The sequence below is a fragment of the Anomaloglossus baeobatrachus genome, chromosome 1, assembly GCF_048569485.1.
Source record: "Anomaloglossus baeobatrachus isolate aAnoBae1 chromosome 1, aAnoBae1.hap1, whole genome shotgun sequence".
NCBI lineage: Eukaryota > Metazoa > Chordata > Amphibia > Anura > Aromobatidae > Anomaloglossus > Anomaloglossus baeobatrachus.
Window position 1 is genome coordinate 496,667,821 of NC_134353.1, and position 72,089 is coordinate 496,739,909.

Below are 72,089 nucleotides of genomic sequence, written 5' to 3' on the forward strand. Positions count from 1 at the left end.
GCTGATACTCCTGCATACGTGCGTCCCTTTCTATGGGTGGAATTATGTCACAAAATTTGGACTTGTCCCGGGGATCTAATAGTGTGGCAAGCCAGTAGTCATCATCACTTCTAATTTTGACAATACGAGGGTCATGTTGGAGGTAGTGCAACAAGAAGGCACTCATGTGTCTTGCGCAGCCATGCGCACCAAGTCCACGCTGTGTTTGTGGCATAGAGGTGCTAACCGTTCTTTCTTCCTCTGTCATCTCCCCCCAACCTCTTTCAACTGAAATTTGACCAAGGTCCCCCTCATCTGCTGAGTCTTCCATGTCCATGGACAGTTCGTCCTCCATATCTTCATGTCCTCCTGCACCTTCCTCAACATCTCACCTGCTACCATGCGCCCTTGTTGATCCCTGTCCCCCATGGTCCCATGCCTGCCGCGTTGGTGATGATGAACGTCTGGACCTTGGTGATGTTGTTGTGTCTTGCGCATATGAATCCTCCTGTAGTTCCTCCCCTTCCTGTTGTCCCACCCCCTGACTACGAATAGTGTTTAGCGTGTGCTCCAGCATGTAAATGACTGTAATCGTCATGCTGATAATGGCATTGTCAGCGCTAAACATATTCGTCGCCATGTCGAAACTGTGCAGAAGGGTGCATAGGTCCTTGATCTGAGATCACTCCATCAGGGTGATCTGCCCCACTTCTGCATCTCGTTGGCCCAGGCTATACATCATGACGTATTGCACCAGGGCTCGCCGGTGCTGCCACAGTCGCTGTAACATGTGGAGAGTTGAATTCCAGCGTGTCGCCACATCGCATTTCAGGCGATGAACCGGCAGGCCGAAAGACTTCTGGAGCGATGCAAGTCGCTCAGGTGCGGCGGTTGAACGGCGGAAGTGAGCACTGCAGACAGTTTCCGTGCCCTGGTCAGAAGGCCATCTAGGCCGGGATAGTGTGTTAAAAATTGCTGGACAACAAGGTTAAACACGTGAGCCATACAAGGCACGTGTGTCACCTTGCCCAGGCGAAGGGCCGCACCCAGGTTTGCAGCATTGTCGCACACGGCCTTACCAGGCTGCAGGTTGAGTGGAGACAACCATTTATCAAAATCAGTCTCCAGAGCTGCCCACAACTCAGTCGCTGTGTGACTCCTATTTCAAAGACATGTCAAGCTAAAGACCGCCTGATGCCGTTGCGCTCTGCTACCAGCATAGTAATGAGGGGTGCGTGATTCCTTCTGCGCAGTGAGAACGCTGGTGGCCTGACCAGGCAGGCTTGGGGCGGAGGTGGAGGACCCAGATGAGGTGGAGGATGCAGAAGCAGTGGCGGAACTTGGACAGACAGAGGATTGACACACAAGTCGTGGGGACGGCAAGACTTGTGCAGCAGACCCTTCACCATCTATCACCATAGTTACCCAGTGGCCAGTCAGCGACATGTAACGTCCCTGTCCATGCTTACTGGTCCAAGTATCGGTGGTGAAATGCACCCGTTCACACACAGAGTTTCTCAAGGAAGCGGTGATGTTGTGTGCGACATGCTGGTGTAGCGCGGGCACACCTTTCTTAGAGAAGTAGTGGCGACTAGGCATCTGGTACTGGGGCACAGCGACAGACATAAGGTCTCTAAAATCCTGTGTGTCCACTAGGCGGAAAGGCAGCATTTCTGTAGTCAACAGCTTACAGAGGGATAGAGTCAACCTCTTCGCTTTGTCATGGGTCGCAGGAAGTGGCCTTTTATTTGACCACATCTGAGGGACAGAGATCTGGCTGCTGTGTGTAGACGGTGTTGAGTCGGGTGTCCCTGGAAAAATGCAGCTTTGTGAGGAAAGTGCAGGCGGAGACATGATGTTGCCTTCATCCAAAGTTGGTGCTATCGATGTCTGAGAGAGCTGTACACACTCACTTGTTTCCCCTTCCAAACCAACTGACGACCTACCAAGCAAACTGCCTGTTGCGGTTACAGTGGTGGAAGTTGTGGGTGGAAAAACAGGTGTGACAGCTGTCCCCACAGTCCTAGAAGATGACGAGCGCGCGGATGCACTGGAAGGGGCAGGCGGTGGATGGTTCGCTCCGCTAGGCCGCATTGCAGCACGGTGAGCTTCCCATCGGGCCATATGATATTTATTCATGTGACGATTCATGGAAGAAGTTGTCAAACTGCTGAGGTTTTGACCTCTACTAAGAGAACCATGACAAATTTTACAGATCACATAATTTGGGCGATCTTTTTCTATGTCAAAAAAGGACCTGGCTAGGCAAGGCTTAGAGGCCATGCGACCTGTTGATCCACCCCGAATAATGCTCAGAGGCAGAGTGGTGGCTGAGGATGCAGTTGTAGACGTGCTACCAGTGCTCCGACTGTGTCCAGGAAGGCGCCAGGTTACTTCGACGTCGGTTGCATCCTCCTCCACCGCCTCTGTTGACCTCCTCGAGTGTCTGACTGTGGGTTGACAGTAGGTGTGATCTAGAACTTAATCATCAATTGTTGTGTTTGCACTCCCCTACCCCTCAGACCGAGTTTCTTCTTGCCCTGACCGAATATTTAAGTTGTCATCCCAATCGGGTATCTGCGTCTCATCTTCATCAGTATGTTCCTCATTGCCTATAACCACAGTTGTTGGAAAGGCAGCATTTTGGTAGCCAACAGTTTGCATATGATGAAAGTCAACCTCCAAGCCATTTCATGCCCTTCTAAAAGCATGTAAAACACAGCGAGGGGACTCCAACCACAGTCTCCCTCGTTGCCACTAACTGGGCCACACACACCCCACTTGACTGGCATCGGTTGAGCCCCCTTTTGAAAAAGAAAAAGATGCTTTGCATGAAGCACTCTCAAAAATACGCGTGCCTTTCCCGTCCCCTGGCTGACCCAGGGGAAGAAAAGTCCTCTGAGAGCCATGACTTGTTCATCTTGGTTCTTTTAGAGACACAGCGAGGGGACTCCAACCACAGTCTCCCTCGTTGCCACTAACTGGGCCACACACACCCCACTTGACTGGCATCGGTTGAGCCCCCTTTTGAAAAAGAAAAAGATGCTTTGCATGAAGCACTCTCAAAAATACGCGTGCCTTTCCCGTCCCCTGGCTGACCCAGGGGAAGAAAAGTCCTCTGAGAGCCATGACTTGTTCATCTTGGTTCTTTTAGAGACACAGCGAGGGGACTCCAACCACAGTCTCCCTCGTTGCCACTAACTGGGCCACACACACCCCACTTGACTGGCATCGGTTGAGCCCCCTTTTGAAAAAGAAAAAGATGCTTTGCATGAAGCACTCTCAAAAATACGCGTGCCTTTCCCGTCCCCTGGCTGACCCAGGGGAAGAAAAGTCCTCTGAGAGCCATGACTTGTTCATCTTGGTTCTTTTAGAGACACAGCGAGGGGACTCCAACCACAGTCTCCCTCGTTGCCACTAACTGGGCCACACACACCCCACTTGACTGGCATCGGTTGAGCCCCCTTTTGAAAAAGAAAAAGATGCTTTGCATGAAGCACTCTCAAAAATACGCGTGCCTTTCCCGTCCCCTGGCTGACCCAGGGGAAGAAAAGTCCTCTGAGAGCCATGACTTGTTCATCTTGGTTCTTTTAGAGACACAGCGAGGGGACTCCAACCACAGTCTCCCTCGTTGCCACTAACTGGGCCACACACACCCCACTTGACTGGCATCGGTTGAGCCCCCTTTTGAAAAAGAAAAAGATGCTTTGCATGAAGCACTCTCAAAAATACGCGTGCCTTTCCCGTCCCCTGGCTGACCCAGGGGAAGAAAAGTCCTCTGAGAGCCATGACTTGTTCATCTTGGTTCTTTTAGAGACACAGCGAGGGGACTCCAACCACAGTCTCCCTCGTTGCCACTAACTGGGCCACACACACCCCACTTGACTGGCATCGGTTGAGCACCCTTTTGAAAAAGAAAAAGATGCTTTGCATGAAGCACTCTCAAAAATACGCGTGCCTTTCCCGTCCCCTGGCTGACCCAGGGGAAGAAAAGTCCTCTGAGAGCCATGACTTGTTCATCTTGGTTCTTTTAGAGACACAGCGAGGGGACTCCAACCACAGTCTCCCTCGTTGCCACTAACTGGGCCACACACACCCCACTTGACTGGCATCGGTTGACCCCCCCTTTTGACAAAGAAAAAGATGCTTTGCATGAAGCACTCTCAAAAATACGCGTGCCTTTCCCGTCCCCTGGCTGACCCAGGGGAAGAAAAGTCCTCTGAGAGCCATGACTTGTTCATCTTGGTTCTTTTAGAGACACAGCGAGGGGACTCCAACCACAGTCTCCCTCGTTGCCACTAACTGGGCCACACACACCCCACTTGACTGGCATCGGTTGACCCCCCCTTTTGACAAAGAAAAAGATGCTTTGCATGAAGCACTCTCAAAAATACGCGTGCCTTTCCCGTCCCCTGGCTGACCCAGGGGAAGAAAAGTCCTCTGAGAGCCATGACTTGTTCATCTTGGTTCTTTTAGAGACACAGCGAGGGGACTCCAACCACAGTCTCCCTCGTTGCCACTAACTGGGCCACACACACCCCACTTGACTGGCATCGGTTGAGCCCCCTTTTGAAAAAGAAAAAGATGCTTTGCATGAAGCACTCTCAAAAATACGCGTGCCTTTCCCGTCCCCTGGCTGACCCAGGGGAAGAAAAGTCCTCTGAGAGCCATGACTTGTTCATCTTGGTTCTTTTAGAGACACAGCGAGGGGACTCCAACCACAGTCTCCCTCGTTGCCACTAACTGGGCCACACACACCCCACTTGACTGGCATCGGTTGAGCCCCCTTTTGAAAAAGAAAAAGATGCTTTGCATGAAGCACTCTCAAAAATACGCGTGCCTTTCCCGTCCCCTGGCTGACCCAGGGGAAGAAAAGTCCTCTGAGAGCCATGACTTGTTCATCTTGGTTCTTTTAGAGACACAGCGAGGGGACTCCAACCACAGTCTCCCTCGTTGCCACTAACTGGGCCACACACACCCCACTTGACTGGCATCGGTTGAGCCCCCTTTTGAAAAAGAAAAAGATGCTTTGCATGAAGCACTCTCAAAAATACGCGTGCCTTTCCCGTCCCCTGGCTGACCCAGGGGAAGAAAAGTCCTCTGAGAGCCATGACTTGTTCATCTTGGTTCTTTTAGAGACACAGCGAGGGGACTCCAACCACAGTCTCCCTCGTTGCCACTAACTGGGCCACACACACCCCACTTGACTGGCATCGGTTGAGCCCCCTTTTGAAAAAGAAAAAGATGCTTTGCATGAAGCACTCTCAAAAATACGCGTGCCTTTCCCGTCCCCTGGCTGACCCAGGGGAAGAAAAGTCCTCTGAGAGCCATGACTTGTTCATCTTGGTTCTTTTAGAGACACAGCGAGGGGACTCCAACCACAGTCTCCCTCGTTGCCACTAACTGGGCCACACACACCCCACTTGACTGGCATCGGTTGAGCCCCCCTTTTGACAAAGAAAAAGATGCTTTGCATGAAGCACTCTCAAAAATACACGTGCCTTTCGCCTCCCCTGGCTGACCCAGGGGAAGAAAAGTCCTCTGAGAGCCAGGTCCACATTGTCAGTGGACAGACACGTGTGCTTATCTGCCAGCAGACCCCCAGCAGCACTGAAAACAGGTTCCGAGAGAACGCTGGCTGCAGGACACGACAAGATCCTCAAGGCGTACGTGGCGAGCTCAGGCAATTTATCCAGATTGGAAGCCTAAAATGAGCAGGGCTCAAGTTGCACAATAATGGAATCGATGTTTCTTTGCATATACTCATATATCTGTGTGTCTCCCTCTTTTTCCTTGTCCAGCTGTTTTGTTTTCACATGAGTATATGTCCTTGTCACTTTCCCATGTGTTTGTGTTATGTTGTGAGTTGTTTGTCACCTTTTGGACACCTTTCAGGGTGTTTTCTAGGTGTTTTACTGTGTTTGTGATTGCCTGCCATTGTTTCCTATGGGCTCGAGTTCGGTTCGTCGAACGTTCGACGAGCCGAACTCGAGCCAGACCCCCCGTTCGGCGAACCGCCTCGAGCCGAACCGGGACCGGTTCGCTCATCTCTAGTGATGACGCGAGCGAGGGGAACACGTCTCCTAGCAACCCCCAGGATGCAGACAGATGGCGCGCAGTACAGGGTAAATCACATGATCAAATGGGTGCTGAACATAGGGAGAGGAATATAAGGAACCGACATTGATTTACTTTAAAGCAATCATTCACACAGCATATACCTATTTACATACTACAATTGCCATATATTTCAGATACACCCACATCACAAAAGTTGCATGCATACAACATTACAACCCATATCTATAGAATAAACAATCAACCACACTACACATACCATCATATACCTATGTGATGCCAACAGTGTGTAAAAAATACAAATTATTATATACCAAAATTAATCGGATATTCTCATAACACTTTATAAAAACAAATACTGACACACATCTGTGCAAAACCCAAAATAGTGTATTATTATATAATAAAATACCAGGACAACAATACACACTAAGGGGTACTTTGCACGCTGCGACATCGCTAGCCGATGATAGCGATGCCGAGCGCGATAGTACTTGCCCCCCATCGCACATGCGATATCTTGTGATAGCTGCCGTAGCGAACATTATCGCTACGTCAGCTTCACACGCATTTACCTGCCCTGCGACGTCGCACTGGCCGGCGACCTGCCTCCTTCTTAAGGGGGCAGGTCGTGCAGCGTCACAGCGATGTCACACGGCAGGCGGCCAATAGAAGCGGAGGGACGGAGATGAACGGGATGTAAACATCCCGCCCACCTTCTCCCTTCTGAATTGCCGGTGGACGGCGGGCGCAGGTAAGGAGATGTTTGTCGTTCCTGCAGCTTCACACACAGCGATGTGTGGAGCTGCAGGAACGACAAACAACATCGTACCTGCAGACGCACCGACACTATGAAAATGAACGACGTGACACAGATCAGTGATTTTTGACTGTTTCACACGGTTTCATCTTCTCTCCTAGGCTTTACATGTTGAGACGTCGTTACCGGCGCCGGATGTGCGTCACTTTCGATTTGACCCCGACGATACTGCAGTAGCGATGTCGCAATGTGCACAGTACCCCTTATTCATCTAGTGGAAATAAAATGTGTATATGCACATATGTGCCAATCATGAGTGCAAAATTGATTATATGTAAGAATTGGAAATCCAATCAAGTGAATAGTACAAAATCGTGAAAAACCATTATTACTATAGTTGTTCTTATATAGTAGTGAAAGTGGAAAACGTGCAATAATATGAATATATCCAAGACAAAATATGTGAAAGAATATATGTGAAATATATATATGTATTGTCAGGGCCAGGAGGACTAGTAGGCCCAGGAGGTGGATCCACTGGACTATGCACCCCACCGGAGGGCAGGGTACACGGTAGCTGGAGCACAGGTGTGGCCGGAACGGGTATTACCAGGTCACCAGGGTCACGGAGTTCTTTAGGACAGTACAGCAAACAGGCACAGGTACCAGGTAGCAAAGACAAGCAGTCTACAGGACACGGCACCAGGGGGCCTGAGCACCTAGCTCATAAGACTATGCTACAAGACACATTGATCAGGTCCTGCCCATATGGAAAGGCCAGTCTTATATACCCAGCACAGCCTCATGTCATTTCCTGCTGCAGGTGTACTGGGCCTATAAGACCAGGAGAGTGGGCGCGGCCCGGTCCTATACAGAAACATGTGGCTAAGACTCATAGTCAGACTCATAAGATCATGAGCAGGACATAGGAGAGCACGAGCGGGAGTGGCAGCCATGACCGGTGGACACGGGGACTGGATCAGTGGTTAAGGAGTGGTGCCGGGATGGTGCGACCGGATCAGTGGGTAAGGAGTGGTGCTGGGACACCGGGAGCGTGACAGTACCCCCCGCCTCCGTGCAAAGTACCCCCGGGGCACCCCGGGCCGAGTCTCTGGACCATAACCCAGCGCAAAGGAACGGAAGGACTACTGACCCCGTGCCACCTTCTTGACCGCACCACGCTTAGCCGAAGAACCCTTGGCAGTGGCAACAGAAAGAGGAGGCAGACGGGCAGAAGCAGGACGGGAATCGTCGACGACCGGATCGGGCATCTTGGACCGGGTATCAGACATTGTCTCATCATCAGAAGTCGGTGGTATCAAAGTCTCAATTGCCAGGGATGGTGGAACGACGCTGGACTGCATCGTCTCTTCTTCTAGTTCCGGTGGCAGCACAGGCACAAGTGACAGGAGTTGTGGTACGGTGCTGGACTGCATCGTCGCCTCTTCTTCTTCCTGCAGCATAACAGGTTCAGGTGACAAGGGCCGAGGAACGAGCTGTAGGCAGTGGTCATGACACAAGGGACCCCAGCGAGTAATAGCGCCAGAGCGCCAACTAATGGCAGGGGCATGGAGTTGAAGCCAGGGCAGACCCAGCAGGAGCTCAGGAGCAATGCTTGGGATGACATAGAAGGCAATGGTCTCAGTATGCAAAGTGCCAACCTGGAGTCTCACGGGTTTAGTGGTATACCGGACAGGTTCGTATAGCAGTTTACCGTCCACGGAGGCGAACCAGAGGGGCTTGGCAAGCGGGATCACAGGTACCTGGTATCGGTTCACTGCAGACTGGTGTATGAAATTACCCGCAGTCCCAGAATCGATGTGGGCCTCTGCTGTGAACCTGGTCTTCTCCGTTGTCACCTGGACAGTCTGTGTAACTGGAACGGAGGGGATTCCGGTGCCAAGGGAGGCGGTTCCCACCATCCCTTGGACCTGGGGTCTACCTGGTTTCTCCGGGCAAGAACAGAGCATATGTGAACCGTCTCCGCAATAGAAACACAGGCCCCGGGTGAGCCGTTCTGCACGGCGTTGCTTGGCTTGGGTCAGACGGTCCACTTGCATGGGTTCTAGTGACGATTCGCGGAAAGGCAGGGATGAGGGTGCGGTAGGTTTCTGTGGGGGCAAGACGTGGCAGGTGGTCGGTTCTCCCGGAACACCTCTTTGGTTCGCTCCTGGAAACGGAGGTCAATCCGGGTGGCTAAGGATATCAAAGCATCCAAAGTTCGTGGAACATCACGGCCGGCTAGTTCGTCTTTGTAGCGGACAGAGAGACCTTCCCAAAAGGCCGCCGTCAAGGCCTCATTGTTCCAGCCCAGCTCAGAGGCGAGCGTGCGGAACTGGATGGCGTATTGGCCGACTGTTTGGTTCCCTTGGCGTAGCCGGAGGAGCGTAGAGGTCACTGCGGTAGTACGTCCGGGTTCATCGAAGGTACTTCGGAAAGCTTGCAGGAATTCCCGGATGTCGGTGGTCATCGGATCCTCCTTCTCCCACAGGGGGTTAATCCAGGCTAGAGCTTCGCCTTCCAAGTGTGATATCAGGAACGCCACTTTAGCCTGGTCTGAGACGAACAAATGCGGGAGTAACCGGAAGTGCAGGGAGCACTGGTTCAGGAAGCCTTGGCAGGTCTTGGGGTCCCCCACATAGCGAGGCGGAGCAGCGAGGCGAAGTTGCGAGGCCGTGGAGGAAACTGGTTCAGACTTTGAGACTGGTTGCTGCGTGGACTGAGACGAGGCGGTGGTCTGCAACAGGTACAACCGGTGGTCCACGGACGTCAGGAGCTTCAGCATCCGGTTCAGGGTTTCGCGCTGTTGCGCCAGCTCCTGGCGCAGCTCAGCCAGCTCTGATGTTTGCGCTCCAGCGGGATCCATGGCCTGATCAAACTGTCAGGGCCAGGAGGACTAGTAGGCCCAGGAGGTGGATCCACTGGACCATGCACCCCACCGGAGGGCAGGGTACACGGTAGCCGGAGCACAGGCGTGGCAGGAACGGGTATAACCAGGTCACCAGGGTCACGGAGTTCTTTAGGACAGTACAGCAAACAGGCACAGGTACCAGGTAGCAAAGACAAGCAGTCTACAGGACACGGCACCAGGGGGCCTGAGCACCTAGCTCATAAGACTATACTACAGGACACGTTAATCAGGCCCCGCCCATATGGAAAGGCCAGTCTTATATACCCAGCACAGCCTCATGTCATTTCCTGCTGCAGGTGTGCTGGGCCTATAAGACCAGGAGAGTGGGTGCTGCCTGGTCCTATACAGAAACATGTGGCTAAGACTCAGAGTCAGGCTCATAAGACCAGGAGCAGGACACAGGAGAGCACGAGCGGGAGCAGCAGCCATGACCGGTGGACACGTGGACTGGATCAGTGGTTATGGAGCGGCGCCAGGATGGTGCGACCGGATCAGTGGGTAAGGAGTAGTGCTGGGACACCGGGAGCGTGACATGTATATGTGAAAAATTATGTATAAAATATATATATATATATATATATATATGAGATAAATGCATACATAATTTTCTGCAAATTTAAACATATATAAACTATCACTCACCTACATACACACACACCACATATTAACATGGATCAAGTACTGTATATTGTGTGAATAATTTCTGACTAATACCCAAGTATACATCATCAAGTAAAAACATTCATAAAACAGCACATACAATCATTAAACATCATAATTTATACATAAAATTGACCCAATTAACCATGTTCTCCTAAAACTCTCCTATCAATATTTCAAATGCCCACTGCCATACAATACAATTAAAATATACTTTATTAATATGATAGATAAAATATTTCATACAATAATAATACATCAAATTATATCATTACCACTATATAACCAGTTCCCATACATAGTCAAACTAGCTACCATTACAAAGCAAAGAGGCATTCAAATATTAGATCATAAAAAACTACCAAAACCCCACTGTTCATTGAGTCCAAAAGGTGAAATTGTTCTTAGGACCGTAATCCAACGACATTCTTTTTGTAATAAACGTGTCTTGATGTTCCCTCCTCTTGAACCCATATGTATACGATCGATTCCTTGAACCTTTAAACCCTTCCATGTATCAGGATGTTTGTTTCGAAAGTATCTTGCCAACGGTTTTAGCTTTTTTATTGCCTCAAAATCATTAGGTTTAATCTCATATGCAGACTTAATATCTGTATATGATCTTGAATCCGAACTCTCAATTCTCTTGAGGTCATCCCTACATAGGACAGTCCACAAGTGCACGTCGCAAGGTATATTACTGCCTCCGTCCTACAATTTATGTGATGGACAATCTCATACTCCCGTGTTCTTGCAGAATTCCAAAAGGTCTTTGTCTTCAAAACCACGGGGTATGCAGAACAGCTGCCACATATCCATGATCCCCATCTTGGACCTGAAGACTGAAAAAGAAAACTGGACTTAGATGGAACAAAATGACTTTGTACAATGGAATCTCCAATGGTTCTATTTCTTCTAGCCATGACAGTAGGAATATCTGATATGAATCTCTTAATATCTTGAATTTGCTCTAATATTGGCCAGTATTTTTTTCTTAGTTGTTTTCAGATGAAAGTAAATTTTGCATTTCATTTGGAAATCAAGGTCCCAGAATTTGGTAAAAGAGTGGAGAGGCACACAATCCAAACTTCTTGATGTCTATGATGTCTAGTGGGACGTTTCCACAATCAGGGATGGTTTGGGGAGCCATGTCATTTGCTGGTGTAGGTCCACTTTTTTTTATCAAGAACAAAGTCAGCTCAACTGTCTACAAGGAAGTAGAGCACTTCATGCTTCTCTCTGACGACAAGCTTTTTGGAGATGGATATTTCATCTTTCAGTAGGACGTGCCATCTGTCCACATGGCCAAAAGTACCAATACCTGATTTAATAACCACAGTATCACTGTGCTTGATTGGCCAGCAAATTTGCATAACCTAAACCAAATAGAAAATCTATGGGGTATTGTCAAGAGGAAGATGAGAGACATCAGACTCAACAATGCAGACGAGCTGAAGACTGCTTTCAAAGCAACCTGGGCTTCCATAACACCTCAGCAGTGTCACAGGCTGATCACCTCCATGCCACGCGCATTGATTAAGTAATTCATGCAAAAGGAGCCCCGTCCAAGTATTGAGTGCATTTACTGCACATACTTTTCAGTAGCCCAACATTTCTGAGTTTAAAATAATTTTCTCATTTAGTCTTATATAATATTCTAATTTTCTGAGATAATGACTTTTTGGGTTTTCATTGGATGTAAGCCATAATCACCTACATTAACAGAAATAAACACTTGAAATAGATTCCTATGTTTGCATTGACTCTATATAATATATGCATTTCACTTTTTGTATTGAATTACTGAAATACCGTATTTTTCGTTTTATAAGACGCACCGGATTAAGACGCACCCCAAATTTAGAGATAAAAAATATAAAAAAATGGGGTCCGTCTTATACTCCGATGTTGTCTTACCAAAGGGGGGCGGCAGTGGTGGTGGAACGGGTTAGTGGATCAGTGGTAGCAGCGGTGGCGGGTCAGTGGTGGCAGCGGTGGCGGGTCAGTGGTGGCAGCGGTGGGTCAGTGGTGGTAGCGGCAGTGATGGGTCAGTGGTGGCACTGGAAGCTGCAGTGGTTGTGTGGTGGAGCAGGCCAGTGCGGCGAGTGTCCCAGTCTGTCCGTGGTCTGTGCTTCAAAGAAATGGTGCCCGCAGCGGCGCATGCAGAGATGTAGCTCTCATTCAATAGCTCCATCTGCGCACGTGCTGACTCCCTGCGCCATCATTTGAAGCCGGGACCACGCACAGACTAGGAAATCCACGACACAGCCACCACAGTCCGCACAGCCACCCAACCGCACAGAGTGGCAGCCAGCAGGTCGCCCGCCCACATGCACAGAGAGGCAGCCAGCCGCCGGGACAGAGAGGCAGCCGGCCGCTGGCACCAATAGACACCTCAACGCCCGCACGCACCGACAGGCACCCTGCTGGCCTCACACAGAGCCGCACAGACAGCCCACGCTAATTCACCTCCAAGTAAGCTACGGTATATTTGGTTTTTAAGATGCACCTATCATTTTCCTCCCAAATTTTTGGGAGGAAAAGTGCATTTTATAATCTGAAAAATACAGTATATGATACACTGCCAATTTTGCAAATTTTCCAACCTAGAAAGAATAGAGAGGTCTGTAATTTTTATTGTAGGTACACTTCAACCGTGACAGACAAAATAAAAACACATTGCATGATTTTTAAATCATTGATTTGCATTTTACTGCAGGAAATAAGTATTTGATACAATGGAAAAACAGAATAAAATTTTTGGAAGGGAAAGCTTTGATTGACCAAATTTCCACACAATGCAGTAGAGATTTGGACCACTCCTCCATACAGATCTTGTCCAAGTCTTTTTTCTATTGGTTTCAGGTCTTGAGACTGGTTAGGTCACCCCAGGACCGTGCAATGCTTATTATGGCGCCAATGCGCTGCCCTAGCTTTGTGTTTAAGGTCATTGTCATACTAGAAGACCCAGCCAAGACCCATCTTCAATGCTTTTACTGAGGGAAGGAGGTTACAGGCCAAAATATTGAGATACATGACCCCATCCATCCTCTCTTTAATGCGGTGCACTCGTCCTGTACCCTTTGCAGAAAAACACCTACAAAGTATGATGTTTCCATCCCTATGCTTCCTTTTTCTTCCTCCAAACACGATGAGTGGAGTTGATAACAAGTTCTATTTTGGTAACATCTGACCACATAACTTTCTCTCATGTCTCCTCTGGATCATCCAGATGGTTATTGTTGAATTTCAAAAAGGCCTGGACATGGCAAGCATGAGCAGGGGGCCTTGGGTGCCCTGCAGGATTTTAATCTATGATGGCCTTGTGGGGTACTAGTGGTAATCTTTGAGACTGTGGTTCCAGCTCTTTTCAGGAAATTGACTAGGTAATCCTGTGTAGTTCGAGGCTGTTTTCTGACCTTTCTCAGAATTACCCTTACCCCACGAGGTGAAATCTTGCATGGAGCCCCAGACTGAGTAAGATTAACAGTTATTTTGTGTTTCTTCCATTTTCTTATAATTACTCCGACAGTTGCTGCCTTCTCACCAAGCTTCTTGCCTATTGTCCTGTACCCCATCCCAGCCTTGTGCATGTCTAAAATTTTGTCATTAGTGTTCTTAGACAGCTCTTTGGTCTTGGCCATGATAGAGCGGTTCAAGTGTAATTGATTGAGTGTGTGGACCGGTGTTTTTACATAGGTAATCAAAAAGGTTAAACAGTCAGCAGGGTGGAATAGCAGGTGGAGCTACTAAATTAATATTTCTTATCTGTCTATTGCCAAAAAAATAATGGAAGCATCAAAGATAATCATGATAGAAATGACAGTCAGGAGGAGTTCAAGTTGACAATAAACAAAGAATTGTTATTAGAACACTTAGCCAAGTTGAAGGAAATTCCCAAGGACCAGATGATTTACACCCGAGAGTCTTGAAAGAGATAGTTGAGGAAATAATAGTCCCCCTTGCCCTAATCTTTAATAAGTCATGGGAAACAGGAGTGGTCCCTCTAGATTGGAAAAGGTCAAATGTGGTCCCTATCTACAAAAAAGGGAAAAGGAGAATACAAAAAATTGCAGGCCAGTAAGCCAGACCTCTATAGCAGGAAAAATCTTAGATAAAATTGTGAAGGAACATTAATTTAGGTACCTGAATGGGAAGACATTAATTAACCAGAGCCAGAATGGCTTTGTGACCAATAAAACATGTCTAACCAACCTGAATTCCTTCTACAACAAAGACACTGAATGGTTGGACCAGGGGAATAACACGGATATATTATACCTTGACTTCAGTAAGGCATTCGATAAAGTATCACAGAACATTTTCATTGAAAAAATGATCAAGTACAGAATCGACAGAAAAACAGTTAGATGGATTCAATACTGTCTTAATGATCGAGAACAACGAGTAAAACTAGATGGCTACTCGTCGAACTGGAGGAAAGGTAAAAGCGGGCTGCTGCAAGGCTCTGTCCTGAGTCAAGTACTGATTAATATCTTTATAAATGATCTGGACAATGGAATTATTGGGGAACTCATAAAATTTGCAGATGATATTAAGATAGGAGGAGAAAAGAGAGCGTATTCAAAAGGATATAGATATAGACACACTGGAACAAGGAGCCGAGGCAAACAGAAAGGCGTTTAACAGTGACAAATTCAAAGTCCTATATCTGGGTAATAGAAATATACAAAGCATACATAGAATGGGAGGAATAGAACTTTGTAATAACACAGGGGAAAAGGACTTGGGCATAATAGTAGATCCCAGATTCAACATGAGCCCAAAGTGTTGTGCTGCAGCTTAAAAGGCCAGGAGAATTCTGGAATGTATCAAGACAAGCATTGAATCTAGATCAAGCAAGGTCATTATTGCTCTATATTATGTCCTGGTCAGACCCCATTTGGAGTACTCTGTACAGTTCTTTGCCTCCCAATTTAAGAAAGGCATCAATATATTGAAACAAGTCCAGAAAAGACCAACCAAGTTGATAGAAGGTCTGCAAACCATGTCCTTTAATTTACTTAGGACAAGGCTGAGAGGAGACTTAATAGCGGTCTACAAATATCTGAAAGGTAGTCACAGTGCAGAGGGAACTACCATATTGACATTTACACAAGGAAGTACAGGAAGCAATGGGATGAAACTAAAAGGAAGGAGATACAGATTAGACATTAGGAAAAACTGTCTGTCAATCAGGGAAGTCAGAGACTGGAACAGGCTACCACGGAAGGTAGTGAGCTTTCCATCAATGGAAATCTTCAACTAAAAGCTAGATAAACATATAGCTGGGATGTTTTAAAAAAAACTTGCATTCACAAGCTTTTGAGGTGCCTTCCAATTCTACCATTCAATGATTCTAATGAGTGCAAAGTAGGAGGGATTATTTAAGAAAAAATAACCGGTCTGTGGTAGTGGGAAATCTTGCTAGTTGGTAGATGATCAAATACTTATTTAATGGAATAAAATGCACATTAATTATATAAAAATCATACAGTGGGTTTTTCTAAAAAAAAAACAAAAAAACAACAAATTATTCAGTCTGTCACAATTGAACTGTATTACGATAAAAATTACAGTCCTCTGCATTATTTGTGTAATCGGCAGTGAATACTTTTTCCCACACTATAGAAAGATATATATATATATATATATATATATATATATATAAAAGGTGGCCCGATTCAAACGCATTGGGTATTCTAGAGTTTATTGTGTAGTTAATGTATGAGTTTTGTTATATATAGAGATGTTGTTGTGTGTAGTTGCCAAGTTATTGTTTAGGTCGCTGTAAATGTTCTGGGTGTTGTCTGGGTGTGGGGGTGTGTGAGAGTGGTGTTGTTTGTGTGTTGCGTTGTGTGTGTGTTGCATTGTTTGTGGAGCGCTTTGTTTCTGCAGCGTTATGTGTGTGGTGCTGTGTGTGTTGCGCGGTTTATGTGGGTGTGTGTGTGTGGGGGGGGGTGTTTTGGGGGGTATGTTTTGTGCAGTGTATGTGTGTGTGTTGTGCGGTGTGTGCGTATATTTGTGTGTGCCACAGTGTTTCTGTGTTGGGTGTTGTGTGTGTGCGGCGTTGTCTGTGTGTGTGGGTGTCTGTGTAGGGCGGTGTTTGTGGTTCCCAGTGTATGTGTGGTGTGTTGTGCGTTGCTTGTGTGGCGGTGTGTGTGTTTTGGGGGGAGGTGTGCACCCCCATCGTGCTCCATCCCCCATGCTGCGCACCCCCCATCGTGCTCCATCCCTCATGCTGCGCACCCTCCAATGTGCTCCATCCCCCATGCTGCGCACCCCCGTCATCCTCCATCCTCCATGCTGCACACCCCCATCATGCTCCATCCCCCATTCTGCACACCCCTATCGTGCTTCATCCCCCCATGCTGCGCACCCCCCATCGTGCTTCATCCCCCCATGCTGCGTGCGTATCCCCCATCGAGCTTCATCCCCCCATGCTGTGCACCCCCCATCGTGCTTCATATCCCCATGCTGCGCACCCTCCATCGTGCTCCATCCACCATGCTGCACACCCCTCAGAGAGGAGTGCAATAGGATGACTATAATAGGAGGAGTAGTCCTGAGGGGAGAAGAGTATAATAGGAGAAGTATTCCTAAGGGGAGAGGAGTATAATAGGAGGAGTAGTCCTGGAGGTGAGGAGTATAATAGCAGGAGTAGTCCTGGGGAAAGAGGAGTATAATAGGAGGAGTAGTCCTGGGGGGGACAGGAATAAAATAGGAGGAGTAGTCCTGGGGAGAGAGGAGTCTAATAGGAGGAGTAGTCATGGGGGAGTGGAGTCTAATAGGAGTAGTAGTCCTGGGGGGAGTGGAGTCTAATAGGAGGAGTAGTCCTGGGGGGAGAGGAGGATAATAGGAGGAGTAGTCTTGGGGAGAGAGGAGTATTATAGGAGGAGTAGTCCTGGGGGTGAGGAATATAATAGCAGGAGTAGTCCTGGGAAAAGGGGAGTATAATAGGAGGAGTAGTCCTGGCGGGAGAGGAGTAAAATAGGAGGAGTAGTCCTGGGGAGACAGGAGTATAATAGGTGGAGTAGTCCTGGGGAAGTGGAGTCTAATAGGAGGAGTAGTCCTGGGGGGAGTGGTGTCTAATAGGAGGAGTAGTCATGGAGAAAGAGGAGGATAATAGGAGGAGTAGTCCTGTGGGGAGAGGAGGATAATAGGAGGAGTAGTCGTGGGGGGAGAGGAGTCTAATTGGAGAAGTAGTCCTGGGGGGAGAGGAGTCTAAGAGGAAGAATAGTCCTAGGGGAGAGGAGTCTAATAGGAGGAGTAGTCCTTGGGGGAGAGGAGTCTAATAGGAGGAGTAGTCCTGGGGGAGAGGAGCCTAATAGGAGGAGTAGTCCTGGGGCAGAGAAGTCTAATAGGAGGAGCAGTCCTGGGGGGAGAGGAGTCTAATAGGAGGAGAAGTCCTGGAGGGAGAGAAGTCTATTAGGAGGAGTAGTCCTGGGGGAGAGGAGTCTAATAGGAGGAGTAGTCCTGGGGGGAGGTGTTTAATAGGTTGAGTAGTCCTGGAGGGAGGTGTCTAATAGGTGGAGTAGTCCTGGGGGGAGAGGAGGATAATAGGAGGAGTAGTCTTGGGGAGAGAGGAGTATTATAGGAGGAGTAGTCCTGGAGGTGAGGAGTATAATAGGAGGAGTAGTCCTGGAGGTGAGGATTATAATAGCAGGAGTAGTCCTGGGAAAAGGGGAGTATAATAGGAGGAGTAGTCCTGGGGAAAGAGGAGTAAAATAGGAGGAGTAGTCCTGGGGAGACAGGAGTATAATAGGTGGAGTAGTCCTGGGGGGAGTGGAGTCTAATAGGAGGAATAGTCCTGAGGGGAGTGGAATCTAATAGGTGGAGTAGTCCTGGGGGAGTGGAGTCTAATAGGAGGAGTAGTCCTGAGGGGAGTGGCGTCTAATAGGAGGAGTAGTCATGGAGAAAGAGGAGGATAATAGGAGGAGTAGTCCTGTGGGGAGAGGAGGATAATAGGAGGAGTAGTCGTGGGGGGAGAGGAGTCTAATTGGAGAAGTAGTCCTGGGGGGAGAAGAGTCTAAGAGGAAGAATAGTCCTGAAGGAGAGGAGTCTAATAGGAGCAGTAGTCCTTGGGGGAGAGGAGTCTAATAGGAGGAGTAGTCCTGGGGGAGAGGAGCCTGATAGGAGGAGGAGTCCTGGGGCAGAGAAGTCTAATAGGAGGAGTAGTCCTGGGGGGAGAGGAGTGTAATAGGAGGAGAAGTCCTGGAGGGAGAGAAGTCTATTAGGAGGAGTAGTCCTGGGGGAGAGGAGTCTAATAGGAGGAGGAGTCCTGGGGGGAGGTGTTTAATAGGTTGAGTAGTCCTGGAGGGAGGTGTCTAATAGGTGGAGTAGTCTTTGGTGGGGGAAGTGTCTAATAGGTGGAGTAGTCCTGGGGGAGTGGAGTCTAATAGGAGGAGTAGTCCTGGGGGAGAGGAGTCTAATAGAAGAAGTAGTCCTGGGGGAGGTGTTTAATAGGTTGAGTAGTCCTGGAGGGGGGTGTCTAATAGGTAGAGTAGTCCTGGGGAAGCAGAGTGTAATATGTGGAGTAATCCTGGGGGGAAAGGAGTCTAATAGGTGGAGTAGTCCTGGGGGGATAGAAGTCTAATAGGTGGAGTAGTCCTGGGGGGAGAGGAGTCTAATAGGTGGAGTAGTCCTGGGGGGAGAGGAGTTTAATAGGTGGAGTAGTCCTGGGGGGAGAGGAGTCTAATAGGTGGAGTAGTCCTGGGGTAGAGGAGTTTAATAGGAGGAGTAGTCCTGGGGGGAGGTGTCTAATAGATGGAGTAGTCCTGGAGGGAGGTGTCTAATAGGTGGAGTAGTCCTGGGGGGAGGTGTCTAATAGGTGGAGTAGTCCTGAGGGTAGGTGTCTAATAGGTGGAGTAGTCCTGGGGGTAGGTGTCTAATAAGTGGAGTAGTCCTGGCGGGAGGTGTCTAATGGGTGGAGTAGTCCTGGGGGGAGGTGTCTAATAGGTGGAATAGTTCTGGGGGGAGTGGAGTCTAATAGGAGGAATAGTCCTGAGGGGAGTGGAATCTAATAGGTGGAGTAGTCCTGGGGGAGTGGAGTCTAATAGGAGGAGTAGTCCTGAGGGGAGTGGCGTCTAATAGTAGGAGTAGTCATGGAGAAAGAGGAGGATAATAGGAGGAGTAGTCCTGTGGGGAGAGGAGGATAATAGGAGGAGTAGTCGTGGGGGGAGAGGAGTCTAATTGGAGAAGTAGTCCTGGGGGGAGAAGAGTCTAAGAGGAAGAATAGTCCTGGGGGAGAGGAGTCTAATAGGAGGAGTAGTCCTTGGGGGAGAGGAGTCTAATAGGAGGAGTAGTCCTGGGGGAGAGGAGCCTAATAGGAGGAGTAGTCCTGGGGCAGAGAAGTCTATTAGGAGGAGTAGTCCTGGGGGAGAGGAGTCTAATAGGAGGAGGAGTCCTGGGGGGAGGTGTTTAATAGGTTGAGTAGTCCTGGAGGGAGGTGTCTAATAGGTGGAGTAGTCCTTGGTGGGGGAAGTGTCTAATAGGTGGAGTAGTCCTGGGGGAGTGGAGTCTAATAGGAGGAGTAGTCCTGGGGGAGAGGAGTCTAATAGAAGGAGTAGTCCTGGGGGAGGTGTTTATTAGGTTGAGTAGTCCTGGAGGGGGGTGTCTAATAGGTGGAGTAGTCCTGGGGAATCAGAGTGTAATAGGTGGAGTAATCCTGGGGGGAAAGGAGTCTAATAGGAGGAGTAGTCCTGGGGGGATAGAAGTCTAATAGGTGGAGTAGTCCTGGGGGGAGAGGAGTCTAATAGGTGGAGTAGTCCTGGGGGGAGAGGAGTTTAATAGGTGGAGTAGTCCTGGGGGGAGAGGAGTCTAATAGGTGGAGTAGTCCTGGGGTAGAGGAGTTTAATAGGAGGAGTAGTCCTGGGGGGAGGTGTCTAATAGATGGAGTAGTCCTGGAGGGAGGTGTCTAATAGGTGGAGTAGTCCTGGGGGGAGGTGTCTAATAGGTGGAGTAGTCTTGGGGGTAGGTGTCCAATAGGTGGAGTAGTCCTGGGGGTAGGTGTCTAATAGGTGGAGTAGTCCTGGCGGGAGGTGTCTAATGGGTGGAGTAGTCCTGGGGGGAGGTGTCTAATAGGTGGAATAGTTCTGGGGGGAGGTGTCTAATAGGTGGAGTAGTCCTGGGGGGAGGTGTCTAATAGGTGGAATAGTGCTGGGGAAGGTGTCTAATAGGTGGAGTAGTCCTGGGGGGAGGTGTCTAATAGATGGAGTAGTCCTGGAGGGAGGTGTCTAATAGGTGGAGTAGTCCTGGGGGGAGGTGTCTAATAGGTGGAGTAGTCTTGGGGGTAGGTGTCCAATAGGTGGAGTAGTCCTGGGGGTAGGTGTCTAATAGGTGGAGTAGTCATGGAGAAAGAGGAGGATAATAGGAGGAGTAGTCCTGTGGGGAGAGGAGGATAATAGGAGGAGTAGTCATGGGGGGAGAGGAGTCTAATTGGAGAAGTAGTCCTGGGGGGAGAAGAGTCTAAGAGGAAGAATAGTCCTGGGGGAGAGGAGTCTAATAGGAGGAGTAGTCCTTGGGGGAGAGGAGTCTAATAGGAGGAGTAGTCCTGGGGGAGAGGAGCCTAATAGGAGGAGTAGTCCTGGGGCAGAGAAGTCTATTAGGAGGAGTAGTCCTGGGGGAGAGGAGTCTAATAGGAGGAGGAGTCCTGGGGGGAGGTGTTTAATAGGTTGAGTAGTCCTGGAGGGAGGTGTCTAATAGGTGGAGTAGTCCTTGGTGGGGGAAGTGTCTAATAGGTGGAGTAGTCCTGGGGGAGTGGAGTCTAATAGGAGGAGTAGTCCTGAGGGAGAGGAGTCTAATAGAAGGAGTAGTCCTGGGGGAGGTGTTTATTAGGTTGAGTAGTCCTGGAGGGGGGTGTCTAATAGGTGGAGTAGTCCTGGGGAAGCAGAGTGTAATAGGTGGAGTAATCCTGGGGGGAAAGGATTCTAATAGGAGGAGTAGTCCTGGGGGGATAGAAGTCTAATAGGTGGAGTAGTCCTGGGGGGAGAGGAGTCTAATAGGTGGAGTAGTCCTGGGGGAGAGGAGTTTAATAGGTGGAGTAGTCCTGGGGGGAGAGGAGTCTAATAGGTGGAGTAGTCCTGGGGTAGAGGAGTTTAATAGGAGGAGTAGTCCTGGGGGGAGGTGTCTAATAGATGGAGTAGTCCTGGAGGGAGGTGTCTAATAGGTGGAGTAGTCCTGGGGGGAGGTGTCTAATAGGTGGAGTAGTCTTGGGGGTAGGTGTCCAATAGGTGGAGTAGTCCTGGGGGTAGGTGTCTAATAGGTGGAGTAGTCCTGGCGGGAGGTATCTAATGGGTGGAGTAGTCCTGGGGGGAGGTGTCTAATAGGTGGAATAGTTCTGGGGGGAGGTGTCTAATAGGTGGAGTAGTCCTGGGGGGAGGTGTCTAATAGGTGGAATAGTGCTGGGGAAGGTGTCTAATAGGTGGAGTAGTCCTGGGGGGAGGTGTCTAATAAGTGGAGTAGTCCTGGGGGGAGGTGTCTAATAGGTGGAGTAGTCCTGGGGGGAGGTGTCTAAAAGGTGGAGTATTCCTGGGGGGAGGTGTCTAATACGTGCAGCAGTCCTGCTGGGGAGGTGTATAGGTGCCCAATATGTGCGGGCGGAGGTTTATACGTGCCCAATGTGTGCGGTGGGCGGGGCCGAGCGGCCAACGTGTGTGGGAGGCAGGGTCGAGCGGACAACGTGTGCGGGGGGCTAGTCCAGGCTGAGCCGAGCGGCCAATGCGTGTGGGGGTTGGGGCAACAGTCTACTTCATGTCATATGCTGATATTGGTAATTGTACTGTGTAGTTATTATGAAGAGTTTCTAATTAGTGAGAGTTGCCTTGGATGTAGAGTACATTAGTGAGATCGTTCTAATCTCTAATGTACAGTACATGTGCTGTATATACACCCACCCACACACACACGCACACACACACACACGCACACACACACACACACATTATAGATTAGGTTATCACTTTCAATCAATGTGCAATGTTACTTTAACTTCCTTTGAATCATTGATTGAGGTGTCATAATTTCCACTATGTTTAATTTATTATTTAATGAGGCATTTAATAAAAATAAAAATATAAGGCCCCGTCTCATTTTCAGAGAAAATTTACAGTATATTATTTTTTTTCTCCAAAAGATGCGTTGGGGCTTATTTCATTTTTTCCATGAATAACAATTTACATTTATTCTTGAACAAAGAAAAAATTCAACATTTGTTCAAATATAGCCATGACCAAAGCATTTGCTCTCCTGTCAGCAACCCATTTACAGATCATATCTTCCAGCTCAGGTAGAAAATGTTGCTGACCTGATCCACTCTTGCACATTTTAGCATTTTCCTTGTAACCTGTTCACTGAGGTAATCACACTCTGTCCACCATATTTGGACCATTCGGATATATAACATCTTGTCCTTACAGAAAGCAGTACAATTTTTGCCCAAAGAGTCCTCCACAATTCCTTCCTTGTACTTGACCGGGTAACTCTGTCTTTTTGCCCTCATGTTGTCTGGGAGTCAATATACTAGTACTGTATATTTCTTGCTCATATGTTTACTTATGGTACTGCAGTATATGGTGGACAGACCCTTCAAAAAGAAAAGCAAACACAAAATATTAAAGGTTGTGTGAGAGCCTGGCATTTGTCTATCCTTATTGCTTTAAGTCTCTTGGGGTCTTTTGAGTGCTATTCTTTTAGGGGTGTCTGCTTTCCTTCATTGATGGGTCTATCTGACCTGCTGTATTTTATTGCCCATTGATTTTACTTTTTGACATGTGTAGCTGCCAGGACACTACTTAGATTAATTTTTTCTATGAACTATAACTAGGGCTTATTTTTAGAGTAGGGCTTATATTTAGAGAATCTGAAAAAGTCCTAAAAATAATCACACTAGGGCTTATTTTCAGGGAAGGTCTTATTTTCTGAGAAACAGGGTATTGTTAGGTCAAGGACATTTTTGTCTGAAACACATAGCAAAGCCTTCAAAACAGGAGAACAAGACATAATAGTACCAAGGAAATAAATTAAAAAAAAGAAAAGTATGAACATTTTTTTATTGATATAAAAAAAATCACAGATAATACATAGAATGAGAATTAAATCAAACATCAGAAAAAAAAGTTAAAAGAGAGGATGGGTACAACAGTGTAGGGGTACACGATGACTACTGAGTAAAGATTATGTAATACTTATCATTGGAACAAATAATATTGTGGTGACAACCTCAGACTTTCTGTCAGTGTCCTCTTCTTTTTAATCAATTCTTTTAACAAATACTAAAATAAAGATTTTTACTTTTATTGCATGAATTATTTGGCTATCTATACTCATTCTGCATTTATAGGTTTCTACTAGTATTTTGAGAAGAGTCTCATTTGTATGTTCTGGGTCTCATATAGGTTTTTCATGAGTTTTTTCTGTGTTTACAGTTGGCCCAACCATTGATATTAAATCCTGTGATAAGACTTGGCTTTCAAACATTGTTTAATGTAGAGGTCACTGTCAGTGACAACATAGGACTTGGGCATTCTGCTGAGATAAAAACTACACTCAAATATCTTCTCAAGAAGCGGCTTAGAATATGGTGGGGTAAGGCAACCCTGGAGAAATACCTAAGCAAAAATCTGATACTCAGAGGCCTTAGGGTGAGGATTTTACCTTCTTTCCCTGTTGAAGATTTGGAATTTAAAGCTAAATGGGAACAGGTCTGTGATACATGTTCCAAAGATCTCATTTGACTTTTGATTGAGATCAATCAGAAAAGTATACTTTCTGTGGAAAATGAAATTGAAGCTAATCAAACTAAATTGAATGAAGGCTTTTCCACATTGAGTATGGAATAATTCAAGATGGAGATTGAGAAGCAATTTCTAACATAGGAATAAGAAGTACAGGAGCAAAAGGTCAAAAAATTTCAAAGGGACTTACAAGACTATCAATTAAAGAGAGTGTATAGATGGCAGTAGTCGGGGAATAAGAAAAATTTATCCAGGCGATCTATTGCTTCTAATTCTATCTCCTCCATGGAAGAAGACTCTGAACCTTATAACTTAAGGAGCAATATCTCCGACAGAATTGGATAACATAAATATATGCCTAAAAACATGGGATATAACAAAATAACTCAGAGTCTCCCTGATACGCCTAGACTCAAGGTAATTAACCTCTCAAACATTCCTCTTAATACTAATCAGATTGAAGTTTTGAGCCTAGGTTTGAGTTTTTCCCCTTCTTCATCTTTTGACCTTTTTTCAACCATAAAAGATTTGCACCTTTTCACCCGCAAGCTCGTGTTGAAGAAAATCCATGATAAGTCTGATTTACCGAATTGGTCTAGTGAGGAATTACAAGATATAGAAATCCTAAAAGAACTGAGCGAGGAACAAGACCCTGCCCCTGAATTGGGTAAGTTTGTTGTCTCAAAACCAAAAACGTTTCCCCCTCTTACCATGTATCCTGCTATTGATGATTTTGTCCGTCTGGTCAAAGATGAGTTCAGTAAAATCTCCACAAGGATACAGAGAGATAATCTTTTTGCAACACATTGGAAGGCTTTACAGGATCTTAAAAAACTTAAAGATGTGGTAATAAAGCCTGCAGATAAAGGGGGCAACATTTTGGTATGGCCCTCTGCTATGTATAAGAGAGAAGCCTTTAGACAGTTAAATGACAATACCTTTTATCAAAGACTTACATTTAACCCTACTTCTTCTTACCATGCGCAGCTTGCTCAACTCTTGGAGGATGCCTTTCTAGGGGACACCATTGATAAAGATACAAGAGATGGTCTTTTACCAAACTGTCCTTGAACAGTTATGTATTCTATTCTACTCTTGTCGCACTCACTTGCAGAGTTACCTGTGTTTGAATGCTCTTTACCTCTGTTTTGACCCTTTAGTATCCCCCCTAAAGAATCTAATAATTAATTTGGGACTTTTTTAGTACCAATATTTATTGCACATTTATTACTATATATCCCTTGTTAACTCTTAGTGGGTGTAAGTATAATTGTACGGGGTCACCATCTTACATTTTTTCTGAAGGCAGGGGGGGGGCATACTTTTTCTGCTTAATCCTTGCTCAGCAGCCATCATGTACCCCTACACTGTTGCACCCATCCTCTCTTATAACCTTTTTTCTGATGTTTGATTTAATTCTCATTCTATGTATTATCTGTGATTTTTTTTTGTATCAATACAATTTTTTCATACTTTTCTAAATCTTTCTTCTTTTATTTATTTCCTTGGTACAATTACTTCTTATTCTGTTCTCTGTTTTGAATATTCATTTTGAAGTTTGTACCTGACCTGGGGAACATAATTCTATGTATCCCCAGGTCATTATACTATGTTATGGCCGTGTCTCCTTTGTTTATAACATAGGAAAGCCTTTAAAACTGTGGTTCTTGTTTGTCAGATATATTTTTTTAATTAAACTAAAGGACTGCATTTGTATTTTTTTTTATTTCAGAGCTGATGGAAAAGAAAAACCTCCTGTAAAATGAAAAGTATAGAGGAGTTAGACACTGTTGGAGACAGTATAAACAATGTCATTCAATGAGTTATTGATGACGTCATCTCTAATTGGAGTAGTTGTCCTTATTGAAATTTAACACCCCAGCCATGGTGTAACTTATGCAAGCAGAGTGTTATATCCCTACCTAAATCAATCAATAGATTTAACTAAGAGTAAAACATGCATAAACTCACTTACTATTGTTTAATAACCCCCTAAAACGTATGCACTTAATGATGCCTAGTGTTGGTCCTTTGACAAAAATTGCAACTAATTTTGAATACATACCACTACTACTACTACTACTACTACTAAAACTACGAATAGAAATTATTCTGGCCCCCTATTTGAAGAAGTGTGTTACATTACATAGACCCTAGAACTGTCCTTCAAAAAAAATGCTTGAGTTCCCTATTGGCTTCCATTATACTCCGGTACTCGAGTCGCGCCCATCCGAGCGTCCTAATGGTAATTGCAAGTATTGAGCACCCAAGCATGGTAGCTCTCATTCATCACTAGTCAGCACTAAGAAGGAGTTTGCTAAACTTGTGAAAAGGGATTAAGGGTCTGCTGCCAAAATTGGCAGCAGACGTTGCAACAGAGACTGCTGATAAGAGAAGTGGCAGCAAACTGTCACAACTGTAAACCAATTGTTGTAATTTCTTTCTAGCTACCTTTATTAAATCTAAACTCTTGCCTTTTGGAGATGGTGAAAACTTTTATATTAGTTTCTTGTCTCAATGCAAGACTAGGCTCTTTGTGAGTAAAACTCATGTATATCTGAATTCTTCTTCCATCCCAGGGGACCACTCTACCACCAAGGGCCTAAATCCTTTTTTTATTTAAGGGAGTCATCCACCATCTCTTGTTATAAAGACAGACCACCCCCACATATTGCACCAAACCAATCAACCACCCAATGTACATATCACTACTTAACTAGAGATGAATGAATTTGTGAAAATTAGGTTTTAGTGCTCTTTCAAACCACCATATAACATAAATGAGTGCTATCCGATGTTTTATCCAATCGATCCAATGTTATACTATGGAGCAGTTTCAATCAGCGTTTTTTTTCTCATGTTAATTTGGCATGAGAAAAAAATGCTGTATGATGCAATTGGCGGTGTATCTCAAACCACGCGCATCTATAAAGCAGGTTCCGGGAATGCAACAACGCAATAAAGGCAACAACGGGTATTTATTTTTTTACAGAGACAAAAAGTTAACATTGATGAAAGATAAGGTGGAAACATTATATTTGACATCTAAGAGGCAGATAAATACACAGTCAGTGATATACAAACTGTAAATGCAATATTTTACATATTGCTATTAAAGCCTTTAAATAACAGGTATTATCAATCATTAACTTAATCCCAGTCTATCAGGGAAATGCCAGTGTCACCTAAACTGACCGTCATTTCCCTGTAACTGAATGAGTCAATATACAGTGAGTCGGTAGAGAAAAATGAAAAGAAAGACCAGCTCACCTGATCACTGAGTGCTGCAGATACAGGTTCCGATAAAATAGAAAAAAATGCAGAAGAAAGGCTTACCACTCCTAAAAGAGTTTTTAAATAGTAATCCATATAATTTATTCTTTACACATCGTTTTAATCATAAGGCTGTGTGTTTTTTGGATTTAACTATTTCTGCGTATTATGAGAATCTTAAAAAAAAACTTGTACTGATTGTAAACCTGCAGCGGGTAATACAATTTTGAGAGTAGATTCAAGCCACCCTAGACATGTAAAAATAAATATCCCAGTGGACGTAATCATGACAGCAAAACGCAACTTTACAGATCAAAAGCAGTTTCCGAAAGAAAAATCTGAAATGTGTGACAGATTGACTAAGCATTGGTATAGAAGTTTGACCTTTGATAGAGCGGACAAGGTTGTGTATGGAAAAATCCATCATGATTTGATATACTGTATAAAGCTTGTGTAATGAGAAATAAAAAAAATACTCTTGTTGCTACCTTTAGTGGAGAATTCTCACAGATACAGAGTATTGGTAATAAGTATATAGCCATGTTTCGTAATGATCCATGTGTTAATAAAATCATTGAGAGACTTGATACACACGGCACTTCTGGGGTGGTGCTCAAGTAGGGTCCAAAACTGTCTAAATTAGATATAAAAACTTGGCCCTCAAGATCAATGTAAATAGTGGTCTTTTATTGGACCAGCACATGCACAGACGTTTCAGTCAAAAACCTTCATCAGTGTGCATGCAGAGGGTCCTCAGAAAGTATAGCAACTTGCAACTGGCGTAGTCAGGTATGACATGGTGTCCACTGCTGTCTACGTGGCAATGCGGTGGACACCGCATCATACCAGACTACGCCAGTACAGTACACTATTCACATTTATCTTGAGTGCCGCGTTTTTACATCTTCTTCTTAATAAAATCTTTAACAATGGATGTTTATTTTCAACAAGAAAATCTCCTACCTTTTCTGACTTTTTGTCTCCAAGTGTAATCCATTCAGCTAACGATTCACCTAGACATACATGGATGATTCCAACAGGTTTTCATAAATATGGCATTGATAAATGTGCTTCCTGCAGGTATGCTCACACATCTGACTTTTCTCAAGTCTTGGCACCAACTACTCCCCTTCTTATACGTCCTGGGCTTTTATATTAGACAACTGCGCCACCTGACGCGCTGTCTCTTGTAAATTCTTCCATTGAGGGACACAAACTCTGTTATTCTGTTCCTGCTTGCAGGGTGCAACCAGCAGATGGTGACATTCGCTCACAGAAACTGTAGGGTGTTAAGTGCATGTATCATATGTCTGCCATCTCCTTACATTACTCCTTCTTTTTTCTTGCCAATCTTCAGGCAAGAAGCATCTTCAGGCATTTTGGCATTCTTTAGAGCTGGCCCTAATGTTGCAATAAGCTGAACACACTCTTTTGTATACTGATTTGCCATACAAACTCATCTTGTGCATACCTGGTAGGTGGAATACCAGCATTGGCATGCTCAGTTCTACCAAGTTATTACTGAGGCGGCAGAACCGGAATGCACAAGACTGCAAGTGCTTCATATAAAGATAAGGCTTTGGGCCCATTATACAACAGCTGGAGACGAGGGATGCATTTCTCTGGTTCTTTGGGCACAAACCATCCATCTTCATCATCAACAGCCCCTCTGGATGCAGCATTATGCTATTCCTTCTTGGGCGCAATCTTTTGTTTTTCTTCTTTAGACATGCAGGGGCGGAGCATGTTTCTTGTAATAGTTGGCCAGGTGTTTCTTCTCCTTCAGGTTGGACTTTATAAACCAGGTTGTCGGAATGGACTATACGCATTATTCTACAGGGAGTTGCCTCTGATCAATAGTCCAACCTGTTGTTAAAACACTTAGACCAGACAATCACCCCATCTCCTGGTTGAGGGGGCACTTCCTGCACTATAGTTGCATCCTGATAAAACAGCTCTCTAAATTTTTGTTCCACCAGTCGACTGAGTGTCTGCAGCTGTCAAAGCTCTCTCACCCAGGTGTTTGTACTGATCCTAGTTCAATTCTCTTCAGGGTCGATTTCCAGCTCAGCGAGTTTATAGCAAATCGAACCAAACAACATCAAGTAGGGTATGTAACTGGTGGTGTCATGGACTCCATTGTTGTACACCCATACCAATCTGGAGATAAATTCGGGCCACCTCCTCTTCTGGTCCTTCTCCAGTGCCCAGAAATATCTGCAGCAATGTCCTATTAAGGCATTCACAGGCTCCATTCTTTTGAGTTGATGCAATTCCTGCATAACTTTCCCTTGGAAGTAAGCCCCTTGGTCAGAGGGGATCCTCTTTGGAAACTCGTAGACATGGAGAAGTCTTGACACATCACCCTTGCTGCAGACTCAGCTGTCTCCCACTGGCCTATTATTTGTAGAGCACTACTCATTAAGGCTCTCCTCTCTTCCCTGATGGGCTTCTGGCCAAGATTGGGATCAGACTTTATAGTTCTACATATTCATCACTGGAGCGCCTTAGTACCCAGGTCACTTGGAGATTTTCCTCTGAATCTTGAGTGGCATTCAGGGTAGTGGTGAAGTTCCTGAAGTATGGAGTCTCATCTCATTGATCTCTAGGATATTTTCGTATCGACACTTGGACTTTCTTGCAACCCATCATTGTTTAAGGATGAAAAATTAAGTCAGCTCACCTGCATTTTAACTTTTCCCTCAGTGGAGCACAAAAAACACCCGGTCCGGTTTGAGCACTCTAGCAAAGAAGAAAAAAATCCAGCTTCCAAGGTTTGGATAACATTTCAGGCTTTATTGCAAACTTACTAATTAAAATCTAAATAGCAAAAGGTATCTAGGAAGGTTGTGCAGAGCCCCAATGGAGGAATAAAGGAAAAACTAAATAAATAAAATTTAATTCAATACCTCACAAAAGGTTCAAATTCCTTGACCTCAATGCACATGGTGGGAAACACGAGACTGAGAGAGCGCAATATCAGGAGGCTAAATCAACAAACTATTTGGTGGTGCTCAAATGAGGTAGTTGTGTGAGGCACAACCACATAAGCAACATGGAAGCTGCAAACCCTTGGAAATTAATTACATATAAGTGTGGAAAGGGTTTAATCTGTGCTGCCCGAGGAAGAGACGAAGATATAAAATTCTTTAATGCGATTTATTAGATGCTATGCGTTTCAGAGTTATCCAATTCCTTCCCCAGGGATAAATCACATGGTTGATGCACACTGGCATAAGACATATAAGTAGAGCCCTTTAAAAAAAAAAAAAACAAAAAAAAAACCAAACAAACATAGATTAATGAGTCAGAGACACGTCACACCTAAAACTTTAAATTAAAGTGAAAATTAAAAAAAATGATGGTACCATGAAAAATGTGTTAATATACTTAAAATAAATAAAATATAATAGCATATTACTTAATTTTTATTTAATGATTTTGATTTAATATTTTTTACTTTTTGTTTTCACTTCCCACATGTTATTATACTCACTAATTATATCATAAAGCACATACTTTCTCTTTATTTTACTCCCAGCCTAAGTAAATATATTCTTCCTGGTTTTTTTCAATTCTCACTTCATCATATATCTCCAAGGCAATTGAACAGGTATCGCGATACTGACCTTAGAACTCATTTATAGTTTTGATTCCTCAACCACCTATTAGTGATGAGCGAGTACTAAAAAGCTCGGGTGCTCGAAGCTCGGGCCGAGCATCCCAAGATACTCGTGTACTCGGGCCGAGCAACGAGCCCAATGTTATCCTATGGGAGACCCGAGTATTTTTGTGAAATGACCCCCCGGCAGCATGGAGAAACCCTAAAAATGTCACAAAAGTCTCAGAAGAGTGCTCAAATGACATGGCAACAGCATGGGGAAGACCCCTTGAAGCATTTATCACTGAAAAGTCACAGCTGTGAACAATTTTGTCCGCGTTTTACGCCATTTTTACGGACTCACCAGAAAACCTTCCAAAATGACCCCAAAATGATTTTTCATGGCGGAAATGTTAAGGGCACATACCCAATAGTGAGATAGAGCTGGTGTATGTTACTTTTTGAGATTAATACATGAAAGATTTTACGTGAAAACATTGTGTGGCACTCCGATGTCCCTGAGAAGAGACGTACATGAAGGCCTCTTGAGTCTAATGTGCCCATTTTGAGGAAGTGAGTCTTTGTAGTATTTTCCTTTGCCAGGGCAGTCCAAAATTGTGAGGTTCACCAATGCCCCTGCATACAGACGTGCATGAGGGCCTGTAAACCTGAAGTGCCCATTGGAAGGAAGTGGGTCTATTGTAGTATAGCCCTTAGGCAGGGCAGCCAAAAATTGGGAGGCTCCACGTTGTCCCTGGGTAGAGACGTGCATGAGGGCCTTTAAACCTGAAGTGCCCATTGTAAGGAAGTGGGTCTATTTCAGTATAGCCCTTTGCCAGGGCAGCCAAAAATTGGGAGGCTCCACATTGTCCCTGGGTAGAGACGTGCATGAGGGCCTCAAAACATTAAGTGTCCATTTTAAGGAAGTGGGTGTATTATAGTATAGCCCTTAGGCAGGGCAGCCAAAAATTGGGAGGCTCCACGTTGTCCCTGGGTAGAGACGTGCACGAGGGCCTCAAAACATTAAGTGTCCATTTTAAGGAAGTGGGTGTATTATAGTATAGCCCTTAGGCAGGGCAGCCAAAAATTGGGAGGCTCCACGTTGTCCCTGGGTAGAGACGTGCATGAGGGCCTCAAAACATTAAGTGTCCATTTTAAGGAAGTGGGTGTATTATAGTATAGCCCTTAGGCAGGGCAGCCAAAAATTGGGAGGCTCCACGTTGTCCCTGGGTAGAGACGTGCATGAGGGCCTCAAAACATTAAGTGTCCATTTTAAGGAAGTGGGTGTATTATAGTATAGCCCTTAGGCAGGGCAGCCAAAAATTGGGAGGCTCCACGTTGTCCCTGGGTAGAGACGTGCATGAGGGCCTCAAAACATTAAGTGTCCATTTTAAGGAAGTGGGTGTATTATAGTATAGCCCTTAAGCAGGGCAGCCAAAAATTGGGAGGCTCCACGTTGTCCCTGGGTAGAGACGTGCATGAGGGCCTTTAAACCTGAAGTGCCCATTGTAAGGAAGTGGGTCTATTTCAGTATAGCCCTTTGCCAGGGCAGCCAAAAATTGGGAGGCTCCACATTGTCCCTGGGTAGAGACGTGCATGAGGGCCTCAAAACATTAAGTGTCCATTTTAAGGAAGTGGGTGTATTATAGTATAGCCCTTAAGCAGGGCAGCCAAAAATTGGGAGGCTCCACGTTGTCCCTGGGTAGAGACGTGCATGAGGGCCTCAAAACATTAAGTGTCCATTTTAAGGAAGTGGGTGTATTATAGTATAGCCCTTAGGCAGGGCAGCCAAAAATTGGGAGGCTCCACGTTGTCCCTGGGTAGAGACGTGCATGAGGGCCTCAAAACATTAAGTGTCCATTTTAAGGAAGTGGGTGTATTATAGTATAGCCCTTAGGCAGGGCAGCCAAAAATTGGGAGGCTCCACGTTGTCCCTGGGTAGAGACGTGCATGAGGGCCTCAAAACATTAAGTGTCCATTTTAAGGAAGTGGGTGTATTATAGTATAGCCCTTAGGCAGGGCAGCCAAAAATTGGGAGGCTCCACGTTGTCCCTGGGTAGAGACGTGCATGAGGGCCTTTAAACCTGAAGTGCCCATTGTAAGGAAGTGGGTCTATTTCAGTATAGCCCTTTGCCAGGGCAGCCAAAACTTGGGAGGCTCCACATTGTCCCTTGGTAGAGACGTGCATGAGGGCCTCAAAACATTAAGTGTCCATTTTAAGGAAGTGGGTGTATTATAGTATAGCCCTTAGGCAGGGCAGCCAAAAATTGGGAGGCTCCACGTTGTCCCTGGGTAGAGACGTGCATGAGGGCCTCAAAACATTAAGTGTCCATTTTAAGGAAGTGGGTGTATTATAGTATAGCCCTTAGGCAGGGCAGCCAAAAATTGGGAGGCTCCACGTTGTCCCTGGGTAGAGACGTGCATGAGGGCCTCAAAACATTAAGTGTCCATTTTAAGGAAGTGGGTGTATTATAGTATAGCCCTTAGGCAGGGCAGCCAAAAATTGGGAGGCTCCACGTTGTCCCTGGGTAGAGACGTGCATGAGGGCCTCAAAACATTAAGTGTCCATTTTAAGGAAGTGGGTGTATTATAGTATAGCCCTTAGGCAGGGCAGCCAAAAATTGGGAGGCTCCACGTTGTCCCTGGGTAGAGACGTGCATGAGGGCCTCAAAACATTAAGTGTCCATTTTAAGGAAGTGGGTGTATTATAGTATAGCCCTTAGGCAGGGCAGCCAAAAATTGGGAGGCTCCACGTTGTCCCTGGGTAGAGACGTGCATGAGGGCCTCAAAACATTAAGTGTCCATTTTAAGGAAGTGGGTGTATTATAGTATAGCCCTTAGGCAGGGCAGCCAAAAATTGGGAGGCTCCACGTTGTCCCTGGGTAGAGACGTGCATGAGGGCCTTTAAACCTGAAGTGCCCATTGTAAGGAAGTGGGTCTATTTCAGTATAGCCCTTTGCCAGGGCAGCCAAAAATTGGGAGGCTCCACATTGTCCCTGGGTAGAGACATGCATGAGGGCCTCAAAACATTAAGTGTCCATTTTAAGGAAGTGGGTGTATTATAGTATAGCCCTTAGGCAGGGCAGCCAAAAATTGGGAGGCTCCACGTTGTCCCTGGGTAGAGACGTGCATGAGGGCCTCAAAACATTAAGTGTCCATTTTAAGGAAGTGGGTGTATTATAGTATAGCCCTTAGGCAGGGCAGCCAAAAATTGGGAGGCTCCACGTTGTCCCTGGGTAGAGACGTGCATGAGGGCCTTTAAACCTGAAGTGCCCATTGTAAGGAAGTGGGTCTATTTCAGTATAGCCCTTTGCCAGGGCAGCCAAAAATTGGGAGGCTCCACATTGTCCCTGGGTAGAGACGTGCATGAGGGCCTCAAAACATTAAGTGTCCATTTTAAGGAAGTGGGTGTATTATAGTATAGCCCTTAGGCAGGGCAGCCAAAAATTGGGAGGCTCCACGTTGTCCCTGGGTAGAGACGTGCATGAGGGCCTCAAAACATTAAGTGTCCATTTTAAGGAAGTGGGTGTATTATAGTATAGCCCTTAGGCAGGGCAGCCAAAAATTGGGAGGCTCCACGTTGTCCCTGGGTAGAGACGTGCATGAGGGCCTCAAAACATTAAGTGTCCATTTTAAGGAAGTGGGTGTATTATAGTATAGCCCTTAGGCAGGGCAGCCAAAAATTGGGAGGCTCCACGTTGTCCCTGGGTAGAGACGTGCATGAGGGCCTCAAAACATTAAGTGTCCATTTTAAGGAAGTGGGTGTATTATAGTATAGCCCTTAGGCAGGGCAGCCAAAAATTGGGAGGCTCCACGTTGTCCCTGGGTAGAGACGTGCATGAGGGCCTCAAAACATTGTTCCCATTGCAAAGGAGCGGGTCTCCTGTCGTTGTAATGTCCATTCTGCAAAGAATGGGCGAAAAAATTTACCACTGGGGGTATACCTGAAACAAAGGCCTAAGTATTGCAATTTGTAACGGTCATCATCATGGTGGCGCATGAGGAGAAGGAGGAGGAGTCCAGCGATTATCCAAAGTCCAGAAGTGTGTACCCATGGGTGAGTGGAGGTACATGGCAAACTTTAAATTCCGCTCTCATTTGCTGGTGGTGTGGTGAAGTCTGGCCCAATCCAACCCTTGTTCATCTTGATCAGAGTCAGCCTGTCAGCATTTTCAGTTGACAGGCGGGTGCGTTTATCTGTAATGATTCCACCTGCGGCACTAAAAACACGCTCTGACAAAACGCTAGCAGCAGGGCAGGCCAGGACTTCCAAGGCGTAGAGAGCCAATTCATGCCACGTGTCCAGCTTGGATACCCAATAATTATAAGGCACAGAGGAATGTCGGAGTACTGTTGTTCGATCTGCAAGGTACTCCTTCAGCATCTGGGCAAACTTAGGATTTCTTGTGGCACTACCCCGCACCTCAGGGGCTGTGGTACGTGAGGGGCTGAGAAAACTGTCCCACATCTTAAAGACTGTTCCCCTACCTCTGGCGGATTGGACTTGTGCCTCTCTCGGCTGTACGCCTCGGTTGTCCACTGATTCATGACCTATGCCGCTAGCGTTTTGTGAGGGGAATGCTTTGCCTACTTCCGTGAGTATGGCCTTCCGAAACTGCTGCATTTTGGTTGACCTCTCCTCCACGGGAATAAGAGACAAAAAGTTCTCCTTGTAGCGTGGGTCTAACAGTGTTACCAACCAGTAATGATTGTCGGCCAAGATGTTCTTAACGCGAGGGTCACGAGACAGGCAGCTTACCATAAAGTCAGCCATGTGCGCCAGACTCTTAACAGCCAGGACTTCAGTAGCCTGACCAACAAGATGACTGAACATGCTGTCCTCCTCCTCCTCCTCCTCCTCCTCCTCCTCATCTACCCTGTCCTCTGGCCAGCCACGCTGAACCGAGGATATGACTGGTGTGCATGTCATATCCTCAATTTGGCCGGAGAGTTGCTCCATGTCTTCATCCTCCTCCTCGTCATAGTCCTCCACTGCACGTTGTGATGAGACGAGGCTGGGCTGTGTGTTATCACCCACACCCACTACTGTTTCTTGCTGCAACTCATCGCGCTCCGCCTGCAATGCATCATGTTTGTTTTTCAGCAGAGACCGTTTTAGAAGGCAGAGTAGCGGTATGGTGACGCTAATAATGGCGTCATCACCACTAACCATCTTGGTGGAGTCCTCAAAGTTTTGGAGGATGGTACATAGGTCTGACATCCATCTCCACTCCTCAGGTGTTATGTGTGGAGTTTGACCCATTTCCCGACGGCTTAGGTGATGCAGGTACTCAACAACTGCCCTCTTCTGCTCACATATCCTGACCAACATGTGCAGAGTTGAATTCCAACACGTGGGGACATCACACACCAGTCTGTGAGCCGGAAGATGCAAACGGCGCTGAAAGCCGGCAAGGCCGGCTGAAGCAGTAGGTGACTTTCGAAAATGTGCAGACAGGCGGCGAACTTTTACCAGTAGATCAGACAGCTCTGGGTATGACTTTATAAACCGCTGAACCACGAGGTTGAGCACATGGGCCACGCATGGAACATGTGTCAGCTGGCCTCGCCTCAAAGCCGCCACCAGGTTCCGGCCATTGTCACACACGACCTTTCCTGGCTTTAGGTTCAGAGGTGTGAGCCAGTGATCTGCCTGCTGTTTCAGAGCTGTCCACAGCTCTTCTGCATTGTGGGGTTTGTCACCTATGCAGATTAGCTTCAGCACAGCCTGTTGCCGCTTCGCCGAGGCAGTGCTGCAGTGCTTCCAGCTTGTGACTGGTGTGGAGGGCACAGTGGATGAGGATGCGCAGGAGGAGGAGGAGGCTGAAGAGCATGACATTCCGGAGCTGTAGAGTGTGGGTGAAACACTGACTGAGGTAGGGCCTGCAAACCTTGGTGTGGGAAGGACGTGTTCCGTCCCTCGCTCAGACTGGGTCCCAGCTTCCACAATATTAACCCAGTGTGCCGTCAACGAGATGTAGCGGCCTTGCCCACAAGCACTTGTCCACGTGTCTGTGGTTAGGTGGACCTTGGGTGAAACAGCGTTGTTCAGGGCACGTGTGATGTTTTGTGACACGTGGTTATGCAACGCGGGGACGGCACACCGGGAGAAATAGTGGCGGCTGGGGACCGAGTAACGTGGGACAGCTGCCGCCATCAGGTCACGGAATGCTTCAGTCTCCACCAGCCTAAAAGGCAACATTTCCAGCGCAAGCAGTCGCGAAATGTTAGCATTTAGAACTGTGGCATGTGGGGTGTTGGCAGTGTATTTGCGCCTGCGTTCAAAGGTTTGCTGAATGGATAACTGAACGCTGCGCTGGGACAAGGATGTGCTTGATGATGGTGTTCTTTCTGCGTAGGCAACTGCAGGTGCAGGAGTGGAGGAGGCTTGTTCGCAGGCAGCATGGACAGAGGATTGGCTCGCATGCACAACCAGCGAAGACGTAGCAGTGACATCAGCAAGCACTGCTCCTCGACTCTGTTGTACTTCCCACAAAGTCGGGTGCTTGGCTGACATGTGCCTGATCATGCTGGTGGTGGTCAGGCTGCTAGTTTTGGTACCCCTGCTGATGCTGGCACGGCAGGTGTTGCAAATGGCCTTTTTTGAATCATCTGGATCCAACTTAAAAAACTGCCAGACTCGGGAAGACCTAACATTTGTACAGGCACCTTGTGTCGTCGTGTTGTTCCGGGGAACGGTTGCCTGACTTCTGCCTGGGGCCACCACCCTGCTTCTTACTGCCTGTTGTGATGCTACGCCTCCCTCCCCCTGTGCACTGCTGTCCTCGCTCTGCATATCCTCCTGCCAGGTTGGGTCAGTTACTGGATCATCCACCACGTCGTCTTCCTCTTCCGCACCCTGCTCCTCCTCCTGACTTGCTGACAATTGTGTCTCATCATCGTCCACCACTTGTTGAGACACGTTGCCAACTTCGTGAGAACGTGGCTGCTCAAATATTTGGCCATCTGTACAGACGATCTCCTCATGACCCACTTCAATATGAGCTGGCGAGAGGCCAGAATGTGTGAATGGAAACGTGAACAGCTCTTCCGAGTGTCCAAGTGTGGGATCATTAATGTCCGAGGAGGACGTGTACTCAGCCTGGTGGTAGGAAGGAGGATCAGGTTCAGAAATGTGCGGTGCAGTATCACGGCTACTGACACTTGACCGTGTGGAAGACAGAGTGTTTGTGGTGGTGCCAATCTGACTGGAAGCATTATCTGCTATCCAACTAACAACCTGTTGACACTGGTCTTGGTTCAAGAGCGGTGTACTGCTGCGGTCCCCTAGAATTTGGGACAGGACGTGCGAGCGACTAGATGTGGCCCTTTGTTGTGGCGAAATTAGAGCTTGCCCACGACCTCGGCCTCTGCCTGCACTACCATCACGTCCACTTCCTTGTTCCTTGCCAATGCCCTTGCGCATTTTGCAATGCTGTGCACTGCTGACGTGTATATTCACTACTTGTGCGTTATATCAAAGTGTGTGGAAATTGCACACAAGTGCACCTGTACGCTGCCACCAACAGGCACACACGTGCGGTTTTAAAAACCAAGCACGGACGCAATAATAACCTAACAGGTTTTTTTGGGGAGCGACAATTACAGACAAGTCAGACACTATCTGGACTGTTTTACACTGTGTACACCAGCCCCAGATATGATGAAGGCTGGTATACGGTCACCACTACCCTGCCTGCCTGCCTGCCTGTATACTGGTACAATAGTCCTGACAAGGACTCTTTTGGTCACTAGCCTGTATTCAGACCTGGCTATACCCTGCCTGTATATAGCAACAGTAGTCCTGAGAAGGACTCTGCTACTGTACTCCGACCTGGCTATACCCTGCCTGCCTGTATACAACTAGAATAGTCCTGAGAAGGACTTTTGGTCACACTGTTTGCAGCCCTGCAACTGAAAAAGCTATAAAGGGCCGCAAAGCTTTCCCTGAATCAGCGACACTCTCCCTGCACTCACTGTCTGGATAGCTGTGAGCAGAGCACAGCGCGCCGGCCGATATAAAGGCTCGGTCACGCTGTGCAGGCCGGCCAATCACTGCAATTCCACAACTAACAGGGCTGTGGCATTGCAGTGGTCTGCCAGCCAATCCCTGCATGAGGGCTGGCTCTCAAAAGAGCGCCAACATGCAGAAATGAAGACCACGAGTACAGCACGAGTATCGCGAGATTACTCGGTCCCCGCCGAGCAGCCCGAGTACAGCGATACTCGTGCGAGTACCGAGTAGTGACAAGCATGCTCGCTCATCACTACCACCTTTCATTAATTAATTTAATTATTTTTTTTTGTTTTTCTTTTTTTACATGTACTGTTAGATTTGGTTCATTTTATGTATTACCACTTTTTTCATGGTAATGTAATGTTTTTAATTTTCACGCCAACCTAAAGTTTTTGATGTGATATATCTCTGACAAATTTTTCATTGTCCATATTTCTTGCATCTTTTTTCAAAATTAGCTTAGCACAAGAATGTTTTTTTAAACACATCCGTTTGTATAAATTACTATTATTCTAAGATCTATTGATTAAAGTCAACTTTGAAATTAACTTTATTTATGGGAAATTCCCTTTAAATGTTTCAGATCACCCAAAAAATGTAAATATTAGACAAAAATAGCACAAGTAAACACAAAATGAAGTTTGTAAATAAAAGATCTTTATTATTAAGGAAAAAGGAAATCCAAACCTACAGAGCCCTGTGTGAGGAAGTGATTGCCCCCTAAGGGCTCATGCGCATGTTGCGTACTCACATGCATTTACGCTGCATATAGTCCTGTAACTTAAATGCATGTGTCCTGAGTCCCCTGCACAATCTATGTAGATTGTGCCTGACACGTGCGCACGATGCTTTTTTGGATGCAGCGATTTGGGTGCTAAAATTTTGACCCAAATCCGTGCATTCATAAAAGTAGCATGTCAACTATTTGTGTGTTCTGGATGCAGCTCCCAATCTGTCTATGGTGTGGGCAGCAGCCAGAGCACATGAAATTGGCTTTTTTAACAAAAAAACTGCATTCATTATGCAGTATTTCTGCATTGATTTGAAGCACATATGTGCTGTCAAATCGCTGCAGAATATTCTGCAGTTACGTGCGCATGACCCCTTAACCTAAAAACTGGTTGAGCCACCCTTAGCAGCAACAAATGCAATCAAGCATTTGTGATAACTGGCAATAAGTCTTTTACAACACTCTTGAGGAATTTTGCCCACTCATCTTTGCATAATTGTAATTCAGCCACATTGGAGTGTTTCCTAGTCTGAACCACATATTTTAGATCATGCCACTGCATCTCAATCGGATTAAGGTCAGGACTTAGACTTAATTTTATTTTTTCTTAAGCCAGTCAGAGGTAGACTTGCTGGTCTGTTTTGGATCATTGTCCTGCTGCATAACCCAAGTATGCTTCAGGTTGAGATCATGAACAGAAGGACAGAAATATTCCTTCAGGATTTTTTGGTAGAAAGCATTTACCACAGCAAATCTTCCAAGTCTAGAAACAGCAAAACAGCCCCAAATCCTCACACTACCACAACCATATTTTATTGCTGGTATGATGTTCTTTTTCTAAAATGTTGTGTTACTTCTATGCCGTATGTAATGGGCCATACACTTTCCAAAAAGTTCACCACTTGTCTCGTCATTCCACAGAGTATTCTTCAAAAAACCTTGGTGACAATCAAGACGTTTTGAGGCAAAACTGAGGTGAGCCTTTTAGTTATTTTTGCTCAGCAGCAGTTTATGCCTTGTAACTCTACCATGCAGGCCAGTTTTGGCCAGCCTTTTGTTATGGTGGAGTCATAAACATTGGCCTTAACTAAGGCAAGTGAGGCCTGCAGTTCTTTGGATGTTGTAGTGTGGTCTTTTCTGATCTCTTTCATGAGTCGTCACTGCACTTCCTGGTAATTTTGGTCGGACAGCCAATCCAAGGAAGGTACTATTCCATGTTTATGGCATTTGTGGATAATGGTTCTCACTGTGGGTCGCTGGAGTCACAAAACTTTAGAAATGGCTTTGTAATCTTTTTCAAACTGACTGATCTCAGCTACTTGTTTCTCATTTGTTGCTGAATTTCTTTGCATCGCGGCATAATCTTTAACCCCTTAATGACTGTGGGCGGTAAAATTACGTCCTTGTGGTCATATGGTTAATCTCCTGCTGCTGCCACCGAGACCAGCGAGAGATCGGTGCACATCTCAGCTGATTTATACAGGCACAAGTGGAATCATTATTCGCCAGTGACGTTTAACCCCTTAAATGACGCTGTCAATAAGTGACAGCACCATTATAATCATGAGAGTGTTAAACGCTTACATACCGCCGATACCGGAAATCACGTGACGTGATCACATGACTTCCGGTGGTTATCATGGTAGCATAGGGTCATGTGATGACTCCTGTAGCTCACATGACTCACTTACTGTTTCACCCAGCACAGAGATGGGTGAGACAGAAAATGAGCATATCTGCTATTCACAGCTTTGTAGCTGTGATCTGCAGATATGGCACAGCTGATCCATATAATTCCCTAGAGGACCTAGTAAAATAAAAAAAAGTTTCAAAAAAGTTTTAAAAAATTAAAAAAAGAAAACAAAACCTAAAAGTTCAAATCATTTGCCTCATTGAAAATTAAAGGGTTAAAAAATAAAAAAAATATACACATTATTATTATTATTATTATTTATTTATAGAGCACTATTAATTCCATGGTGCTGTACATGAGAAGGGGTTACATACAGAATACATCTACAAGTTACAATAGACAGACTGGTACAGAGGGAAGAGGGCCCTGCCCTTGTGGGCTTACATTCTATAGGATTATGGAGAGGAGACAATAGGTGGGGTGTAGGTCGGGCGGCAGCTCCGCACGGTATTCGGGCGGCAGCTCCGCACGGTGGTGAATTCATCCAGGTGAATAACCCGCAAACACAACTATGAATGGGGAGAAAATACCGGGTGAGGGGTAGCTAAATATGATCAATATCATTAGGCAGAGTTCAACAAGATGTTTACAATCAACACAATAGGTTTCTAGAACTTGTGTTATCTTTGCCTAATATTTAAATTTGTTTTGTGTTCTGAAACATTTAAAGGAAATCTGTCACCAGGTTTTTGCTCCCCCATCTGAGAGCAGCATAATGTAGCGACAGAGACCCTGATTTCAGTTAAGTGTCACTTACGGATCTGTTTGCTGTTATTTAAATAAAATCAATATTTTCTTGATGTAGCATCTATACAAAGCAAATGAACATGCAAGACTGCCTGGCAGAAAGTCAGGTAGTCATCTAATGATAATCTTCTGCTGATTAAACAGTGATTTTATAAAAACCACACTAAGCAGCCCAGTAAGTGACACACCGCTGGAATCAGGATCTCTGTCCCTATGTCATGCTGCTCTCAGATCAGAGGGCAAAAACGCCTGGTGGCATTCCCTTTAAGTGTGACAAACATGCAAAAGAATAAGACATCATGAAGGAGGCTAACACTTTTTCACACCACTGTGTATTTATATATACATATACTGTATATATATATATATATATATATATATACGGTAAAGACCAAACGTTTGGACACACCTTCTCATTCTAAGAGTTTTCTTTATTTTCATGACTCTGAAAATTGTAGATTCACATTGAAGGCATCACAGCTATGAATTAAAACATGTGGAATGAAATACTTAAAAAAGTGTGAAACAACTGAAAAATATGTCTTATTCATTACTACTTTACACACTCTTGCATTCTCTTGATGAGTTTCAAGAGGTAGTCACCAGAAATGGTTTTCCAACAGTCTTGAAGGAGTTCCCAGAGATGCTTAGCACTTGTTGGCCCTTTTCCTTCACTCTGCAGTCCAGCTCACCCCTAACCATCTCCATTGGGTTCAGGTCTGGTGACTGTGGAGACCAGGTCATCTGGTGTAGCACCCCATCACTCTCCTTCTTAGTCAAATAGCCCTTACACAGCCTGGAGGTGTGTTTGGGGTCATTGTCCTGTTGAAAAATAAATGATGGCCCAACTAAACGCAAACCAGATGGGATAGCATGCTGCTGCAAGATGCTGTGGTAGCCATGCTGGTTCAGTATGCCTTCAATTTTGCATATATCCCCAACAGTGTAACCAGCAAAGCACCCCCCACACCATCACACCTCCTCCTCCATGCTTTACGGTGGGAACCAGGCATGTAGAGTTCATCCGTTCTCCTTTTCTACAAAGACACGGTGGTTGGATCCAAAGATCTCAAATTTGGACTCATCAGACCAAAGCACAGATTTCCACTGGTCTAATATCCATTCCTTGTGTTCTTTAGCCCAAACAAGTCTCTTCTGCTTGTTGCCTGCCCTTAGCAGTGGTTTCCTAGCAGCTATTTTACCATGAAGGCCTGCTGCACAAAGTCCCCCCTTAACAGTTGTTCTAGAGATGAGGTGTGTCCACACTTTTGGTCTGTACTATATATAAATATATATATATATATATATATATATATACACCATATATATGTGTATATATATATATATATATATATATATATATATATATATATATATATATATATATATATATATACATATATATATATACACACACATATACAGTGTACACATATCCAACACATCTCCTCTACACACTGGAAATAGGACTGCAGGGACAATTCTCTTTAGGGTACAGTTGTGTTCACCATTACCTTTCTGCAAGTGTAGTTAAAGACTCAATATCTAATAAAAATTCAATACATTATTGTGAAATGACAGTAAAATCCACATGCTTCAAATTCCTATTTACAGATGTAGGAAAACGAACCAGCGAAGCTGCAATGAAAAGTCATAGAAATACATCGTTTCACTGCGATGGTGAAGGTTTTTTTGCTCTAACAATTCTCCAATGCCCTTTTGCAGATTTCTGGGCTAATGAATGCAATATTGCAGCATATTACACTAGCTTGTCCCATCTGTTCCCTACATTACATCTGTATACTTAATTTATGCATATCTACGTAGTTAGGCAAACTGCCAATCCTGTACAAAGCAGCAGTCTAGAGGCTAATATACAGTAGGTAATAACAGTTCTGCAAAAATTACAGCAAGTATACAGAATCCGTCATTACTATTATTAACGAAAGCAGCATATTTGAATATATGTCAAGTGCTGTTTAACTTTTGTTTTCAGGTTCAATCGAGTAGAAGAAATTTCAAATAACTCTCACCAGCAATAGTATGCCCTCAAGCTAGTTTTTTTCATTGTTTCCATATACAATTGAGATTACAAAATTATATTAAATGCCCAAAAGGGTATATTGAAAATAGTGTTTTATTATGATGAAAGGCAAATGTTTGTTCAGCAGCAGTATTCTTTATGTAAGATCATTTTGGTAAAATAAAATATATGAAGGCAAAGCAAATGTGTTGACACCTTGTTATGTTTAAGTAGGTACAGAATATCTTTTATTATTACTATAAACTAAAGATTTTGCATTAATAATCATGAGTATATATTTTCTGTATAATTGTTGCCAGTAATCTAATTAGTATTGCCTTGTAGAAGTTGTTCCACAGAAAAATGAGCCCAATTTCTTACTATGGGTTCGGTTCCACTTACATTTTGCATGGACGAGTGCAATCTGATTAAACATTGGATTGCACTCGCACCAATGCAAAACTATGGGGACGGTCCATCTGTGATTGATTTATCATGCTCTAGCGGCATGCAGAATGAATTGCAGCATGCTGCGTTTTGCAGCGAGTCTCAGCTCACGCACCCCTATACAAGTCTATGGGAGCGTGTGAAACATCGCACTACACTAGCATGTCATCCGACTGCAGTGCAATGTATACAGAGACAAGAAGCGGAGGAGATGGTGAGAAAGTGCTCCCTCCCTTTTCTCCGCAGCTGGGATATGATCGCAAGATGGGATTGCAGTCGCATGATCCTTGGCTCAAACTCGCAGCAGAGGGTCATTAGCATATCGCGTCCAATGCTCTCACATCAGAATCTATATGCTAGTGGAACCGTACCATAAAAAAAAAAAAAAAATCACTACACTACACTACAAATTATGTACCAATAGTCCCACACTAGTTTTTGGATCATATAATGGTTATTAGTGCAACTTGTGTTCATTTATTCTTTATGCCATTACCTACTATTCTGCAAATTAAATATCAGATTTTGTGGGAACCATGCTTCACTGCAACAAGTCCTAATGACAATCTATGATCATATCCTGTAGCCAATTGCAATGTGTTAAATGCTTCTGTTCATCCTCTTCCCTTAATGGGGTGGTCTCAAAGCTGAAGGAATTGTACTCTAAATCCCTATCTAGTTATCACCCCAATCTAAACTAATTTGTATTACAGCTGCATTAATACCTGACTATACTATCAAACTACTAACTATTTTATTCAGCCTAGTTCCTGTCTGATGATGCTTTATTTGAGAGTCCTAGTGCTTGCTGGGATACCCACATGAAGCGTCATCAGGGGGCAGAGGTTGTTGCTGTCACAGCCTCAGTGATGCTCGTTTCTGGGGCTGATCTGCTCCCCGCTTGCTATCATTGTGCAATTTGCACAGTGATAGAACACTTTGTGTTGCTGGATCAGAACTGTAGAGCTTGACCTCCTGATGAACCAGACTGAAGGGCGGAGAAACGCGTGGAGTCAGTGCAGATGCACTACACAAAGGGGAAGTGAATAATCTTGTGTAAATAATGATATTAGGTTATTTATATGTGGTTGATATACTGGCATTGTTCCAGGATATATGTGGTTGATAGACTGGCATTGTTCCAGGATTTGTGTCTATCCTATACGGGTGATCATATGCATTTGGTCATCATGGGCCTTTACAAGGTGAAAGAATTTATGATTATATGGAACATTACTCATTGAATATAGGAGGAAAGCTTTTGGCATATTGAATCAGAACATAGCTTTCTCAGATAAAATTAAGGGTCCACCTGACCAACTATAAATAATTTGATGTACCGCATAGTTTAGAGTAATAATTTGTCCTTATATGGTAGGGCAAATTATCAGGGGAATCAAGGGATAGCTGTCGAGGAACGGGGGCACCCAGTTAAGCTTAGGCGTCATACCCTCCGATTGGTAGGTAGGGGTCAGTTATAGGGTATATAATATCTTTAATGTAAGACCCTAGGTCCTGACCTCTGCCACCAATTGAAATTATATAACTCCTTAGAATACGGCTTTTCCATCTTGGTTGTATATATATTTATAAAATTCCCCATGATAATTATAAGTATGGGTGAATCACTTGGGAATTTTTAAGATTTATGAAATAAAGAATAAATTTAAAGGGATTTGTTTGGTTTACACTTTAAATAACTGCTCCCTGCTTGCTATCATTGTGCAATTTGCACAGTGATAGAACACTTTGTGTTGCTGAATCAGATCTGTAGAGCTTGCAAAGGAGCAGCACACTGATTGTCAGAATAACATCAGTATTCAAATCTCAGCATTGTCCCCACAGTTACATCACTTGTGGGTGCGGCACTTGTCTCTGAACATGACCGGGTACTCTTACACAAACATTAACAGTTTGTGTTTATCTGTGGACGACTCTACTTATCTGAGCCAGGCACACAGAGCACATTGTTAGGCCTAAGCCAAACGGCATGAAAATCGGTGCGAGTGGAGTGCGATAAAAATTGCATTCAACTTGGACCAATATTAGCCTATGTGTCAGTGTTGGGGGAGACCTCCGGGTCTCTCTCAGGGTTGCAGAGGAGGATTCCAAATTAGATCTGCGCAGATGTATGTATGAGGAAAAATGACCACACAGAGTGTCTCTATCCGGGAGAAGCTCAATGCTCTTCTGAATCTTTTACTCAACACATAGTATATATATATATATATACAGCTTACTCAATATATTAATGTTATCTATTAACCAACCAGCTAGCCGGGCATAGTTCATTTCTTGTCCAAACAGCCTTATCAACATTCGTTAGTAAAACATTCAAGCGTGTCTAGACATAGATGAGAGACAATGAATGAAACAATGTCAGTTACTTAATCTCTTCAATTCATGAATTTCAGTAAGCCATCTGAAACTACAGATAAGTATTCTTCTATGAATAGAAGAATGCTAGTCACTAGTGTTGAGCGAGTATGCTTGTCACTTCTCGGTACTCGCACGAGTATCACTGTACTCGGGCTACTCGGCGGGGACCGAGTAATCTCGCGATACTCGTGCTGTACTCATGGTCTTAATCCCTGCATGTTGGCGCTCTTCTGAGAGCCAGCTCTCATGCAGGGATTGGCTGGCAGACCACTGCAATGCCACAGCCCTGTTAGTTGTGGAATTGCAGTGATTGGTCAGCCTGCACAGCGTGACCGAGCCTTTATACCGGCGGGCGCGCTGTGCTCTGCACACAGCCATCCAGACAGTCAGTGCAGGGAGAGTGTTGCTGCTTCAGGGAAAGGTTTGCGACCCTTTATAGTTATTTCCATAGCAGGGCTGCAAACAGTGTGACCAGAAGTCCTTCTAAGGACTATTGTAGTTGTATACAGGCAGGCAGGGTATAGCCAGGTCGGAGTACAGGAGCAGAGTCCTTCTCAGGACTAGAGTTGAGCGCGGTTCGCGGTTCGAGGTTCTCCAGTTCTAGGCTCGAGTGATTTTGGGGCCTGTTCTAGATCGAACTAGAACTCGAGCTTTTTGCAAAAGCTCGATAGTTCTAGAAACGTTCGCGAACGGTTCTAGCAGCAAAAAAACAGCTAATTCCTAGCTGGCTTTTCACTGTAATAGTGTAAGTCACTCTGTGACTCACACTATTATGAAATTTCAGTGTATAGTGTGCGGGAACAGCGCCTTCAAATCACTGCTATTTGTATAATGGCGATCGCCATTTTTTTTTTCCCTTGTCTTCCTTCCCTAAGCGCGCGCGTGTAGTGGGGAGGGCCATTATGTCAGCCAATCCCAGACACACACAGCTAAGTGGACTTTTAGCCAGAGAAGCAAACGGCATGTGTGATAGGATGTCCATGTCACATGTCCCTGCATTATAAAAACGAGTATCTACCCGTCCGGACGCCATTATCTCTTCTGCGTCCTTGGTGTCAGACATCACTGGCGCAGCTCCGTCTTTTGTCCTATCGCCGATACTGCTGTATGCGCTCCATACACAGCGCTGGAAAGCTTAGGGATAGCACTTTCTATCAGTCCTTTTAAGGGCTCATACCGGCAGGGTCAGAGCCATAGGTGACAGGTCCTGAAAACAGAGACAGCGTCTGTGTAGCTAAGGTCAGGGATTTCCTCGCTGCATTTCCCCATTAGGAGGGAATAGAAAGGCAGGCTTCCTTTCCTCTACCAGAGCCCCACAACCCTGGCACTGTACCCTCCTGTCCTCTGCACACTCCAACTCATTATAACTAAGCCATTATACTAGCAAACACTGAGTGTACCTAGTGGCATCCTAAACATGGCTATTGGACTTCTGTATAGTCCCACTAGTGCAAAGATATTTGCAGCACCTCTGCCTGCATTGCACACTCAAACTGATAGTTACTAAGCCATTATACTAGCAAACACTGAGTGAACTTAGTGTCATCCTAAACGTGGCTGTTGGACTCCTGTATAGTCCCAGTAGTGCACAGATATTTGCAGCACGTCTGCCTGCATTGCACACTCAAACTGATAGTTACTAAGCCATTATACTAGCAAACACTGAGTGAACTTAGTGTCATCCTAAACGTGGCTGTTGGACTCCTGTATAGTCCCAGTAGTGCACAGATATTTGCAGCACGTCTGCCTGCATTGCACACTCAAACTGATAGTTACTAAGCCATTATACTAGCAAACACTGAGTGAACTTAGTGTCATCCTAAACGTGGCTGTTGGACTTCTGTATAGTCCCAGTAGTGCACAGATATTTGCAGCACGTCTGCCTGCATTGCACACTCAAACTGATAGTTACTAAGCCATTATACTAGCAAACACTGAGTGAACTTAGTGTCATCCTAAACGTGGCTGTTGGACTTCTGTATAGTCCCAGTAGTGCACAGATATTTGCAGCACGTCTGCCTGCATTGCACACTCAAACTGATAGTTACTAAGCCATTATACTAGCAATTTATGCTGCCAGTTTAAGGGCCGTAGTTGCATTGTCAGGGATATTTATTCTTTATTATTCTGCTGTTAATAAAGCTAGACCACCGCTGCAATCTACACCACCTCTCAATTTTTACTACCACATTTTCAGTGCACAATCTTGTTGCAATCAACATGAGTGGCAAAATGACAGATGTTGGTGGAAAGGGGAAGAGGCGTGGTGGAAAAGGAAAAAAAGGGTTTGTCCGTGGGGAAGGTGGCAAAGCTCCATTATCATCTGCTGAAGATAGACCATCTACCAGCAAAAGTAAGATGTCTACTACTTACCGTGGACAATCCGATGTGCTCCCTTTTTTACGGACACGAACAACAGGAACAAAGGTAGATGATGGCCAAAAAAGGAAAATGCTTGAATGGATCTCAAGTGGTCCAACAAGTGCCCTCTCAGCCACTTCAAGTACCGCATCCAAAAAACACCAGTCCTCTGAGTTGTCATCACAATCAAACTTGCTTTCTCCCAGCTCTGAAGTCTCCATCAGCCCTGCACAGTATGGTGGAATTGAGATGGCTGAGTCTGCAGAGCTGTTCAGTCACACTATAGCCTGGGAATCAGAGGTCTGCTCCCAAGCTACAGTGAGTACAGAACAGGAAATGGTCTGCAGTGATGCCCAGAACCTTTGTGAGTCTGATTCAGGCCGTGAGGACCAAGTTTCTGAGCATAATGTTGACCCTTTGTCAAAAACTGTAACACCTGTGGTTATAGACAATGAGGAACATACTGATGAAGATGAGATGCAGATACCCGATTGGGATGACAACTTAAATATTCGATCAGGGCAAGAAGAGGCTCGGTCTGAGGGGGAGGGGAGTGCAAACACAACAATTGATGATGAAGTTCTAGATCCCACCTACTGTCAACCCACAGTCAGGCACTCGAGGAGGTCAACAGAGGTGGTGGAGGAGGATGCAACTGATGACGAAGTTACCTTGCGCCTTCCTGGACAGAGTCGGAGTACTGGTAGCACGTCTACAACTGCATCCTCAGCCACCACTCTGCCTCTGAGCACTAGTCGGGGTGGATCAACAGGTCGCATGCTCTCTAAGCCTTGCCTAGCCTGGTCCTTTTTTGACATAGCAAAAGATCGCCCAAATTATGTGATCTGTAAAATTTCTCATGGTTCTCTTAGTAGAGGTCAAAACCTCAGCGGTTTGACAACTTCTTCCATGAATCGTCACATGATTAAATATCATATGTCCCGGTGGGAAGCTCACCGTGCTGCAATGCGGCCTAGCGGAGCGAACCCTCCACCGCCTGCCCCTTCCAGTGCATCCGCGCGCTCTTCATCTTCTAGGACTGTGGGGACAGCTGTCACACCTGTTTTTCCACGCACAACTTCCACCACTGTAATCGCAACAGGCAGTTTGCTTGGTAGGTCGTCAGTTGGTTTGGAAGGGGAAACAAGTGAGTGTGAACAGCTCTCTCAGACATCGATAGCACCAACGTTGGATGAAGGCAACATCATGTCTCCGCCTGCACTTTCCTCACAAACCTGCATTTTTCCAGGGACACCCTACTCAACACCGTCTACACACAGCAGCCAGATCTCTGTCCCTCAGATGTGGTCAAATAAAAGGCCACTTCCTGCGACCCATGACAAAGCTAAGAGGTTGACTCTATCCCTCTGTAAGCTCTTGGCTACCGAAATGCTACCTTTCCGCCTAGTGGACACACAGGATTTTAGAGACCTTATGTCTGTCGCTGTGCCCCAGTACCAGATGCCTAGTCGCCACTATTTGTCTAAGAAAGGTGTGCCCGCACTACACCAGCATGTCACACACAACATCACCGCTTCCTTGAGAAACTCTGTGTGTCAACGGGTGCATTTCACCACCGATACTTGGACCAGTAAGCATGGACAGGGACGTTACATGTCGCTGACTGGGCACTGGGTTACTATGGTGATAGATGGTGAAGGGTCTGCTGCACAAGTCTTGCCGTCCCCACGACTTGTGTGTCAATCCTCTGTCTGTCCAAGTTCCGCCACTGCTTCTGCCTCCTCCACCTCATCTGGGTCCTCCACCTCTGCCCCAAGCCTGCCTGGTCAGGCCACCAGCGTTCTCACTGTGCAGAAGGAATCACGCACCCCTCATTACTATGCTGGCACCAGAGCGCAACGGCATCAGGCGGTCTTTAGCTTGACATGTCTTGGGAATAAGACTTCCAAATGCTAGAGTCTGGCTCACTGGTCAGGTAGGTGCACCGAGAAAAATCAGCATATAATAAGGTAAGCTCGGGCACACAAAATGAAAGTCTGAGACAAAATGATGCTGGTGAAACAATCCGCTTATTTTTTATTTTGGTGCAAAGGTCAAAAATAATAGATGCAATTTTTTCTAACGTTTCGGCCCCTGTCTATAGGCCTTCGTCAGAGAAATCTATATGGTCAAAAAGGATAAATATGTAAGGTTCCCACACAGAGGAGATCCAAATATAACAAATGAAATGCCTTTGCTGTTGATCAAATGTTGATATGTCAGAGAACGGAGATAAGGACTCCTGCTCCAGAGGTAAGTATAAGTATTATGATATCCACTAGTCAGTGCCACAGGGTATCTTATACTACAAGGTCGATAACCGCCTCCAAATGCAGGGGTGACATGATGTCCATGTACTCAAGCCGCATAAGTGTGAGTTGGAATGGATCTACGTAGGTCTGCTGGTGGTACTGCAATCCTAGTAACTGAATCAACGATAGAGGCTTGGTATGGCTGATGAATGCACGCCCAAAAAGTGAGCTAATTGCACATAGATACCTACAAGAGTAGTCACCCGGAGGGTTACAATACTACCATATACCGCAATGTATTGCCTGATCAGCTGTTAAAAGGTAGAGATGAGAAATGTAAGTAGGGCTCGTCACGTGCCTGAGGAACGAGAGAATCTCAAAAGTATAGGTTGTGACCGCTGTCTCCCAGTGAATCTCCGAAACGTTAGAAAAAATTGCATCTATTATTTTTGACCTTTGCACCAAAATAAAAAATAAGCGGATTGTTTCACCAGCATCATTTTGTCTCAGACTTTCATTTTGGGAATAAGAGTCACACAGCTGAGGAGTTGTGGTCAGCTCTGCGGTCCGAGTTTAATAAATGGTTGTCTCCACTCAACCTGCCGCCTGGTAAGGCCGTGTGCGACAATGCTCCAAACCTGAGTGCGGCCCTTCGCCTGGGCAAGCTGACACACGTACCCTGTATGGCTCACGTGTTGAACCTTGTCGTCCAGCAATTTTTAACACACTATCCCGGCCTAGATGGCCTTCTGAACAGGGCACGAAAACTGTCTGCTCACTTCCGCCGTTCAAGCGCCGCAGCTGAGCGACTTGCATCGCTCCAGAAGTCTTTCGGCCTGCCGGTTCATCGCCTGAAATGCGATGTGGCTACACGCTGGAATTCAACTCTCCACATGTTACAGCGACTGTGGCAGCACCGCTGAGCCCTGGTGCAATACGTCATGACGTATAGCCTGGGCCAACGAGATGCAGAGGTGGGGCAGATCACCCTGATGGAGTGGTCTCAGATCAACGGTGCACAGTTTCGACATGGCGACGAATATGTTTAGCGCTGACAATGCCATTATCAGCATGACAATTCCAGTCATTTACATGCTGGAGCACACGCTAAACACTATTCGGAGTCAGGGGGTGGGACAACAGGAAGGGGATGAACTACAGGAGGATTCATATGCGCAAGACACAACAACATCCCCAAGGTCCAGACGTTCATCATCACCAAGGCGGCAGGCATGGGACCATGGAGGACAGGGATCAACAAGGGCGCATGGTAGCAGGCGAGATGTTGAGGAAGGTGCAGGAGAACATGAAGAAATGGAGGACGAACTGTCCATGGACATGGAAGACTCAGCAGATGAGGGAGACCTTGGTCAAATTTCAGTTGAAAGAGATTGGGGGGAGATGTCAGAGGAAGAAAGAACGGTTAGCACCTCTATGCCACAAACACAGCGTGGACTTGGTCCGCATGGCTGCGCAAGACACATGAGTGCCTTCTTGTTGCACTACCTCCAACATGACCCTCGTATTGTCAAAATTAGAAGTGATGATGACTACTGGATTGCCACACTATTAGATCCCCGGTACAAGTCCAAATTTTGTGACATAATTCCAGCCATAGAAAGGGACGCACGTATGCAGGAGTATCAGCAGAAGCTAAAAATTTAAAAAAATCCAGCACTCAAAGCATTCAACTGAAATTGTTTTATATTTTATTCATTGATCTGTGTAATTATTAAAGACGTTTCGGTCATCCGACCTTCATCAGTTTACACAGAAAGGGCTCTGTAGAAATATATGAAAAAGCTGGACCAGAGGAAAAAGCTGCCCGTCCGGGTCTGCAGTCAAACTGTTGACTGCAGACCCGGACGGGCAGCTTTTTCCTCTGGTCCAGCTTTTTCATATATTTCTACAGAGCCCTTTCTGTGTAAACTGATGAAGGTCGGATGACCGAAACGTCTTTAATAATTACACAGATCAATGAATAAAATATAAAACAATTTCAGTTGAATGCTTTGAGTGCTGGATTTTTTTCAATTTTTTGATCTGGGGTGGGACCCTATCCAAGCACCAGCGACTATAGAAGGAGTGCCACATTTCTATATTTTATATCAGCAGAAGCTGTTACTCGATCTTAGCTCGGCTTTTCCACCAAACAACCGTGCAGGTGCAGGGAGTGATTCTCCCAGTTGTAACTTGACAAACATGGGACGGTCTCGTCATCTTCAACAGTCTACCCGTACCAGTAGGACTGTATCTGGTGCTGGTAACAGCAATTTTATGGAATCTTTTCATAATTTTTTTAGACCCTCCTTTGCAAGGCCACCAGAGACAATAAGTCTGACACATAGTCAACGGCTGGAGAGGATGATACAGGAGTATCTCCAAATGAACATCGATGCCATGACTTTGCAAATGGAGCCTTGCTCCTTTTGGGCTTCAAATCTAGAAAAATGGCCAGAGCTCTCCAGTTACGCCTTGGAGATTTTGTCGTGTCCAGCTGCCAGCGTTGTCTCTGAACGTGTCTTCAGTGTTGCTGGGTGTGTGCTGACAGATAAGCGCACGCGTCTGTCCAGTGACAATGTGGACAGACTGACGTTCATCAAAATGAACAAGTCATGGATCCAGAAGGAATTTACTACCCCTGTGTCATCCTGGGGAGAGTAAATGCTTGTGGATTTGGAATGTGCTTGATGCAAATCAAAACATCCTGTTTGCAACTAGGGCACAAGTGCTGCCACTGATAAGGTGTCTGTGTGGGGCCCAATTTTTGGAAAAAAAGGGAGGCTCCGCTTGGAGTAACCCTTGCTTACATTGTTTTTAAAAGAAGCCAAAATGAACAGAGCTGGGATCAGGAAAGACTTTGCTACCTAACCCGGTGTCATCCTGGGGACGGTTAAGAATAGCGTATTTTTGAATGTGCTTGATGCAAATCTAGCTGTGAAGTGTACAACTGGGGCACAAGTGCTGCCACTGAATGGGTGGGTGTGTGTGGGGCACAATTTTTGGAAAAAAGGGAGGCTCCGCTTGGAGTAATACTTGCTTGCTGTGGTTTTTAAAAGGAGCCAAGATGAACAAGTCATGGTTCAACAAAGACTTTGCTACCTACCCCGGTGTCATCCTGGGGACGGTTAAGAATAGCGTATTTTTGAATGTGCTTGATGCAAATCTAGCTGTGAATTGTACAACTGGGGCACAACTGCTGCCACTGAAGGGGTGGGTGTGTGTGGGGCCCAATTTTTGGAAAAAAGGGAGACTCCGCTTGGAGTAACCCTTGCTTGCTGTGTTTTTTAAAAATGATCCAAGATGAACAGAGCTGGGATCAGGAAAGACTTTGCTACCTACCCCGGTGTCATCCTGGGGACGGTTAAGAATGGCGTATTTTTGAATGTGCTTGATGCAAATCTAAACATCCTGTTTGCAACTAGGGCACAAGTGCTGCCACTGATAAGGTGTCTGTGTGGGGCCCAATTTTTGGAAAAAAAGGGAGACTCCGCTTGGAGTAACCCTTGCTTGCTGTGTTTTTTAAAAATGATCCAAGATGAACAGAGCTGGGATCAGGAAAGACTTTGCTACCTACGCCGGTGTCATCCTGGGGACGGTTAAGAATAGCGTAATTTTGAATGTGCTTGATGCAAATCAAAACATCCTGTTTGCAACTAGGGCACAAGTGCTGCCACTGATAAGGTGTCTGTGTGGGGCCCAATTTTTGGAAAAAAAGGGAGACTCCGCTTGGAGTAACCCTTGCTTGCTGTGTTTTTTAAAAATGATCCAAGATGAACAGAGCTGGGATCAGGAAAGACTTTGCTACCAACCCCGGTGTCATCCTGGGGACGGTTAAGAATAGCGTATTTTTGAATGTGCTTGATGCAAATCTAGCTGTGAAGTGTACAACTAGGGCACAAGTGCTGCCACTGAATGGGTGGGTGTGTGTGGGGCCCAATTTTTTGAAAAAAAAAGGGAGACTCCGCTTGGAGTCACCTTTCGGTGTTTTACATGATTTTAGAAGGGCGTGCCATGCCTATATCTGTGTGTCCTCCTCTTTTTCCTTGTCCACCTGTTTTGTTTTCGCATGAGTATATGTCCTTGTCACTTTCCCATGTGTTTGTGTTGTGTTGTGAGTTGTTTGTCACCTTTGGACACCTTTGAGGGTGTTTTCTAGGTGTTTTTATTTGTTTGTGATTGCCAGCCATTGTTTCCTATGCAGTTCGTGTTCGGTTCGTCGAACGTTCGACGAGCCGAACTCGAACGGGACGTCCGTTCGGCGAACCGACCTCGAGCCGAACCGCGACTGGTTCGCTCATCTCTACTCAGGACTATTGTTGCTGTATACAGGCAGGGCAGGCAGGGTATAGCCAGGTTGGAATACAGGCTAGTGACCAGAAGTGTCCTTCTCAGGATTATTGTAGCTGTATACAGGCAGGCAGGCAGGGTATAAAGCCATTCCTAGTGGTGACCGTATACCAGCCTTCATCATATCTGGGGCTGGTGTACACAGTATAAAACAGTCCTGATAGTGTCAGACTTATCAGTAATTGTTGCTCCTAAAAAGCTGTTAGGTTCTTAGTGCATCCGTGCGTGCATTTAAAAAACGCACGTGTGTGCCTGTCGGTGGCAGCGTACATGTGCACTTGTGTGCGTTTTGCACAAACTAGTATATAACGCACAATTCTAGTGAATAATACACGTCAGTCAGCAGTGTCTGATAGTGTCAAACTTCTCAGTAATTGTCGCTCCTAAAAACCTGTTAGGTTCTTAGTGCGTCCGTGCTTGCATTTAGAAACTGCACGTGTGTGCCTGTCGGTGGCAGCGTACAGGTGCACGTTTTGCACAAACTAGTATATAACGCACAAGTCTCGTGAATAATACACGTCAGTCAGCAGTGTCTGATAGTGTCAAACTTCTCAGTGATTGTCGCTCCTAAAAACCTGTTAGGTTCTTAGTGCGTCCGTGCTTGCATTTAAAAACCGCACGTGTGTGCCTGTCCGTGGCAGCGTACAGGTGCACGTTTTGCACAAACTAGTATATAACGCACAAGTCTAGTGAATAATACACGTCAGTCAGCAGTGTCTGATAGTGTCAGACTTCTCAGTGATTGTCGCTCCTAAAAACCTGTTAGGTTCTTAGTGCGTCCGTGCTTGCATTTAAAAACCGCACGTGTGTGCCTGTCCGTGGCAGCGTACAGGTGCACTTGTGTGCGTTTTGCACAAACTTGGATATAACGCACAAGTCTAGTGAATACACGTCAGCACAGCATTGCAAAATGCGCAAGGGCGTTGGCAACAAACAAGGAGTGGACGTGATGGTGGTGCAGGCAGAGGCCGAGGTCGTGGGCAAGCTCTAATTTCGCCACAACAAAGGGCTACATCTCCTCGCTCGCACGTCCTGTCCCAAATTCTTGGGGACCGCAGCAGTACACCGCTCTTGAAACAAGACCAGTGTCAACAGGTTATTAGTTGGATAGCGGATAATGCTTCCAGTCAGATTGGCACCACCACAAACACTCTGTCTTCCACACGGTCAAGTGTCAGTAGCCGTGATACTGCACCGCACATTTCAGAACCTGATCCTCCTTCCTACCACCAGGCCGAGTACACGTCCACGGACATTACTGATCCCACACTTGGACACTCGGAAGAGCTGTTCGCGTTTCCATTCGCACATTCTGGCCTCTCGCCAGCTCCTGTTGAAGTGGGTCATAAGGAGATCGTATGTACAGATGCCCAAATATTTGAGCAGCCACGTTCTCATGAAGTTGGCAACGTGTCTCAACAAGGGGTGGACGATGATGAGGCACAATTGTCAGGAAGTCAGGAGGAGGAGCAGGGTGCAGAAGAGGAAGATGACGTTCTGGATGATCCAGTAACTGACCCAACCTGGCAGGAGGATATGCAGAGCGAGGACAGCAGTGCACAGGGGGAGGGAGGCGTAGCATCCCAACAGGCAGTAAGAAGCAGGGTGGTGGCCCCAGGCAGAAGTCAGGCAACTGTTACCCGGAACAACAACACGACACAAGGTGCCTCTACAAATGTTAGGTCTTCCAGAGTCTGGCAGTTTTTTAAGTTGTCTCCAGATGATTCTAAAAAGGCCATTTGCAACACCTGCCATGCCAGCATCAGCAGGGGTACCAAAACTAGCAGCCTTACCACCACCAGCATGATCAGGCACATGTCAGCCAAGCACCCGACTTTGTGGGATGTACAACAGAGTCGAGGAGCAGTGCTTGCTGATGTCACTGCTATGTCTTCGCTTGTTGTGCATGCGAGCCAATCCCCTGTCCATGCTGCCTGCGAACAAGCCGCCTCCAGCCCTGCACCTGCAGTTGCCTACGCAGAAATAACACCATCATCAAGCATGTCCTTGTCCCAGCGCAGCGTTCAGTTATCCATTCAGCAAACCTTTGAACGCAGGCGCAAATACACTGCCAACGCCCCACATGCCACAGTTCTAAATGCTAACATTTCGCGACTGCTTGCGCTGGAAATGTTGCCTTTTAGGCTGGTGGACACAGAAGCATTCCGCGACCTCATGGCGGCAGCTGTCCCACGTTACTCGGTCCCTAGCTGCCACTATTTCTCCCGGTGTGCCGTCCCCGCATTGCATAACCACATGTCACAAAACATCACAAGTGCCCTGAACAACGCTGTTTCAGCCAAAGTTCACCTAACCACAGACACGTGGACAAGTGCTTGTGGGCAAGGCCGCTACATCTCGTTGACGGCACACTGGGTTAATATTGTGGAAGCTGGGACCCAGTCTGAGCGAGGGACGGAACACGTCCTTCCCACACCAAGGTTTGCAGGCCCTACCTCAGTCAGGGTTTCACCCACACTCTACAGCTCCGGAATGTCATGCTCCTCAGCCTCCTCCTCCTCCTGCGCATCCTCATCCACTTTACCTTCCACACCAGTCCCAAGCTGGAAGCACTGCAGCACTGCCTCGGCGAAGCGGCAACAGGCTGTGCTGAAGCTAATCTGCATAGGTGACAAACCCCACAATTCAGAAGAGATGTGGACAGCTCTGAAACAGCAGGCAGATCACTGGCACACACCTCTGAACCTAAAGCCAGGAAATGTCGTGTGTGACAATGGCCGGAACCTGGTGGCGGCTTTGAAACGAGGCCAGCTGACAAATGTTCCATGCGTGGCCCATGTTCTCAACCTCGTGGTTCAGCGGTTTCTAAAGTCATACCTAGAGCTGTCTGATCTGCTGGTAAAAGTTCGCCGCCTGTCTGCACATTTTCGAAAGTCACCTACTGCTTCAGCCGGCCTTGCCGGCTTTCAGCGCCGTTTGCATCTTCCGGCTCACAGACTGGTGTGTGATGTTCCCACGCGTTGGAATTCAACTCTGCACATGTTGGTCAGGATATGTGAGCAGAAGAGGGCAGTTGTTGAGTACCTGCATCACCTAAGCCGTCGGGAAATGGGTCAAACTCCACATATAACACCTGAGGAGTGGAGTTGGATGTCCGACCTACGTACCATCCTCCAAAACTTTGAGGACTCCACCAAGATGGTGAGCGGTGATGATGCCATTATTAGCGTCACCATACCGCTTCTCTGCCTTCTAAAACGGTATCTGCTCAAAAACAAACATGATGCATTGCAGGCGGAGCGCGATGAGTTGGAGCAAGAAACAGTAGTGGGTGTGAATGATAACACACAGCCCAGCCTCGTCTCATCACAACGTGCAGTGGAGGACTATGACGAGGAGGAGGATGAAGACATGGAGCAACTCTCCGGCCAAATTGAGGATATGACATGCACACCAGTCATATCCTCGGTTCAGCGTGGCTGGCCACAGGACAGGGTAGATGAGGAGGAGGAGGAGGAGGACAGCATGTTCAGTCATCGTGTTGGTCAGGATACTGAAGTACTGGCTGTTAAAAGTCTGGCGCACATGGCTGACTTTATGGTAAGCTGCCTGTCTCGTGACCCTCGCGTTAAGAACATCTTGGCCGACAATCATTACTGGTTGGTAACACTGTTAGACCCACGCTACAAGGAGAACTTTATGTCTCTTATTCCCGAGGCGGAGAGGTCAGCCAAAATGCAGCAGTTCCGGAAGGCCATAGTCACGGAAGTAGGCAAAGCATTCCCCTCACAAAACGCTAGTGGCATAGGTCAGGAATCAGTGGACAACCAAGGTGTACAGCCGAGAGGGGCACAAGTCCAATCCGCCAGAGGTAGGGGAACAGTCTTTAAGATGTGGGACAGTTTTCTCAGCCCCTCACGTACCACAGCCCCTGAGGTGCGGGGTAGTGCCACAAGAAATCCTAAGTTTGCTCAGATGCTCAAGGAGTACCTTGCAGATCGAACAACTGTACTCCGACATTCCTCTGTGCCTTACAATTATTGGGTATCCAAGCTGGACACGTGGCATGAATTGGCTCTCTACGCCTTGGAAGTCCTGGCCTGCCCTGCCGCTAGCGTTTTGTCAGAGCGTGTTTTTAGTGCCGCAGGTGGAATCATTACACATAAACGCACCCGCCTGTCAACTGAAAATGCTGACAGGCTGACTCTGATCAAGCTGAACAAGGGTTGGATTGGTCCAGACTTCACCACACCACCAGCAAATGAGAGCGGAATTTAAAGTTTGTAACGGGAATTTGCCATGTACCTCCACTCACCCATGGGTACACACTTCTGGACTTTGGATAATCGCAGGACTGCTCCTCTTCTCCTCATGCGCCACCATGATGACCGTTACAATAGTTAGCCCGTTGTTTCAGGTAAACCCCCAGTGGTAAATGTTTTCGCCCATTCTTTCAGAATGGACATTACAACGACAGGAGACCCGCTCCTTTGCAATGGGAACAATGTTTTGAGGCCCTCATGCACATCTCTATCCAGGGACAATGTGGAGCCTCCCAATTTTTGGCTGCCCTGCCAAAGGGCTATTCTACAATAGACCCACTTCCTTACAATGGCCACTTCAGGTTTACAGGCCATCATGCACGTCTCTATCCAGGGACAATGTGGAGCCTCCCAATTTTTGGCTGCCCTGCCAAAGGGCTATACTACAATAGACCCACTTCCTTACAATGGGCACTTCAGGTTTACAGGCCCTCATGCACGTCTCTATCCAGGGACAATGTGGAGCCTCCCAATTTTTGGCTGCCCTGCCAAAGGGCTATTCTACAATAGACCCACTTCCTTACAATGGGCACTTCAGGTTTACAGGCCCTCATGCACGTCTCTATCCAGGTACAATGTGGAGCCTCCCAATTTTTGGCTGCCCTGCCAAAGGGCTATACTACAATAGACCCACTTCCTTACAATGGGCACTTCAGGTTTACAGGCCCTCATGCACGTCTCTATCCAGGGACAATGTGGAGCCTCCCAATTTTTGGCTGCCCTGCCAAAGGGCTATACTACAATAGACCCACTTCCTTACAATGGGCACTTCAGGTTTACATGCCCTCTTGCACGTCTCTATCCAGGGACAATGTGGAGCCTCCCAATTTTTGGCTGCCCTGCCAAAGGGCTATACTACAATAGACCCACTTCCTTACAATGGACACTTCAGGTTTACAGGCCATCATGCACGTCTGTATGCAGGGGCATTGGTGAACCTCACAATTTTGGACTTCCCTGGCAAAGGAAAATACTACAAAGACTCACTTCCTGAAAATGGACACATTAGACTCAAGAGGCCTTCATGTACGTCTCTTCTCAGGGACATCGGAGTGCCACACAGTGTTTTCACGTAAAATCTTTCATGTAATCTCAAAAATTAACATACACCAGCTCTATCTCACTATTGGGTATGTGCCCTTAACATTTCCGCCATGAAAATTCATTTTGGTGTCATTTTGGAAGGTTTTCTGGCGAGTCCGTAAAAATGGCATAAAACTCGGATAAAATTGTTCACAGCTGTGACTTTTGAGTGATAAATGCTTCAAGGGGTCTTCCCCATGCTGTTGCCATGTCATTTGAGCACTCTTCTGAGACTTTTGTGACATTTTTAGGGTTTCTACATGCTGCCGGGGGGTCATTTCATAAAAATACTCGGGTCTCCCATAGGAAAACACTGGGCTCGGTGCTCGGGCCGAGTACACGAGTATCTTGGTTTGCTCGGCCCGAGCATCGAGCACCCGAGCTTTTTAGTACTCGCTCATCACTACTAGTCACCTATCTGAAACCACAGATAAGCATTCTCCTATGAATAGAAGAATGCTAGTCACCTATCTGAAACCACAGATAAGTATCTCTTCCATTCATGATTGTCAGTTACTCATTCACGAACTAAAACTTAAGGTGGTGTCACACATAGCGACACAGCAGCAATCACGACCAGCGATCTGACCTTATCAGAATCGCTGCTGCGTCGTTACATGGTCGCTGGTGAGCTGTCAAACAGGCAGATCTCACCAGCAACCAGTGACCAGACGCCAGCCAGCAGCGACGCGTGGAAGCGTAACTAAGGTAAATATCGGGTAACCAAGGAAAGCACTTCTCTTGGTTACCCGATATTTACCTTAGTTACTAGCGTCCGCCGCTCTCACGCTGCCAGTGCCGGCTCCCTGTTCCCTGCACTCCTAGCCAGAATACACATCGGGTTAATTACCCGATGTGTACTCCAGCTACGTGTGCAGGGAACAGGGAGCCGGCACTGGCAGTGTGAGAGCACACCGCTTATCGCTGGCTCCCTGCACTCCTAGCCAGAGTACACATCGAGTTAATTACCCAATGTGTACTCCAGCTACATATGTAGGGAACAGAGAGCCGGCACTGGCAGCGTGAGAGCGGCGGACGCTAGTAACTATGGTAAATATCGTGTAACCAAGGAAAGGGCTTCTAGGTTACCCGATGTTTACCATGGTTACAGCTTACAGCAGGCTGCCAGACGCTGGCTCCCTGCTCCTGCTCGCTTCAGTTCGTCGCTCTCTCGCTGTCACACACAGCGCCGTGTGCTTCACAGCGGGAGAGCAACGTTGAAAAAATGAAGCAGGACATTCAGCAACGACCGGCGATCTCACAACAGGGGCCAGGTCATTGCTGGATGTCGCTGCTACATCACAGAAAATGGTGACTTAGCAGCGACGTCATAGTCGTCGTCGATATGTGTGACACCACCTTTACTCTACTTAGCCCTGAGCATAATTTGTTTTGGTTATACATTCTGTTAATATTTCAATTAGGTATATATGGAGAAGCAATACATAAAGCATTGAAAGGACAGATTATCTTATTATTATACTGGACAAACGATTCATAGCCTAGGCCTTCACATCAGCACTCATGAGCGATTATTTTCTCAGTCCTAATTGAACCGAGAAAACAGTCGCAGCATGCTGCGACTGTTATGCGATCCTGTTTTCTCTCGCACCCATTCAAGTCTATGGGGCGAGAGAAAAATCACACTGCACTCGCGGTACACCGGTGTAACGCGAGTGCAGTGCGAGAATGGCAATAGCTAGCTATGGAGGAGAGAGGGAGATAAATCCCTCCCTCCCCTCCTCAGCGCCAGCCCTCCCCTCTGCAACACCGACCCGCCCTTCTTCAGTGCTGGTCCGTCCCCCACAGCTGAGATCCACTCACACGATCAGACCTCAGTCGCAGGGGCACTTGCATGACACTCGACTCTGCTGTACTGCCAGAGTGAGCCGAGTGTCATGGGAGGGGATTACAGTAATCCCCGTGTGGCCCCAGCCTCTCTGTGCAAATCATATAATGCCAGTGCACTGGGTCGAGACCAGCCTCTTAAACAAGCTACACTGATAAAGCTTCGCTGCAGGGAGGGGACACAGGCTGTGTCAGTTACAGCAGCCTCTATCCTCTGATGACGTTTCGTTTGAATTACCAGCATGCACTTGGATTCTCAAATAAAGAATCATCAAACAGGAGGTAGGAGAAAAAAATCTATAGTCAGAGAAAGGTAGGGGATTTTTAATCAGCCATATTAGATATTAAGATATTATTTAAATTGGGGCAATAAATAGATATAAATTTAGATTAAAATTTCTTCAGGCTTTAGACCACCCCTTTGAGGTTACGCTCCCTCGATGCGTTTTTCGTGAATTTTTGATGTTGCAGATTTTCTGCAGCATTTCTGCGCCAATTAGCTAAATTATTGTAGGCTACTTTCACTTTTCAAAGCAAAAGAATCGAATTCAAGCTGTGAAAAATGTGTCACATGATGGACATCAACAACCACCAATGGATTACATTGACTTATAATGAGAACTGTTGGCTATCAACACAGTGTCCGTCATTTTACTATTAAAATGTAACACTATTCTTTTCTGACAAACATGACCGAACCTGCAAGGTAGATTCCAAAGCATCACATAATCTATTTGCAAAGTTGGTAGCTCCTAAATATAACATTTTTATTGGACATTATAATAAAAACAATGCTGAACACATTCTATCAAACCCTTATTCACACATTGCTGTTTCTTTTGGGCTGGTTTTGTGGCAATTTAAGAGGATATGTTGAAGGGACTTAATAATAGTTGTGAAGGTATTATTTATATATGTGTATAATCTCTATTGTGCTGGATGGTTGGTAAAATAAAGGAGACCATGTGGTTTGACTTCTTTACCTATTTCGATGGGAGGATTCTTCTCCTTGGGCAAGTACCTCTATATCTCTGTGGTTTCTTCTATTTTTCATGCTTTATGTGGTGCAGTTCTTAATTGTGTATTCTATGGTTAATACTATTACAACTTGTTGCTGATAGATTATATCTGTCTTATAGCCTCCTGATGAACCACATGTCTATTATGTGGGGAAACGCGTCGAGGTGGAGACCGCTGTAATTTTACTACTGAAATTGATGGCTCACTCCTATTAAAAGGGACATTTGGAGAGCACCACTATATACTTACCTGGACCTATATGGACAGCAAACCTCCTACATCCTCCTTATTGTGTGGCGCTGCCTGAATAAACCAAATTATGGTCTCCAAGTTAAGTCCTGGACTCTGATTTGATCCCTTACATGTGAACCTTTATTTCTGTTGAATATGTGTGCCTATCCTCCAATTGTTTTGTTCTATGTATCTATTCATGCGACCCTGATGGTCATTATCTTTATATTTTACACTACTGGTATGATTTCTATATCTTAAATAAAGATTGTTATTTGGGAATAACTATATATATTTTTTACTGAGGATTCTTCAACACCTAGCTAGACACTTAGCCCCCATGACATCACAGTTCACAGACAATAATAGAGGAAATTAATCTCCTATATAACTTAACCTCATATTTTGTGAGGTCCTCTTTCTCTTCATGTCTCCCTCGTGGAGCCGCATGGTGTATGACCAACATGACTGAGTATCATCTGGTAAAGGGATCCATAGTATCATAGAGTTGGGTGGGCAGTAACTGTTTGAGTGATTTAGTCTAAGTGGGTGATATGTAATTGTGGGTTTAATTGTCTATTTGTAAAGGTAATTACCTGTATTTTCCTGTATATATAATTTAGTATATGCATTTCATATTGGTTACATGTGCTCGTTTTATATAGTGTATTTAGCGAAGTCTTGTTAGCAAATAAACTTGTTAAATTTTATTATTCTATCAAAGTGTCTTGAGTCTGCGTGTGTTTGGGATGCACCAGGTAGAGTAAAGCAGTATTGCAACAGTAACAGAAAAAATATACCCTTAGGAATATTTACAGTATATCTATGGTGTGGGAATAGCCAGCCTTTTTACACAGGCAGCGTGGTATTACATAGTTACATAGTTACTAAGGTTGAAAAAAGACCTAGGTCCATCTAGTTCAACCTTCCTCCACCAGTTCTACATTTGGTCACTAAGTCATTTATAACCAACAATGTTATGTGTACTGAGGAAATCATCCAGCCCTTTTTTGAAAGCTGTTATAGTATCTGCCATTACTACCTCTTGTGGTAGGGCATTCCACAGTCTGACTGCTCTAACTGTAAAGAACCCTTTCCTATTTAGCTGTCGGAATCGCTTTTCTTTCACTCACAGTGAGTGCCCCCTTGTTCTTAGTATTGTCTTGGGAAGAAATAAGTCATGTGCCAGTCCTTTATATTGACCACACATGTATTTATACATATACATGAGATCTCCTCTGAGACGTCTTTTTTTTAAGCTAAACATATCTAACTTTTTCAACCTGTCATCATATGTGAGGCCTTCCATTCCTTGTAGTAGTCTAGTTGCCTGCCTTTGAACTGACTCTAACTTCTGAATGTCCTTTTTAAAATGTGGAGTCCAAAACTGGATCCCATATTCCAGATGTGGCCTTACAAGTGATTTATAGAGGGGTAATAATACGTTGGGATCGCGGGATCTAATCTCTCTTTTTCCTTTGGACAAAAAACTTAGGTTTTTGTATAAACCCTTTTATAGGATTCAACAATTTTAAAAAGAAATTGATGCAGTATGAATGTCTTGGAGCTACAGTTAGGTCCAGAAATATTTGGACAGTGACACAATTTTCGCGAGTTGGGCTCTGCATGCCACCACATTGGATTTGAAATGAAATTTCTACAACAGAATTCAAGTGCAGATTGTAACGTTTAATTTGAAGGTTTGAACAAAAATATCTGATAGAAATTGTAGGAATTGTACACATTTCTTTACAAACACTCCACATTTTAGGAGGTCAAAAGTAATTGGACAAATAAACCAAACCCAAACAAAATATTTTTATTTTCAATATTTTGTTGCGAATCCTTTAGAGGCAATCACTGCCTTAAGTCTGGAACCCATGGACATCACCAAACGCTGGGTTTCCTCCTTCTTAATGCTTTGCCAGGCCTTTACAGCCGCAGCCTTCAGGTCTTGCTTGTTTGTGGGTCTTTCCGTCTTAAGTCTGGATTTGAGCAAGTGAAATGCATGCTCAATTGGGTTAAGATCTGGTGATTGACTTGGCCATTGCAGAATGTTCCACTTTTTTGCACTCATGAACTCCTGGGTAGCTTTGGCTGTATGCTTGGGGTCATTGTCCATCTGTACTATGAAGCGCCGTCCGATCAACTTTGCGGCATTTGGCTGAATCTGGGCTGAAAGTATATCCCTGTACACTTCAGAATTCATCCGGCTACTCTTGTCTGCTGTTATGTCATCAATAAACACAAGTGACCCAGTGCCATTGAAAGCCATGCATACCCATGCCATCACGTTGCCTCCACCATGTTTTACAGAGGATGTGGTGTGCCTTGGATCATGTGCCATTCCCTTTCTTCTCCAAACTTTTTTCTTCCCATCATTCTGGTACAGGTTGATCTTTGTCTCATCTGTCCATAGAATACTTTTCCAGAACTGAGCTGGCTTCATCAGGTGTTTTTCAGCAAATCTAACTCTAGCCTGTCTATTTTTGGAATTGATGAATGGTTTGCATCTAGATGTGAATCCTTTGTATTTACTTTCATGGAGTCTTCTCTTTACTGTTGACTTAGAGACAGATACACCTACTTCACTGAGAGTGTTCTAGACTTCAGTTGATGTTGTGAACGGGTTCTTCTTCACCAAAGAAAGTATGCGGCGATCATCCACCACTGTTGTCATCCGTGGACGCCCAGGCCTTTTTGAGTTCCCAAGCTCACCAGTCAATTCCTTTTTTCTCAGAATGTACCCGACTGTTGATTTTGCTACTCCAAGCATGACTGCTATCTCTCTGATGGATTTTATCTTTTTTTCAGCCTCAGAATGTTCTGCTTCACCTCAATTGAGAGTTCCTTAGACCGCATGTTGTCTGGTCACAGCAACAGCTTCCAAATGTAAAACCAAACACCTGTAATCAACCCCAGACCTTTTAACTACTTCATTGATTACAGGTTAACGAGGGAGACGCCTTCAGAGTTAATTGCAGCCCTTAGAGTTCCTTGTCCAATTACTTTTGGTCCCTTGAAAAAGAGGAGGCTATGCATTACAGAGCTATGATTCCTAAACCCTTTCTCCGATTTGGATGTGAAAACTCTCATATTGCAGCTGGGAGTGTGCACTTTCAGCCCATATTATATATATAATTGTATTTCTGAACATGTTTTTGTAAACAGCTAAAATAACAAAACTTGTGTCACTGTCCAAATATTTCTGGACCTAACTGTATAATGAGTCTCTATGCACGTATCATACATTAAAGGGAACCAATCACTAGGATTTTCGTATATAACCTAAAGCCAGTGCTATACTGGCACTATCAGGCTGATTTCATATATACTTTTATTGGTCAGCTCGGATGTTTAGGTTTTGAAATCAAAGAAAGTAAAGTTTATAAAATCTGCAGCTTCTTGAGTGACAGCAGCTGAGGAGCTGGTAATATATTCATAGTTATTCCCTCTTCCTGTTAGAATTAGCATAAGTATGATACAATCGATTTAATGTTTGACTTGCAGGACCTGTGTGAGGTCATACCCATGTGACCAAAAGGGGCAGGGTCTCAGCCAACAGAAAAATATTGCTTTCTGATATCAGCTTTGTTGGCTGAGGCCCCGCCCCTTCTGGTTACATGGGTATGACCTCAGCACAGGTCCTGCAAGTGAAACATTAAATCTATTGTATAATACTTAAGCTAATTCTAACAGAAGGAGGGTAAAATTATGAATACCCCCCAGTATTATCTGATCCTCAGTTGCTGTCACTCAAGAAGCTGATGATTTTATAAACTTTACTTTCTTGGATTTCAAAAACTAAACATCCGATCTGACCACTTAAGGTATGTATAGAATCAGTCTGATAGTGCCAGTATAGCACTGGCTTTAGGTTATAAAAGAAAATCCTGGTGATTGGTTCCCTTTCAATAAAGCAAGTCATTTACTGTTTATATTATGAAATGTTCCTAGAGATGTTTTACTGTTATCCAAATAATTTTTTATTGATAATATTGCTTCAGTGTTGGTTTATCTTATTTAACCTGACAGATCTCAGATAAAAAAAAAAATGTTTCATAACTGATTCGGGGACTCATCTGTTATTGTGCATATTAATGCATTGAAACGTAGAGAAACATCTACAAAGCAGTGCAGCCAAAGTTCATTTTGAGAGTGACAAAATGTTTTTTCTCCATATAATAGGTCTCATCTACTGCATCCAAATGAGATTTCCCGCTGTGTGCAAAAATAAGAATCATTTTTATATTTCTATCAAAACAAAATATCTGGATCGTTTGCTCATTAAGAATTTATATCATTATTTTGTGCAGTACCTCATTAACAAGGCTATTTATGCAAGGATGGTAACAGTTCGCTTGATTGATAAAGTCAATTAACCCTTAATGAGAACATCCTTATTTATCTATTGTTATCTTTCGTTTGTAGATAAATGCTTTGGCTGATTTTCTAGTAGGTTATTTATTTATTTTTTATATTGTGCTGAATAATTCCCAGTGCAATATTAGTTATTGCCTCCAGTGATACAATTTAATTTCCCTATTAGGGCCAATCTCCATAATCAGGGCCAATCTCACACAAAACCAAATAATTAACTAATTGGGGGTTTTTTGCTATTTAGGAGGAAACCCATGCAAATACAGAAAAAACATAAAGTTATCTCAAAAAGTAAGCACACTTTTGTAAATTGTCTCTTTTTTCAGCACATACAGAAATAACAATATTTTATTATATTTTCTTATTATTCGTACAATAAACAGAGCTAAGATGATGAACATTTCCTGGCAAAAGGGGGTAAACTTAGAGGGATTCTACCCCTGAAAGTGTGTTCCGGTTACAGTAGTCTCTAAAGTCCCATACTGCCGCCACACCACCATTGCTGATTCAGCCTCTCCTGGACCTAAATCAGGCGTCCTTCTCCTCATATCACTACTCTGTCACAGCTTCCCTCTATCACTTTGACAATTTACTGCAAAATGTGATGCTCTCAACCTAACTTCAGTGACGGTTGTTCAAGGCGACCCGTGCATCAGAGCATCTTTACTAGAGTTGAGCGATGTTCAAGGTTCGAGGTTCGCCAATTTCATGTTCGAGTGATTTTGTGGGGTGTTCTAGATCGAACTCGAGCTCGAGCTTTATGCTAAAAGTTTGACACTTCAAGTTACATTCGAGAACTGTTCGATCACCAAAAGCGTGGCTTTTTACAGCTACAGTGTGCAGGGAGCCATCGCTGGCAGCCGGCGGTAAGCTGGTAACCAAGGTAAATATCGGGTATCAAAGCAAAGCGTTTTGCTCAGTAACCCGATATTTACCTTGGCTACATGTGCAGGGAGCCGACATTTCCCCGCTCGGCTCCGCCCCCTCCTGCACTCGGCATGTACACACACACTCACACTCACCTGTCCCCAGCCATGCAGTCCCCGACACTGACGTCCTCAGTGCCACATGGCCCCGCTCGGAAACACCCACCTCGCACTCCGCCGCCCGCACACATGGCCCCGCTCGGCTCCAACCACCTCGCACTCCGCCACCCGCATACATAGCCCCGCTCGGCTCCACCCACCTCGCATTGCGCCGCCCGCACACATGGCCTCGCTCGGCTCCACCCATTTAGCACTCCGCCGCCCGCACACATGGTCCCGCTCGGCTCCAACCACCTCGCACTCCGCCGCTCACACACATGGCCCTGCTCGGCTCCTCCCACCTCGCACTTCGTCGCCCGCACACATGGCCCCGCTCGGCTCCACCCACCTCGCACTTCGCCGCCCACACACATGGCCCCGCTTGACTCTACCCACCTCGCACTACGCCGCCCGCACACATGGCCCCGCTCGGCTCCACCCACCTCGCACTCCGCCACCTGCACACATGACCCGGCTCGGTTCCACCCACCTTGCACTCTGCCGCCTGCACACATGATCCCGCTCGGCTCCACCCACCTCGCACTCCGCCGCCCGCACACATGGCCCCGCTTGGCTCCACCCACCTTGCACTCCACCGCCCGCGCACATGGCCCCGCTTGGCTCCACCCACCTTGCACTCCACCGCCTTCACACATGACCTGGCTCGGTTCCACCCACCTTGCACTCCGCCGCCCGCACACAAGGTCCCGCTCGACTCCACCCACCTCGCACTCCGCCGCCCTCACACATGGCCCCGCTCGGCTCCACCCACCTCGCACTCCACCGCCCGCACACATGGCCCTGCTCGGCTCCACTCACCTCGTACTCCGCCGCCCGCACACATGGCCCCCTTCGGCTCCACCCACCTCACACTCCGCCGCTCGCACACATGGCCCCACTTAGCTCCGCCCACCTCGCACTCCGCCGCCCGCACAAATGGTCCCGCTCAGCTCCACCCACCTTGCACTATGCCGCCCGCACACATGGCCCCTCTCGGCTCCACCCACCCCGCACTACGCCGCCTGCACACATGGCCCCGCTCGGCTCCACCCACCTCGCACTTTGCCGCCCGCACACATGGCCCCGCTCGGCTCCACCCAGTTCGTACTCCGCCGTCCGCACACATTCTTGGCGGCCGGCTATTGTGGATGATCAGCTGATCGCTCTCATCAGCCGGCCGCCGGGAGATCATCTGTTCGTTCTCAAAAGCCGGCCGGCTAATGAGAGCAATCAGCTGATCGTTCTCTCTTTTAAAACGGAGTCCGACAATTAATTCTATTCTTGTCATCCACTGTACAACGCATCAGTCACAAGCGTCAAGCAACGCATGTGACTGATGCAAAACAACGGAAATGTGAACCTAGCCTTGCCTGCGGTGATGAAGTCCTGCCCTCCCGATGTCAGCGCTGTCACTGTCCTCCATGGCTGCCGCTTGCCACATCTCCTCTAGCTGCTGACCCGAGACTCACTAGCGCTGATGTCACAGGCTCCTGCAATACTTGGTTGTGAAGACGGCGGTCATTGAACTCAGGAGTGCAGTAATCACCGCAGGTAATGTCCCTCGCTATCCTCCTGACAGCAGCACTTGTCATGCCCTGCAGTGACAGCTCTGTTATCAGGACTGCAGCGATCACCGCAGGTAATGTACCTCGCTATCCTCCTGACAGCAGCACTTGTCATACACTGCAGTGACAGCTCTGCTATCAGGAGTGCAGCGATCACCACAGGTAATGTACCTAGCTATCCTCCTGACAGCAGCACGTGTCATCCCCTGCAGTGTCCTGGGTTGACCTATTGATGTTAGCTCAGGTCACTGCATTGTTCTCCCAGCCAATATGGAACATTCTGTTCTTCATTGACTGGGACATTGATTATGGTATGGATCGTCATGGAACCCCCTTGGATTACAGCAGACCTGGATTTGTTTTTCTTTCTAATAAATTGGTGAAAAAGGGAATGTTTTGGGGAGTGTTTTTTCAAATAAAAATGTGTTTGTCATCTATTTTTTTTATTACTCACTGGGTTGGTGATGTCGGGTATCTGATAGACACCTGACATCACGAACCCCAGGGCTTGATGTCAGGTGACATTACACATCTGGTATTAACCCCATATATTACCCCGCTTGCCACTGCACCAGGGCAATGGGAAGAGCTGGAGCGAAGCACCAGGATTGGCGCATCTAATGGATACGACACTTCTGGGGCAGCTGCGGCCTGCTATTT